Consider the following 72,089-nt stretch of genomic DNA (forward strand, 5'->3'; position numbering starts at 1 on the left):
CATTCACCTTAAGAGTGAAGTCAGAAATATTCTCCAAATACCTTAGTATTCAGAGATTGTACCAAGGCTAATCTACTGAAACTGAGTGATGACCTGATTAAATTCAACATCCCCTTCCAATTTGGTGACCCATAACCCCACTGGTTACATGGAATCCTTTACTGCCAAATTCTATGCACATGTGAATAAATGAATCTCTCCCCTTTTGAAGTAAATGCAATGCCACATTCAAAAATAAATGCTAAGGTGGAACTCAGAAATAAACAAGTTTAAAATAAAAGAAAAAGAAATAATTGCAAATAAAAATAAATGTAACTCAAAATGCAAAAAAAAAAAAAAGTTCTTTCTACACTTAAGATGGGACTCCAGACCCTCATCAAATCAAACATGAGTTAAAATTTGCCAGCCAGGCAAAGGATAACAACAACACATTATTTAACTATGTTAGAAACTGTAGAAACAATTCCCAGCACTGCACAGGATTAATACTAAATGATATTACAACTCAGAAGATAGAGCTAGTCCACTAGCTGATGAATCTAGTGCTAACATCACCCCCTCCCCTCCTACATTCCGACGTCTCACACCTTGCATCTACTCCCTCCTCTCCCCATGTCTGCCATGAGCAAGTCTTCAAGGCACTAACTGAGGCCAAGAACACTGTTTTATTGAGGCTGGAGAACATACCAGGATACTTCCAGGTCAGTCTGTCAGGACCCCTTTCAGAGGCTGTTCAACGTCATCATCCAAAGAGGCTTTGTGCCAGATGATGGGGCCTCAATGGACCCAGGAAATTAAAGACCCATAGGTTTGGCCAACTTCATCTGTAAGGCAATGGAGATGATCAATATAAAATTATTAAATAAGGACATAGGCAACCTGCAAACTCTCAACCATAACAGTTCAGATTTGCCAAGGGTAGATGATGTCTGCTTAACCTTGTTGTCTTTTCTGAGAGGGTTACTGAACCAATCAATGCATGACACATACATAGACCTTGCAAAGACATTTGACACAAACTTATATTCACTAAAGTACATAGGAAATTTCCAAATGTTAACCATGTATTGGATAGAAAAAGTTGTCATCCCCCTCATTTATTGAGATCTTTACCTTATTGTGAATTTTTAAGAATTGCTAGACTTTGCAACATGGAAGAAATTAAAGTTGAGGAACTTGCATTCACTTATTGCTTTTTCTTAAATAAAGGCTACAGCTTATCTATCTTGCAAAAAGCATTGAATCGCCTTTTTAGGGTGAAACAGAACTCAAATGAGAGGGTATATGTGTTAACTATAACAGAAGGCAAAGGGAGAGCATTCAAAGTACTCATAAAGAAGTAAATAAAATATATTTTGTTACTACTTATAAATGACCTGTCCAATGAGATTTATGATCTGGTTAAATATTATTGAAATTTTCTAGTGAGAGATAACATTTTGAAAAATATTCTACCCTTGTGTCCAGCTCTATCTCATAGAAGGGGTCTTAGTATAAAGGATATGTTGGTTCATGCATAATTTAGAGTACCTGAAGTGAATTTTAATATACAGCCTGTGTGTGTTGGCACTTCGGTATGTTCTGTTTAGAAATATATAGTGCCATATTTTAGTCAGATAAATGCAATAAATTATACATCTAAGCAACACTTTACATGTCTCAGTGAAGGGGTGACATATGCACTAAAATGTTCTTGTGATTTGTTTTATATTGGGGTAACCACACCTTCATTTAAAGTTAGACTCCAGGAAAACCTCAGAGGTGTAAAGTGTAAAAGGATAGATAACCCTGTAGCAGCTCATTATATGTCTTGTCATGGGGGGGGGGCGGATTTTAATTGTTTAAGATGTACTGTTTTAGAACAAATTACAAGTAGATTTAGTTTTGACTTGAAAAGAAATTGCATTATAAAGAAAGTATTTATATTTTAAAATTTGGAGCATTGTTCCCTACAGGACTTAATTTAGACTACAACTGGAAGGTGTTGCTTTAAATGAAGTATTTTTTGTAGCTTAATTAATTGTTTAATGAATGAATGTGTTTTTTAATTAGTTTCACTTATTTGTGGTTGTAAGCTGATTATTTGTGAGCGTATAAAATGGTACTTTTATGAAAACTGTCTTATCTCCTGAAGGCTGAATGCTGAGACACTAAGACAGTTATTAAAAAAAATCTTTTCAGTGGCCATTGTTTTGGTTGTTTATTTTTGCATTTCATACAATCCCACATCAAGGTATCATAGCTATAGTATCCCAGCTAAGTATTAATCCCCACATTGCTCATTGGATAACAAACTGGCTCACAAATAAAACCCAGGAAATTATGGTGGGTTGTTCTACCTCCTTCAAAAGACCTTTCACTCATGTTTTATCCCAGTGATCCGTCCTCGAGAGACTCCTTCTTACCATTTACTTCCTGGAAGTCAAATCTAGTGTAAAGGGTTTATGGCTCACTACGTTTGCAGATGTCTATAAATTCAGTGACATAATAAACTCCCAAGATGACTCCAAGATCCTCTTGGAAAGCCTTTCCCAAGCTAAAAGCTTGTTCCAAAACCATTGGCTAATCCTAAATGTCAAGAAATGTATAATGGTATCCTTTGGCAAACAATAAGTCTCTTGTATCTATCACATTGACAACATATCCCTGAAAGCTGATCCAGCAGTTCGTGATCTGGGAACCTACGCAGACAATGAACTGTCCTTTGGTTACCATGTATTTTCTATTATAATAAAGCCCTTTTCCATTGCACAGCTTATTGCTAAGGGTATGGAATCCAGATCCAGGGATGTGATAATTTCACTGTATTCCAAACTGATCAGACTGATAACTGAGTATAACGCCCCTTCAGTATGCACTTGTCCAAACATTTGACACAATGTGAATGCTCACAATACTTCCTCACTAAGAAAATCAAGGGTCTTAACTCATTACAGCCGAGTCACGTCTCCAGGCGTTTCTGCAGTTACCTCCTACTGCACCTGTAGGCGTCAACTATTGCCTGTTCATATTTGCATTAATAATTCCAAAACCATGCTCCATACCAGGTATCAGAATATTTTATCTTGAAGCATACATGATGGCAAACACAATTGTAATGATATATGACCTATGTCATTTAGTATTTGTTAGAATTTTAAGGTGATAACTTCATTTTTAAAAAGTGGAAGGCACACCACTGGGAGTTAAAGGTACACCATCAAAAGAGCTCTACTGGAGGGAATGAGTTAAATATAAAACTCTGAGGACCATCTCAGAGCCTTGTCCCTTTTCTCTGTGTCATACAAATTACCTAGGGGTGACCTGATCACATCAGTCACCCTGCTAGATAGGTGTCCAGGGAAGTAAATAGTGTGGGAAGAAATAGCCAGGGATTTGTTACGGCTAGGCTTATATAGGCCCTAGGGCTGATAGCCTAGTACCAACCTATGAACCTATGAACCTCTGTTTCGCATGCAGAGATTCATTAGACCCTATTCATTCAGACCTACTACAAATTTACAAGTCCCAGTGGTAGCATAAACATTCACACAAGAGCTCTCAATCTCTATTGCAACAGAAATAAAAAATGTTAGAGGGGTAAATAAGTATCACAAAGAATATCAATTCTTTGGAATTGTCTTCCTGTCCACATAAAGTAAAGTAATTCTCCTATGCTATCCAAATGTAATCTAGATAAATGGATGGGAAACTGCAACCAGATCCCCCCTCCACCCACCAATCAACACGTAAATGTTCTTTTCATTCTAGGATTATTTGTACTTAAAATAGAAGAACTAAAAAAACTTCATGGGAATGCATGGCTAGGTTTCTAAAGATCTTCACAGATCAATAGCCTAGTAAATATCTATCAACCTGTGAACCTACAAGCTACCTTGAAACTTCAAATCTCACAAAATAATCTACAGCAAATGACATAAAAATAGGCACAAAAAACATACCACATGCAGCAACTCTTTCATGACATCTAGAAATTTAGGTACTTATGTATTATTGCAACCACGTCTTCGTGGCAGTCAAGTACGCTTTCTCGCTAGCTTCTTCTATGCTCCACTTTGTATGCAGCTTAACTACAAGCTAACTCGAGATGCACATAGTTATGAGCATGACAGGAACATTTAATTTCATTTTTCTTTTACAAACAATACATCCACACATATCTCCCTCTATAATACTCTCTGTATCAAGCTTTCTCTGTGGCCTTAATTATCGCTACCACGGGTTTGGCCTGTTAGTATTGCTACCACACTTTAAAAGAAACCAGTTATTTGTATTTGGAGTGTAATACTACATGTGTTAATATGCTTTAAAACTGATTTAAATTTAAGAAAATAATTCAAATTTATTGTTAATGCATCGCAGTGTAACACCTACATTTCAATGCATTTCACAAAGTAAAAGGCAGTTTCCCATGTTTGTATGCAATTTCACGGAGCATTTTAAAAACGTCTTTAACTATTACATGTACAATCATGGGGGGAAGACAAGAAAGCAGGTCAGAAGCAAAAATATGAAAGTCAGACTATGGATCAAATCTTTTAATACATATTATACTAGTAGGGTTATTAACTGACTAAATAAAAAGAGTAAGGACGCTACAGCTTTTTACAGAAAACAGCTATTCTGTCACCTTGTCTGACATACTGATACCACAACATGCATGCGATGCAAATGATTACGGTATGGATAGAACAGTCAAAGGACACTTCTGCTGTGGTGTAGAGATTACTATCTAAAACACAAGGAATTATGTGAGGCACAGTATTATACACACTGAACAGCTATATGCAGTGCATACATGCATGGCGTGAGTTGAATGGGAAGACTTGTCTGGGAGAAATCTACTGCATCTCATCAAAACTGAGAAGAGTTAACCACACTGTTCACATGGATAACCTGAGTTCTGATCGAGTCACAGGACACTGACTGGCAGATCATCCAGCAGACAATGTCAAATGTCCTAGTTTAATGAACAGTCAAGATATAAGCAGAGGAGCAGCATGAGTAGCCCAGATATCCATAAGGGAGCATCATTTAAGCCGCAGTGAGAAACACATGAGAAGCACACTGCCCAGCCACAGTGAGAAACAAACTATCTGGCACCAAGTAGAACCACAAACAAAACTGATTAAATAAAAAAGCAGGTACCTTAAGGAAGAAATAGCAGCAACACTGAAGCCCTTCAGCAGTAAACAAAGTCCACATCCTAAGCAGCACAAACTCAAGGAGCAAAAAGAAGTACTAAATGTCATCTCGGCACTGCAATCATTTTATCAAATATTGCCATGCAGGACTCAGATTGGTAATATAAGCATCTTTAGTCTTCTGCAGCATCCACTACAGTAAGGCACAGTGAGTCATCATCTCCTGCAAATGTCTTTCTTAAGTTACACAGTTAATATAGATAAATGGATACATTATATGTATGTAGATAGAAATATAACTATGCACGTAGATACAATCTCTTTCTCTCTACAAACACACACACATATAGATAGATAGATATGGGTCTACTTAGTAAATTTCAAAGTTTCAAAACTTCAAATTTCTTATGGTCAAGACCGTAAGATCTAAGTTTTGAAACTCTGAAATATAAAAAATAAAAACAAAAATCATTTTTTTTTTACATTTTTGCAGGGGGGAAACCCCCCTGTACCCCACACATCCCCTGCTAATTAAATATACCAACTCTAAGATCAGATTACAGTGAGGAAAATGGTAAATATACCATTCTGCAGTGTACAGCGATCTCCATTTAAACTGTTCAAAGTTTCAAAGCTTCGATCGTATGCTCTCAACCATAAATAAAAGCACATAATTGTAACAGGAACATTTTATGTGTGTGGGGATAGAAGCTACTGCAGTGCCACGCATGGGTTTTGCTTTCATGCTGATATCTTTCCTACTTGGAAAAAGAATGATCACTCAATGAAAAAAATAATTTTCTTTGTTTTGTTGAAAAACTTTAGTGTCAAGGTATAAAAAAAGTATTTCAGGGTCACACACATCATCATTGCATAGAAATGCTAAAGCAAGTATGACTGAGAAAAAATATTACATCTTCTCCTACTTATATATGTTCACTGTAAAGTCAGTGCAAATTGGAAAATGAGAACACTCAAAAATGGTCTATTCCCCCGCTTTTGCTTCAGTGTCAGAGTGAAAAAATATACACTTCAAGGTCACATTCTTAACTATTACAAAGAAGTTTTTAAGTGTTTATGCTTGAAGGTAAAAAAATCTTTCAGTGCTGGGTGAACTAATAAAACTTTTTTTTTTACAACAGTTTGGCAATCCATGGTAATATAAATACACACACACACACACACACACACACACACACACACACACACACACACACACACACACACACACACAAGAGAGCCCACAGGATTTTTTGCAGGGGGTGCAAACCCAGAGCCCCACCCACACAGCCCCACCCCATCCACCCACGCAGCCCCCCCCACCCACGCAGCCATTCCAATGTCCCATTACTTGGCTATTTCTCCCCATTTGTCATAGACACTGTTCAAATCTCTCAGTGTACGTATTGTTTTATGCTTTACTTCAACAATGATTACAGATATTTGGATTTCATTTACAACTTTTATTTAAAACGTTATAGCAGAAACACTGATAGACATTTACTAAACCTAAACAAAGCAATAGTCTTACAATGAAAACAGACTTAGCATTAAAACTTCTCTACCTTTGAAACCCACATTCACTGAAACAACATTCAAACCCACATTCAAAGAAAATGCTTCTGGCCAGTGGCAGGGTAAGTTTACCTTTGGGCTATTTTCAAATCATAGGCTCCTTGCACACATTTTTAGAACCATGCAACATTTCTTTGATTCACCTTCCTGACTGTATTAATTAGCTATATAATAACTGAATTATATCCCTTGTATAATACAGCACCACTTGTTAGTGTGTTTTAAATTTATAGTACTGAACATTTTTCCTTTAAGCAATGAAACAAATCATATGAACCAATAATGACAACCTGCCCAATTCAAAACATTTCAACCATAAAGGGCCACTCATACTTTTGTCATACAATCCACCAATATCCATCAATATGCAGAATCTCTGCAGAAGTAAAAGTCATCTGAATAATTCCACATTAAAGAGATCTGAAACCAATGAAGAGGTTGTTGCTAGAAAACAACTTTATATTTCAGTGTTTCATCTACAAATTCAGTGCCTGCTGCCCTTGAAGATTAAATTGCCTGTGTTATATTTAAAAATGGTAAGCTGGTATATTGCAATAGGGAATGGGTGGCAAGCTGAAAAACAAGTTCATAGTTATTAGGCATCTCATCCAAAGGAAGACATACTCAGGACTGCAGCACTCCACCCCCTTAAAATACAAATCTACATGCTGTGGGAGTAGAACCTATAGCCCTCTGTATCAAGATGCAAGTACGCTACCTGCTGTGCTGCTTTAAAATTCTATACCACAATAGTGATACCATTTGCTAAACAAAACAGTTGCACATTATAAGCAGGCTTAGGATGAGCAGCAGTAAACCTCTTCCCTTGAAGCTCACAATTCCTTGAAAATGCACTTGAAAATAAATTCCACCTGCTAACTCTAACTAGGGCATTTTACTCTCACACACACCTCAACCTCTTAGTGCAAGAAATCTGGACAAAGACTAAAATAAATAGGAGCAGATTATAAATATTGCTCTCATGAACTTAGAACATTGTTAGAATCACTGCATCTGCCTCTGACAAAGTACCTTCTTGATGACAGACAGGACAAATACATATTTGTGCAGTTATAATACAGCACCAATTGTCAGTCTGTGTTTTAAATTTGTAGTTTTGAACAATCTTCTAGTAAGCAATGAAACAAAATGCATGAACCAATGACCGAACTACCCATTTCAGAAAATTTCAACCATAAAAGGCCACTTGAACTTCTGTCATTACAATCCACCAATATCAGTAAATATGCAACATTTCTGCAGAAGTCAGTCATCTAAATAATTGCACATTAAAGGGATCTCTAACTAATGAAGAGGTCGCTGCTTAGAAACAACTTTATATTTCATTGTTTCATCTACAAATAAAGTGGTTGTTTCCCTTGAAGAATAAATTGTCTATGTTACATTAAAAAATGATAAGCTAGTAATATTGCAATAGGGAATGGATGGCAAACTGATAGCAGGTTCATAGTTACTAGGTAATTCGTCCAAAGGAGGACATTCACAGGACTGCAGTGTAGCATATATAATAATAGAAGAAAGTCTGGGCGACCAGACTTTTTTTGTATTGATATATGCTAGATTTTACAGTGGGGAGATCTGGTTGTGCTGCCGAATCAGCGTGCATGTTTTTGAATGTTAATGGCCAGTCACCGTATAATTTAAAATAAAATATCCTTGCCAAGGAAAGATTGGAGTGTTCTAATTGCCAGCATTAATGAAGTGACAACAGGAAATATTAAATTGCCAAGAATAAAAGGAAAAAATTCTGAAGAAAAGATATGAACTAAGAACTAAGTGAGGGATTTGTGAGTTGGCTTGCATATAAACTCTCCAATCCACATTATTTACTCTATCTCTGTCTGTACTAACAGTCTGCTATTCTAATAACTGCATTAATAATGATTTAATAGTAATGAAAGAAACAGATAAGGTGAAGAGAGACAGACCTAGAAGTGATTACATAAGTTTAAATCTGAAACAGAAATAGGATATGGTATAATGTATCTTAATATAATGTACCTTAATTAGGGTTAGGTAGGATTATGTAAGCTTTTTACTGCAAGAGCAATTCAGGTAGAGTTGAGGTTACTGTGGTAGTTATTGGTTTAACATTGTTGGAGTGTAATCTGAATAAGTAACTTTAACCAGGCTAGGAACCTGGCTTTCCCCTGGTAAGTTGTAAATATGACTTGAAATTTATAGTTATATTTTTTTTCATTTTACATTTGTCTGGTATTAAAATAAGTAGTGTGCTTAGATATGACTTTTTGTTACAGGTTTTAAATAAGATTTTTACTGTTCTCATTTTAGTGATCTTTTACTTAGTTTATTGTTTAATCACATCTTTGTCCAGAAGTACATATAGTTTTTATTTAGATATTGTTTCAAGAATATGTGAGCAACCTTACATTGTTAGTTGTCTTAAAAGTAGCAGTAAGAAAGCATTTTATTTATATATCTGGAATTAAACAAAGGAATTTATTTTCTTCAAGAAACAAGATGACATTCACAGATATTAAAAGTTATGAAATTTAGTGCTTCTTCTTCTCTTAAGGAACAAACGAGAAATTCAGTTATATTGTGGAAGAAATCTATTGTTATACTGATGATTTTTTTTTTTAAATTTAAAGGTTAGGTATGCTAAGATTGTTTTAGAATACTGAAAAAAAAAACGATCGGTTCTATAGCTTCAAGTAAATTTTGATAATTTATTTAAATTGCATTAAGTAACATGGAATAATGTTTCATCATGGAGTAAGTTTTAATTTTATTTTGATAAGGATGATGCCATTGCTAATGTGACTCTGAATTTCAACAACTACTAATGCTCTGACATATTTATACAAAAAAAATAGTCATGCTTGTTTGCATTGCTATTTATTGTTTGTTTTTGGTCATTGTCCTTTACTACCTGTGTCTTCACTGGAAAGGTCAGTAGACCAGTTCATCTACCTGGTTATCAAATTGTAAAATAAATACACTGTGCAATTAATTTGAATCTTAAAGATGATGTGACCTTTTCAGAACTACATTTTTTAGTTTTATACATTTTTCATTTGCTTGTGGTACACAGATAAAAACTGACAGAATTTGCATTTCTAATGGTCATCATAATAAAACTCATGATGTTAAAGTTGTACATTTGCCTTTATCTCAGTATCTATAAGGAGAATTCATAGCTTTACAAGAATAATTGTTTATATGACCAAAATAATATACTTTAGCATGCTCAGCTGAAGCCTGAACTTCTAGTACCTTATTCAATTAACTATAGTTAAAGTATATAAAGTACTGTTATGGGTCAAAAAGATTTTCCACTTTCTGTCTTGAAGGAAGAACAGCTACTGGCATAGGAGTTCTTCTTCCACATTTAGAATTTTATAATGTTAGCAAAATAAACAGCCTCATACAGATTTACTACCCTATCACTTCAAAGAGAATGTCACTGGTTCGACCTAACAAGGCTAAGTTGCTCCTTATCAGACAAAGGGTCACATTTCTAGTGGGATCACTAGTCAACAAACTACTCAGTTTGAAAACTTTCACCTTCTTTGCTGCAAGAATAGTAGGTTATAATGGGTATATCTTTCTAACAACTCCCAAGCACTCACAACCTTCAAACCCCTTAAAATAATCTATACTTTTGCAGAAAACAGCTTCTCTTTTCGAGCTCCCAAAGTATGGGAATGTCTTCCACCACAGATAAAAGGCATCCCAACACAGATAAGTACACACACACACACAATAAAAAGTAAAACGGACCTCAGCATACAAAGTAAAATGGACCTCAGCATACAAAGTAAAATGGACCTCAGCATAAAAAGTAAAACTGACCTCAGCATACAAAGTAAAATGGACCTCAGCATACAAAGTAAAATGGACCTCTCAGTATATACAATAAAACAGACCTCTCAGCTTGTAATAAATGGAGCTTCCTACTAGCACATAAACAAAGCCTTGGGGGGGAGGGACTCTGGCAGCAGGCATGATGTGGAATCCATTTCCACGCACTTTGTGATTGAATTTAACGTTAACGTGCAGTACACGCATGGGTCTGCCTATAGTTCTTACAGCTATAAAAGTGAGGGGGCGCTCCCTCCCCCTCGCTCTATCATTCTGGCACCTAGTGTCTGTGTGACTGGACGGAATGCAAAGGGAGTTCTTAAAGAGGAATGTCCTTTAAAAAAAAAAACTTTTTTTTTTAAATTAAAATAAAATTAATTTCTCGGCCAGCCAGTTCCAGGGGGGTGAAAGTGCACCCCCTTGCACGTGCCCACTGGTGCCCTTGCGCACGCGCGCGCACACACACACACACACACACACACACACACACACACACACACACAGTGGATATAAAAAGTTTACACACCCCTGTTAAAATGGCAGGTTTTTGTGATATAAAAAAAAATGAGATCACAATAAATCATTTCAAAACTTTTCCCACATTTAATGTGACCTATAACCTGTATAATTCAATTGAAACACAAATCTGTTAGGGGAAAAATATAAAAATTAAAAAACGTACAATACGCTGGTTGCATAAGTGCACACACACTTAAACTAATACTTTGTTGTGTGTGTGCATACCCTTAAACTAATACTTTGTTTTATTTACAGCATTCAGTCTTCTTGGCTACAAGAGACTCTGATTAACCCCCAAAAAAGTTAAGCCGTCCTAGTAGGATTTTCCTGACATTTACTCAGTGGCGGCTGGTGACTTCAAATCAAAGGGGGGCTGCAGGAGACAGCTGAATGGGTGGGGTCAATGGGAAGGGGTGTGGTCAACTAGAAAGGGGAGGAGCTATGCTCACAACCACAAAAACTAACTTTAATTAAATATGCTGCCCTGGGTGCCAAACCATCATTATGAGAGTCCAATCAAGACAAAAATAAGTGTAGAAGAATAAACATATTTCAATGCATTGGCTGCATGACAGCATACTTAATATCTAGATGGAAACAAAAGGTTGAGGCATGAAAAAATAAATTACTTTTTAAATACATTACTGGAATGCCAGTCAAAATCAAGTACAAGAAAAACCAGAAGCACTCAACTCAAACCACTTCTCCTTGCACTGCAGTTCTAATTATAATTTATATTCAGCTTTATTAAAGTACCAAGTAACATGCTGAAAGTAGAAATCTCTGTGATGCCCCCACTTGTAAAAATGTTTATCCAAAAAAGACCTGCTGCCTGACAACTATCTACGTGTTTCATGGGGAAAACATGTAAGTAAAAAATGAAAAGCAAACAAGAAACAAGCTCAAGATACATTGCTTAAAGGATTACTGTACAGGTTATGGACCACACATGATCATTGGCATTCTGTTTAGTTTATGGGTAAAGTCTGTAGAGATGACTGGAAGTCTCCAACAAGTGTAATGAGCTTTTTAAAATAATGGAATCCTGTCCTTTAATACCCAAGGCTTATACATTAGCCAGTCAAGTATTCTCTGCATGGCAAGAACATAAAGGCTTTCAATGCTGGCAATTCTTTAACATTATGCTTATTAAAGCTTACTTGCATCTTACGATTTCAGACAAGCTTACCTTATGGTCATTAAAGCATTGCTACTTAAACACAGAGCAACAGGCACTTTGAGTAATAAGCATAAATCAACAGTACAAAAATATGACAGAAACCAGACCTTTCTGCAAAATCAAGGACAGATGAAAAGCCACTGTAGTACTTCTGTCAACCTTGGATGGGGGACACACACTGCACATTTACACTGCATAACTACTCCTTGCCTTGCTTGGACACATCCAGAGTCACTACATGGTGGAGTGGGGTGCAACAAGTATGTCACAATTTGAAATGTCTCTGGCTGACTGTGATGGCCCTGACACATTTGTCATACCTCTCAACTTCAAAGTAAGAAATCTGGACAAAGCCATACACAGAAGTGGGACAAATGCCCAAAAATAAGGACAATTTTTAAATATTGCTCTAATAAACTTAGAAAGATAATAGAATAGGTCTTGCATTAGTATGACTTTTCTGAAGGGCATAAAATCTGAAACTCAAACGTCTGTCATTATTTTCTAACTTCAGTCTTTAGTGATTTGTCACTAATTTGCCAAAAAACACAATTTTATGAAAAATGGACCAAATGTGATGCAAAAATATAAAATAGCCACACAATACAGCTGGGAGCCTGTCAAAGAAGGGACACTTTAATATTAGTACCGCTAACTTGAGCAGCTGACAAAATAAAAGAATCTACATGCATTTCAAGTAATCTATAACTGATTATTACAGTTATTTCTTAATTGTAAACCCTCCATGTTTTCTTCCAAAATTGCTATTTTGCAGAGGGATTATTAGGGGGAAGAGCAACATTTTGAGTCAAAATCAGGGACAGTTGAGAGGTTGGCTATGCCTAATTCTATAAAGCAATTTATTTGCATGTACCTCTCAACCTGTTAATGCAGTAAATCTGAACAAGGCCAAATATATTGGGGGAACATATAAACAGTACTAAAAATTGCTCTTGTATAAATTGAGACAGTTGATATAATAACACTTTAGCATGCATTTTTCTGAAGGTTATGAAGTCTGAAACTCAGTATATCATTATTTAGTGACAATTTCTAAATGATTTGCCAGAAAACTACAAATTGTATGAAGAACAAACCAAAAATAAGAAACAAAAATCTATTCATTCTTTGAAAATCTGGACAGTTGGGAGGTATAGTTCAGCTGGGCCTGTCTGAGTTTGCTGCCCTTCCACCCTGACAAAATCATGGTTGAATGGAGCCTCTGCAGCCATTCCAATGAACCATTACTTGGCTAATTCACTCCATTTACCAGAAACACTAATGTGCATACTGCTTTACTTCTATGATGAGTTGGACTTCATTTGAAAATTTTATTTTGTATTTTACAGCACAAACGCTAAGCCATCTAAACAAAGCAATGCAGTCTCACAATGAAAACTTAACATTAAAACTTCTCTGCCCTTGAAACTCACATTCATTGAAAATAACATTTTGCCAGTGGCAGATAAAGATTAATTTTGGGCTGTTTTCAAATCATAGGCCCCTTGCATATGAAACATACATGTGCTCTTTGATACACCTTCCTCATTGTACTAAATTATATTCCTTGTACAATATATTACAGTTGTTAGAGGGCGTTTTAAATTTGTTTTGAACATTTTTCCAGTAAGCAATGAAACAAAATGCATGCACCCATAATGACAAAACTGCCCAGTTCAGAACATTTATCCACCATTATCAGTAAATATGCACAATTCTGCAGTCCACCATTATCAGTAAATATGCACAATTCTACAGTCCACCATTATCAGTAAATATGCACTATTCTACAGTCCATTATCAGTAAATATGCACTCTCTGAAGTAGTAAAAGTCATCTAAATAATTCCACATTAAAGAAATCTGTAACTAATGAAGAGGTTGCTGCTAGCAAACACCTTTATATTTCATGGTTTCATCGAAAAATAAAGTGTCTGTTGCCCCTCAGGAATAAATTGCCTATATTACATTAAAAAAAATGATAAGCTAGTAATATTGCAAGAGGAAAAGGATGGCAAACTGATAACGGACTCATAGTTAGTATCTTCACCAAGGAGAACATTCTCAGTACAGCAGCATCCACCCCTTGTGGGAGTGGAACCCACAGCCTTATGCATCAAAGGCAAGTACACAACCTGTTGTGCTATTAACAAGGCAAACCAACTTCACTTAAACAACACTAAACTTCTTTTCCCCTGCAGCTCTCAACTCCTTGTAAAATCTACTCAATACTCAACTTCGCAGCACAAGAAAACTGGAAAAAGCCAAAATGTATTGGGGGGGGGGGGTCAAAAGCCCAAAAACCAGGGACACAAACATTGCTTGTATAATCGTGGAAAGTTGCTAGAACCATACATTTTACTTCCAAGCTCCCTCTGCAAAACAGTCAGAGCAACATACCACTACGCCAAATCAGCTGCTTTGTAAAAGAGGAAAACTAAAACTTAAATGGCTATCATTTAGTGAATGCAGTTCTCACCATAGCTGTCAACCTCTTAGCACAAAACACCTGGACAAACCCAGTAATGAGGGAATACAGCCCTCAGACATATTCAGTGAATTCAGTTCTTGCCATAGTTGTCAACCTTAGCACAAAAAACCTGGACAAAGCCAATAATGGGGCAATACAGTCCCAAAAATAAGGACACATTTCAAATATTAATCTTATAAACTTAGAAAATTGCTAGAATAAAAGGTCGTGTTACTATGTATTTTCTGAAGAATATGAAGTCAGAAATTCAAATGCCTGTCCATTTTATTTAACATTTTTTAATCAGGACAATCTGACTTGAACAAAAAAAACAATTTTCAGCAGAGGCCCAGGAAGAAGTAATGCAGACATGTCTTTATAACATGGGAGGACACAAAAGCAAACCCACACAAACACAGGGAGAAGATGCAGACCCCACACAGACGGCACCCCAGCCAAGAATCAAACCCAAGAACATGCAGCCGTAAAGCAATACTACCACTGCACCATCAAATATCAAGCATTGCAACATTTAGAAACCACAGATATGAGGAACAGATCAGATCAAATAGGAGGCAAAAATCTTCATTTTTTTACAAATGGTGGTGGGTAGGGAATTCAGGTCCTTAACACCTGCATACAAGGTACAGGGTTCAAGCCTGAGTATCTCTACCCAACACCATTTGTTCTCTAGCCACCAGTATATCATAACTGGGGCATTTTACACCCACACCCACACACACACACACAGTCCCTTCTTTCTCTCTCTCTCACACACACACACACACACACACACACACACACACACACACACGCAGTCCCTTCTTCTGTCTCTCTCTCTCTCTCACACACACACACACACACAAACACACACACACACACACACACAAGCCCCTTCTTCTGTCTCTTTCTTTCTCTCTCTCACACACACACAGTCCTTTCTTCTGTCTCTTTCTTTCTCTCTCTCACACACACACACACACACACACACACACACACACACACACACACACACACACACACACACACACAAACTACCTTACTGAAATGATATAATCCAGTGGTTGTACCTTATTGCTTTCTTTTACTTAAAGTTAATTCAAAGCCGATTACCATGACCTCAGGTCCCCATTTGTCATTATTGCAGTCACTACGTATGCAGGAGCATATGAAACATGACAGGTTTACATAATTTTGCTGACTGTCAGCCTGAGAAGATAATTTAAGTTAAGGTATAGTTTTGTTACCATTTCTTTCATTTTAGACTAGTACTGTGAACTGTGAATCATATGGGAGGTGCAAGGTAAATATAGTAAGTTCTATGAACGTGGAGCTCTCGAACACATCTAAGTTTTGCAATTTTTTTTTTTTTGCATTTTGCTCCCAGACTAAATATTACAGATGAAAATAGCAGAAGGAAGGTTGTGGGTTTTAAACCATTTTAAAAATAAAAGAAAAATCCATTTTAACACCTTTATTTACTGAGACCATGTTCCATTTGGATTGTTCTCTCAAAAATTAAATAGAACAAGATGATCTCCCCAATACAAAGTCTGAAACAGTTTGCTTACTCTAAATGCTCCTGCATTCAACCAGATAAATACAGTAACCCAGAGAATGAATGAATGAATGAATGAATTAATTAATTAATTAATGAAAATCATAAACTAAAAGGTGGTAGCCTATCAGTCTCCTGGGATCTTGAGTTGATCCTTTAAAGTTTCCCCAACCTTTGATTACTCTAACTAGCCGGTGATTACAAATATCAGAGAGCCCTAAGAAATGAGCTAGCCAACTTAAGGCTGCTAGGTGTATGCGTAAAGTGCTAGGGGCTTCTCTCAGTTATTTATTTATTTAACATTTGTCTGCTGGGAATATCTAACTGGAACAGAGCACATTTTCAGCAAAGGCCCAGATAGAAATGCTCTAGATGCATGTCTTTGGAATATGGGAGGAAACCAGAGCACCCAGAGGAAACCCACATGAACACAGGGAGGACATGCAGACTCCACAGAAGGCACCCCAGCTGAGAATCAGACTGGAGAACCTCATGCTGTGAGGTGAGAATGCTAACCTCTGCACCACTGTGCCACTCAATAAACACCTCTGAATTAGAAACTGGATCAAGACTGGAACTGACCAATGTCTGGTGTATTGAGGCAAACTCTTGTAAAATATCGTAAAGGCTTGTAGTAATGATGAGTAGTTATTTTTAATGTTCAAAGCACAAGGGTTCAATAGAAATATGTTGACTACTTTTTGCCAATCAACCAGATTTCTGGAGGAATAGGTATCCCAAAAGAATTGCTTCTGGTGCCAGTTGACGGAACCTGTAAACCTGTAAGTGGGATGAACTGTCAGCTACGTTATCATCCTTTCCTAATATATGATGACTTGAAAAGTTTAAACTGATCTGCAAACTTAATAAGATCAACAATCTTAAAACTGAGTGCACTCACTTAGACTTTAAAGATCTTTTTTAGATTCTGAACAATGGCCTGATTATCAGAGTAAAATATGACCCTGTTATTATAAAAGATCTCTCCGAGTGAATGTATTTACCCAAATTGGCAATATTTCTAAGAAGGTGCATACAGTCTCTCTCCCATCAAATCTAAAGACTAAATCTAATTCAAGTAGAACACATAAAAAGGGTTAACATACTTACATCTATTCTGCACCCGTCCTTCACTGTACTTTCTTCTTTTTTCTCTTTCTTCTTCTTTCTTCTGCTCTTCTACACAGGTGCTGCCCGCTGTCCAAACGATAATCCACCCAAAAAAACGATTCCAAATAGAAATAAAATACAATGATGATCGCAAAAAAGAAAGCTCGTTTCCTAATCCTACACTAAACTGAACTGACTGATTCTCGCTCTCTTCCCAGCACATAAAGCCCGTGAAGAGAGTGACAACCAATCAGCAGCATTTAGGCTTTAGCCCAGCAGGCACGTCATGACTGACGTGCCTGCAGACGTCGCAGTCCGAGCCCCTTCCAAGTCTATGCTGTTTGTAACCGCTGCCACATAGACTTCTGGGCATCACAATGATGCCTTATGTGCTCCTCCGGGCTGCAAAGAAAACAAACAAAAAAAAAAACCGCGTGGGAAAGGTGCGCAATGCGCATACTTTCGAGTCGCGGACTCGAAATTTAAACTAATAAAAAAAGATTTTTTTTTTACAGTAAATTAAAAAATGTAAATAAGACCAAAACTACTGAGGGGGCTGCAGACCGGCAGTCCGATGCCACGAGCCGCCCCTGCATTTACTCAGTTGCCTGCTACAGCAAAAGCCATGGTTCGCAGAGAGCTTACAAAGCATCAAAGGGACCTTATTGTTGAAAAGTATCAGCCAGGAGAAGGGTAAAAAATTATTTCCACCACACTGGATATCCATAGAACACAGTGAAGACAGTCATCAAAAAGTGGAGAAAATATGGGATAACAGTGACTTTGCAAAGAAGTGGATGTCCATTCAAAATTGATGAAAAGACAAGACAAAACAAAATGGTCTGGGAGGCTGCCGAGAGACCTACAACAACACTGAAGGAGCTGCAGGAATTTCTGGCAAGTACTGGTTGTGTTCTACATGTGACAACAATCTTCTGTATTCTCCATATGTCTGGACTATGGGGTAGGGTTGTAAGATGGAAGCCTTTTCTTTCACAGAAAAACATCCAGGCCTGGCTAAAATTTGCAAAAAATACATTATCTCCCATAAGCATGTGGGAAAATGTGTTATGGTCTGATGAGATCAAGGTTGAACTTTTTGGCCACAATTCCAAAAGGTACATTTGGCACATAAACAACACTGCAAAAGAACAAGAATGTGGTCTGGATAATTAGTTCAACCAACAACTGAACAAAAGTGAACCAAAAACAAAAGAGGATGAACCAAACCACAGCAGGCAGCAGATAAAAAATAATTCCCTTTAATGGTAAGCGCTTTTGCAGCACATCAAACTGCTTCATCAGACACACAAGAAATGCAATGCTTTACTTTTAGACTAAAGACAACCAATAAAATCATTTGTTCAATTACATGGAGTAGTAAGTGCAGTCCTTGTATAAACACATATACAAAAGCATATCTATAATCAGTTTAAAAATGGTCTTCTAGGCAGTAAACATTCAGAAACATTAACATATTACATATAAATGTGAACAGTTTAAAAAATAATAGAACAGTAATACAAACAGTAGTCATCTGGGCAGTCGCCTAGCCTGTAAAACTGTCTTTATAGAAACTTTATCATTAATACCTCTGCCCATGTTAACTCTCATCCTTATAATCCATTCTAATTCTGCTGCCTCTGTTTTATTTTTAATGTCCCCCCTCTTTCATTCTTGGGTATTATTTCCATCACCATGAACTTGAATGTGTGTGTATGATCGTGTATAGCTACATGTTTGGCTATGGCATTAGATTCAGCACCCCTGGATATATCATACAGATGTTCTCTCATGCATTCTTTTAATGTACAATTTGTTTTCCCTATGTAGAATAAATAGCATCTACTACAATAAGCCAGACAGACAAGATCAGCTGTATTGCAGTCTGCTATTAACTTAAATTCCCATACTTTACCAGTGTCTGGGTGAGTGAACTTACTACTGGTGTCTAAATGTCCACAGTAATTACATTTTTACATGGGAAAGTGCCCCTCCTGCCACTATCAGTCCTATTTATAAAGGCCTCCCTCAGCCCACATAGTAGCCTTTTCAAAGATTTCTTATTTTTGTATGTATAGCTAGGTCTATCCCCTACTATATCGCTCAATTTATCATCTGTACATAACATATCCCAGTATTTCACAAAAAAATATCCTGCAGTAACCTTATATTACTGGAATAAGTGATCGGTATATGCATACATTTCTTACCTTTATTTCCCTCACTATTATTGAAGGTAATATCTGAGAAGTAGGGTCTTCCCCTTTCCCCTCTGTATTTGGGTATTTTTGAAAGTATGCCAGTAACTTCCCTCTCATTATAACCTCTGTCCATGAACTTGTCTTTAAGATTCTCAAGTTCATCCTTAAATTTCTGATCATCTGCCACTAGTCTTGAGGTTCTTAAGCCTTGGCCTTTGATAACATTCTTAAAAATGTGGCCTGGATGCAAACTTTGCCTGTAGAGGTATGACCTCCTATAGCATTTTTTCCTGTGGCTCTGTGTATTGAATCACCTTACACTATCCCTTGTTATTCTTACATCTAAAAATCAATGATGTTGTAAGAACTACTGATAGTAAATTTAAGGGGGTTCCTATTGCATTATCGAATTGATGAAACTTCGAACCTAAAAACATCAAACACAAACGTTCAAAGTTTCAGCAATTCGAGTAAAAGAAAAACAAAAAAAAACAGCACTAGAAATGATGAGTGCTGACAAGTTGGAAAAAAGGACCAAAAATATAGGAGGAGAGAGAATTTCAAAATTGGCTTTTCTCCTTTAAACTTCTATTTGCAGCCCCCCCCCCCCCAGAACTTATATATACCGACTCTGAGGTTGCCATACCATGAAGAAAAAGGAATATTCTGAGAAATCGCATCTCAGACTTAGTACATGTAAGCCCATTCTTTTGACCATTCAGTCTCCATATTTTGGGACTTGCTCTAGCGGATCTTGATATTTCCAGTGGTTACCACCAACTGCAGAGATTGCAAAAAGAACTCCAAGAAACAATTCAGTCAGCCCACATGGTGGACAAGTATAATGCCCCTCATTTCTTCTAATTATATATATGCTAACTCTGAAATTGCACAATGCCCTGGGTTGCAAATCTAGCGCCCTTGTTGACCATCTGCATTTGTCAATCAAATGTGGTTGATTAAACAGATGTCAGTCACCTAGCATTTTGACCAAACAGCTGACTCCGATATATACATATATATATATATATATATATATTCCTTCAGAAACTCAAACCCTCTAACCCTTCAGCTGACCTCTTACCTGCTAAGTATCTTCAAATAGCAGCCAAAGCTATTACTTATCCTATTTCAATCCTAATAAACAGAACCATTAAAGAAAGTACCATCCCATCTATCTGGAAAGTCTCACACATTATCCCCCTACATAAGGGTGGCAACTCAACTGAACTTTCTCACTATTGTCCTATTGCCCTACTCTCACCCACAGCTAAAATCATGGGAATATGTATCCACCGCCAACTACTAGACCACCTTCTCCTAAATGGTCTACTAGCCATCTCTCAGCATGGCTTTCAACCCTTCCATAGCACCATTACTGCCCTCCTGTCATTTTCTGACCACATTAACAAAAACCTTAACAACTACACACTGTCCTCTGCTATCTTTATTGATCTTTCAAAAGCATTCAACATGGTTAACCATCAACTACTCTTGAATCTTCTCAAGCCCCTCTTACTAGATACTCAAGCACTACAGTGGTTCAAGTCCTACTTAGATAACAGGCAACAAGCAGTGCTTTGGGAAAACACTTTATCTGCCCCTCTTACTGTCACCCTTGGCACACCACAAGGATCCATTTTAGGCCCTCTTCTATTCTCCATCTTTATAAATTATTTATCCATAAGTATCCCTAAAGCTGTAACTATATAATACACTGATGACTCCACATTAATATCCTCAGCTACAGGCACTTCTGAACTGCAGTCCCTTACCCAAAATGTCTTTGAGCTTGTAGAAGATTGTTTTTCACAACATAGTCTCCTCCTCAATGCAAAAAAAGACTAAACTTTTAATATTTACTCCTACACAAAAATCTACCCCATTTCACTTCTTTATCAAATCCAAAAATGGCACAGTCATTTCTCCAGACACTTCTACCAAACTCTTAGGAGTCGCTATTGATAACAGCCTTAACTATGATATTCATATCAACTCCACAATAAAATCAGTTAACCGTAAACTAGGCTCCCTCTACAAAATCAAACCCTTTCTCACTCCCTCAGCCAAAACTATTATTGCCCATATCCACCTTATCTCTGCTCTCTTTGATGCCTCTCCTATATACACCTTCTTCTTCTTTTGGCTTTTCCTGGTTAGAGGTCACCACAGTGGATCATCTGTCCGCTCATGATTGGCAGTGGAGTTTTACAGTGTTGAGCTGCCAGCCTTGGCACCCAACCTTCCACAGAAGGCATACACACACACACACTCACACCTAGGGCCAATTTAGAGTGTCCAATCCACCTACTGCATGTCTTTGGGATGTGGGAGGAAACCGGAGCACCTGGAGGAAACCCACGCGACCACAGGGAGGACATGCAGACTCCGCACAGAAGGCACCCCAGCCGAGAATCGAACTGGAGAACCTCTTGCTGTGAGGTGACAACGCTAACTGCTGTACCACCGTGGCCGCCCCTCCTCTCCTATATACACCAGTCTATCTAAAACTAACCTCAACAAGCTTGCAATCTCCTATAACAGCATAGCCAGATTTGCTAGTGGCTCCCCCTTTAGAACCCACCACTGCCAAAATCTGAAAAAAACTGGGCTGGCTTGAACTGCACAATCAGATTTTATTTCAACAACTAATTGTTACCCACAAAACTCTTTATTATCCAGGTAAAACACCAATTCTCACAAATCTTATCAGCCCATATAACAATCTTAGAAATCTACGCTCAGCCCACAAACTACTGGTTTCTGTACATAAACACTACAATAAAGCAGGTGACTCCCTCTTCTCTAATGCAGTGGGTAAAAGCTGGAACCTACTGCCCTCTGAACTTACCTCTCTCTCCTCTACTACACTTTTCAAAAAGAAACTTAAAGTGTTCCTAACTAGCCATTGGCTATGTCCCTGTACTAACCCAGACTAATATTCTCTCATCCAATTATATTTATTATCTATTTCTTCCTTTGCCTTTCCACCTCTATTCAGTTTTTTTCTTAAAGTCCACTACCTCTAGGACAGACTTATTCTTCCCAAGATATACAATTGAACCTCTCCTCTGTCGCTCTGAGAATCTACCCCTCAACCAATTTTCTCCCAACTCTCTTCTCTGTAAACTACTCTCTCCTGCTGCTCCTTACTTATAACTTTGTTCTGAAATCTCCTCATCCTTCTAAGTACTTCCTTCCCACAGTGATTTGCTGAGGGGGGGGGGGGGTACACAAAAAAAAAAATTATGGGATATCTTGTTTTTTTTTTCCTACTGTCTTATATCACATATGCTTATTAATTTTGTACCACATGTTTTGTATAACTAGTATCTTTAATTGAGGTTTAATGTCTTGAAACTGAATTATTAATGTGCTGTATATTTTATGTGGAGCTTTTCTCCCTGGGCCTCTACTGAAAATGGACATATATCCAGTTAGACTAGCCCGGTCAACAAATGTAATATAAATAATATATATATATATATATATATATATATATATATATTTATATAAATAGTGAGAGAGAGAGAGAGAGACAGAGATATATGTGTGTGTGTGTGTGTGTGTGTGTGTGTGTGTGTGTGTCTGTGTGTGTGTGTGTGTGTGTGTGTGTGTGTGTGTGTGTGTGTGTGTGTGTGTGTGTGTGTGTGTGCGCGCGTGCGCGCGCACGTAACAAAAAACATGATATAGAGTGTTCTTCCTTCATGTAATGTGTAATTCGAACACCCTATACGTCATGGGGAAGTCTAAAAGAATTAAATGGCTATAGCTCCTTTACAGGTTGCAAAGATGAAATTCCAGAAGTTTCAGTTGCCCAGAGAGAAAAAGGCACCAAAGATCATAATGTTAATCACTGTTTTCCACAGTACATCTTTGCTGGTGTTATTTCTAAGTGTGAACCAATAATGATTTCCTTTTTCGGGAAATGTCTCCAGTCTTCAAGTTAATGTGATGGTGAAATTGGTATATACAAGTTGAGGTGAGTCTGGGGGCTTCCCCCTCAAAAAAAAAAAAAAAAAAAAAAAAAAAAAAACTTTAAGTTAACATTTTTGCCCTTTCTGTGTTTTGGCTGTTTCTAATGATGGTGTTGTGCAGTTTGGTGATCCATAGTGGAAGGGATGACTATAATGCTAGTCAGTGACAGTCTAGTGACATTCTGGACAAAGAATATGAGGAAGTGACACAGTATTAGGAAATGCTATAAATATTTACTGCTAGTGAGCATTTACTTTGTATCCTTCACAACATTTATGTACTATTGCATCTTTCATTTGTTTTTTATGACAGTAAGGAACAGAATCATTTCTGCATCTATTACACATGACAACTTGCAAGCATTACATAAAATCTAAATTGCCGAGAGGAACTCTTCATAGAAGTGAAGTTTTCAGACATCCTAATTGGTTATGCATTGCTAACTATTTCCATATCAGTGAAATGCTGTTAATATAGTTGCCGTACTTCAGTGTCACACAGTCCTGTTAGATCTAACAAAGGATTTGGTACTTAATGGGTCAAGTCTCATATTTTGTTTTCACACTGCGTGTGTCCTAATTTAATGCATGACATATCCAGGCTAGTCTTTCTGTGACAGTTTCTCACTATGAGTTCATGAATTATCCATTATTGCAGCAATTACAAACTTGTTATGATCAGTAAAGACTTGTATTCTAATTGTTGATACATCCACTATTTTCTGTTATTTTATTTATGTAAAACTTGCTTTGCCAAGTATAGAAGAACGCTTTCTGCAGGTTTAGATTTTTTGCACAGCTAAATTCACAACTTTAAATTAATTTGCCTGAGAACACATGTAGTCTGTCCTCAGGAAGCTGAGCAATGAAGGATATAGAATTGTACTGTTTGCTTCATTAATCAGTTAAAAATAAAACTGCAGTTTTGCAAGGAAGGCATAACAGAACAATGCTGTTTCTAGCACCTGGCTCATTGTATGACACATAATAAAAATGAACTTTTAATCTTTTAAAAAGCAGCACATCTGTTCTCCCACTATAATTAATGCCTTAAAAGTCATTGTGCTTCTTCTACCATGAAGTCGTATGCAGCTGCTCTGTCATCCTGGTGGGGAATGCAATTTTCTTTTTGCAAACAACATGCTTCTGACTAAATATGACTTATTAAAATAATATCTAACACAAAGATTCGAGGTAGATGGCCTTGTGCTTGCATTAGCTTAGTTCTTTCTGCTCCAGTGACAGATCTGACTATTTTTCTGTCTGTACTCATTTAAGATTTCAGACAAGACAGTTGGAGCATTTGAAAAATATTTTCAACTAATAAAGCAGGTTGTTCTATATCAGATTATCCAGTTTGTATATTTGCAGCAATACTGCCTTGTCATGATAATGACTTCATCTGTACTCATTTATTGGGGATTACCAGATGCATCCAATGATATAACTTGTTTATTAAAATATGGCTGTATTTAAACTTTTTCATGTGTTGGACAGATGAAAACATACATTTGCAAATGCACATTTATAAAATTGAAATTACTATATGTCTAGCTATCTAACTCTTTTTCTCTCTCTTGTTTGATAGATAGATGGATAGATAGACAGACAGACAGACAGACATAAGGTCTCAAAGTTAATGCTATACATACTCTGGTCTGCACATAACACCACCACTGTAATCACAGCATGCTTATGCACGTGTCTGTGCAGATGCCCACTGATGTGCACATTCTTCCATGCATGTTTATCGCCCCACACACATACACACACACACACACATACACACACACACACACACACACACATGTAAGCACACAAGAACACACATATATGCACATACAATCAACATACCATCAACCCCAATGACATCTACCATGCACATCAAGCAGAGTACAGCAAATGGATATTTGCTGCCTCATAGTCATCTATAAAAATTAGATTTCTGATGTTGCTCACACCAAGCAAGAACTTGTCACTAGTAAAATTCCACTTCTGAATGACTGAAATGATTGGTTAATTATTGTTATCACTAATGTGCTGTAATTTAGAGTTTGAGTAATTTGGTTGGAACAAAAATCACTTCATAGAGTAACTGGGAGGTCAAAGTTCCAGCCAAGAAAATGCCCATTGAAAACTTATTTAATGACATTTAAATATTTAAGCGTGAATATTAATTAGTTTCCAGCCATAAATAGCCACAAGAGATTCTTGTACAGTCACTACTGCCGCAATGAGTGAACAACAAAGGAAACAAACTCAGAATTCCAGCATCCATGCCACTTCTTTTGCAGATTAAATGACAGTTTACATGTATGGCAAAGCTGTTGAGGGATCTGTTCAGAGCTAATCTTTCTTCAAGGTGTGGCTGAGTACCTAGTTGAAAGCTAATGCTAATAAGATGAGGAAAGATGTTATGAGGTCACAGGAGTAGCTTCAGGGTCTCCAACAATTTGCAGCTCACAGAGGTGCCTCTTTCACTAGTATTTGTATGCAGACAAAATCACACCTCAACCAAACTTGAAATAGAAAGGAAGGAATAACGGTGACAAAGGGACATTAAAGCCATGTGATTAGTGTAAGTAGGTGCAGGAGACACTGGGATAAGGCCAAGACAGGTGGGAGTGATCAGTAAATCAACAACTACTAATATACGTGCCCTTGGGCTTGCAGTACATGTTACCTGCCAATGAGTAAGGAAGATAGACCAGATTCCAGAAAGATAGTCATGTAGAGTATTAAGTTTATGAATGATACTTGGTAGTCTGGTGACTATGGATGGAACTGGACATAAGAATAAAACGTATACGTAGCTCAACATGCTAAGGCTGTGGCTTGTGAAATGTGTGTAATGATTCATCTGGGTATGATTCCCTCACCTGGTTGTATACCATCCTCAGTCATTTGGATAGTGTGTTTGCAGTTATATGAGTTGATAACAAACTGCTTCCTGTGGTGCAGGGTTCAATTTCCTCAGCTTTCATTTGCCTATTTTGTGACCTTCAGCAAGTCAGTTAACCAAACAATGCTTTGGGGCAATTGAGAATACTGTTTTGTGCTTTTCTGTGGTTTCTTGGACTGGATGTCTAATAACTACCTATGAAGTGAAGGGAGATATGTCGTAATGGAGGCTTTAACTACCAGCCAGGTATCTAGCTTAGATTCAGTCAACCAATACAATACAATACAGGTGTCATAGTTATGTCTCGAAAAGTACAAGTAATTAAAAAGACTCAAATTAATATTAAACTAGTTATTCTACACTTCAAGTCTACTTGACTATAAAGAAACTAGGCATATAAACATTAACTGACCAGTCTCAATTGTTTTTAGCATACTTTGAATGACTGCTAAAACTGAAATATGTAGAAAGGTGTTCAAGGCATATCTGTTCAGAAATATATTATCTTTGCATGAAATATTGGCATAGGGGAAAACTTCCATACCCCTATATCCTTAACTTTGCATACAACAACTTTAAGATTTGACAATCTCAGAATGAGTGAGCACAAATATAAAATGTTTCCCATGTAAGTAAGCTGCAATTTTAGGGGAATATGAAGATAGTGAGGTGCTTAACCCCAGCATAAAATGCTTTAGAATTTTATTTTCTGTTTCAGTTTTCCTTTTTGGTACCTCTGATTGCAATATTCAGATGATATATATATATGAAAACAGAAAAACAAAGGGATAACGTGTCCAGCAAAGATGTAATGCAGCTGCAATTAGCTCGCTGACCAAATACGATTTTAAGATAATTTGAAGCAACAATGGTTCGGGTTAATAGCGTTAGAACTTTTATTGTAACCAAGCACTTTCGGAGAGAATCGTATCTCTCCTTCCTCAGACAAAAAGTAAAATACAAAACAAACATTTGTAACCACTTCCCCCTTAAATAGGGTGCTAATCAATCAATTAGCAAAGCGCCATTTTCATTCAATTTAATACCATATTAAGAACATTTAAAAACATAATGTTTAAAAATCAACTTGCTCTATTTGCCCATCTTTGTTGTTTGCAAACAAACTATTAAAACCGTGTTTACATAAGAGCTATAACTCTCTCATTTACTTATAATCCATGCGTATATTTAGACAACAGAGTGAACATTTAAGAATATAACAATAAACGATCCGTGAACACGAAATGCTATGCTAAAACAAGCTGTGTGTATTGTTATGCCAACCCAACTGCACTTTCAGTTGTCGTTTGGTTAGCCAAACCATGCTTGAAGCGTTTAAACTTTATTTTTCATACAACGTTCCTGTTCATGGTTTATTCTGACCGCTATCAGCAACTACTGAATATTTTAGTGCTTAAGTAAACGTGTGTCCGTTGCTATGTATGTACACTTAACCATGTTATGTTTACATCCCTATAAATTATGTTTTGTTATGTTTAAACAATCCAGTCATATTAAAAATGTTAAAAATATTAAAAATAGTGTTTTTTGTTAATCATGATTAAAGTTCTATGTGAGCAGCCTAGAAGACGAGTCTGTAATCAATTTGCCCAACTGTAATGAGATTAAAAAATCAGTCAAAAAGTCAAAAACTTGTCAGAATTAGTTCACTCATCCAAAATAATGTTGTTTAAAAAATGATTTTTAAAAACCATGAACATGCTGGCCACTGTAAACATATTCTCCGTACGTCACAAACCTGCTAGGAGCTATGAAACTCATGCAAAAAATGTATTTAAAAATTGAAACTGTTTGAAACTAAATAACATAAGTGAAGACCCACACTTGCATCAATTGCTAGGTGCAACACCCAATATAACCTTTAGAAAAGGATTCAGTTTAAAAGCACTGTTAGAAATGAACAAACCTACTACTTTTAATAGGGTGAAAGGAATGACTAAGTGTGGGTTTTGTAGTCAATGTAGATTCATACAGGAGGGGAGTCACGTGACAATGAACAACGTTAAATACAGGTTGACTGGAAATTTCAGTTGTTCTTCTAAGGCAGTAGTTTATGTGGCAAGCTGTAGACAATGCCCAGCTTTCTATATAGGAAAGACTGAGAGGGCATTGCATAAAAGGGTATACGAACATCTGTATGCAATTTCTAAAAATGACATCAATAATGCTCTAGCTTGCCACATTATACAGAACAAAGACCACACTTTTAATTTTGCTGTTTTGAAGCAAATTAAGGTTCAGCCTTACTCAGGCCCGTGGCAAATATTGTTAGAAAAAGAAGAATTGCTATGGCAATTGAGAACAGCTGCACACACACATCCAGGTCTAAATGAAGCGATTTCGCTTACCTGTATTTTAAAACTCATAACCCTTAAGAGATGAGATATCACCCTGTGGATATTGGGTTGACTATATAGCGCATTATCATTATTTTTAAAGTGGTTTATTTTAAGGAACAAAAGATGGATATAACACAATGTTATTTAGTTTCAAACAGTTTCAATTTTTAAATACATTTTTTGCATGAGTTTCCTAGCTCCTAGCAGGTTTGTGACGTACGGAGAACATGTTTACAGTGGCCAGCATGTTCATGTTTTTAAAAATCATTTTTAACATTATTTTTGATGAGGGAACTAATTCTGATAAGTTTTTGATTTTTTGACTGATTTTTTAACCTCATTACAGTTGGGTAAATTGATTATAGACTCGTCTTTTAGGCTGCTCACATAGAACTTTAATCACGATTAACAAAAAACACTATTTTTAATATTTCTAACATTTCTAATATGACTGGATTGTTTAAACATAACAAAATATAATTTATAGGGATTTAAACACAATATGGTTAAGTGCATATACATAGCAACGGACACACGTTCATTTAAGCACTAAAACATTCAGTAGTTGCTGATAGCGGTCAGATTAAACCATGAACAGGAACGTTGTATGAAAAATAAAGTTTAAATGCTTCAAGCATGGTTTGGCTAACCAAACGACAACTGAAAGTGCAGTTGGGTTGGCATAACAACACACACAGCTTGTATTAGCATAGCATTTCGTGTTCACGGATCGTTTATTGTTATATCCTTAAATGCTCATTCTGTTGTCTAAATATATGCATTGATTATAAGTAAATGAGAGAGTTATAGCTCTTATGTAAATACGGTTTTAATACTTTGTTTGCAAACAACAAAGATGGGCAAATAGAGCAAGTTGATTTTTAAACATTATGTTTTTAAAGGTTCTTAATATGGTATTAAATTGAATGAAAATGGCGCTTTGCTAATTGATTGATTAGCACCCTATTTAATGGGGAAGTGGTTACAAATGTATGTTTTGTATTTTACTTTTTGTCTGAGGAAGGAGAGATACGATTCTCTCCGAAAGTGCTTGGTTACAATAAAAGTTCTAACGCTATTAACCCGAACCATTGTTGCTTCAAATTATCTTAAAATCGCATTTTGTCAGCGAGCGAATTGCAGCTGCATTACATCTTTGCTGGACACGCTATCCCTTTGTTTTTCTGTTTTCATAAGTTTGTGTGGTTTTTTGAATTCGCGATATATATATATATATATATATATATATATATATATATATATATATATATATAAGATTGCAGTTAGTTTTTGTTAATCAAGTAGACTTTTATTAAAGTACATTTATTTCTATAAAGATAAAGGAAAAGGGAAGAACACTCCCCAAATAATTATGAGATCAACATTGTAGTCAATCCCTGAAGTATTAATTGGTTATATCCAGTAAAGGAACAGAATATGTGTAGGATTTTAGATGCCTGTATAACAAGAATTTTGACTGAATTCTAATTTAAGTTTAAAGAAGCAGATTTAACATAAAATGTGAACTTTCTGTTTGAGAATGAAGACTTCATACTCTCTCTCTCTCTCTCTCTCTCTTGAGCAGAACTTTGCCTCTGCATAACTTTTATTTATTCAACTGACCATGAAGTTGCTGTCTGCAGCTTACTGACCACCTGTAGCTGAAGCCTTATATCTAACCACTCAGTTCATGAAATGTGATGAACTATCATCTAGTCTTTATTTGGTAGTAAGTTCAAGGAGTGAGGTGATGGCTTAACAGAAATAAAAAATCCAAAAATATAGCAAGGGAGCCATTGTAATATCTAACCAATGTCTTTGTGAAAGATGGGTTCAGTTTACTGTCCAGGGGATTTGGGGGTCTGAAAGGACCCCATTCAATCCCGCCATAGCTGAGGTGGTAAAAGTATGCCTGGCTAAATGTGGATCAGCGTTTTTCCTGGAAGTACATCACGAGTCAGCTGTAGACACCAACAGCAAGGGAATATTTCAACTTTAAAAAAAAAAAAAAAAAAAGTTATGTGCTTCCAGGAGTGGAGAGGGGAATAACAGTAGTTACGACAGTCACTGAAAGTTTGGGAAGATATTAACTAATGAGAATGACTTTTGAATGCTGTCATACAGGTTGTGGAAAAGCACCTGTTGATCCAGGAGATGAAGGCAGAAGATTTTACAGGATGTTCACAATAAGATGCTAGGCAAACTCTTACGTAAAGGAAAGACTTTGCTTGGGAGGTGTATAAGGAGTACTTTGAGAGGCTACTGTGTGTGTGTGTGTGAGTATACACCACAAGCCCATGGTAGGATAGGATTGATTTCTGTATGAGTTCATGGTACTGATGAGAATGGCTGATACCCAAACAGACATGCGGAAGTTACTGAACATTATTACAGTGTCTTGTTTAATACATCATTTTGGTGTTATGTAGAAAGAAAGGACAGTACTCCTTGACTGGCACAATATGGTTATAGCCACCATTTTTATAAATACGAAAAGAGAGTGTATTGCATGTATAGTGGGATCATGGTCTTCAGCCTTTTGGAGAATGCCTACTTCACCAGGGAGCTGAAAAAGAGCCTTTGTCTTATAGTCATGTCTCTTTCTCTAGACAAGAAATGGAGATTTTCTCCTGGCTCTGAAAAATATATCAATTCTTTATCCCATCACAGATATAAGATAAGCCATTGAAGTTTGAAATAATTTTTACACATGAGCCTGGAAGACTTTATGACCACATATACTGAAATGGCATGCAGGAAGTGCTACTGAATTCTACAGACTCATACTTTGGTAATACAAAGAAGGTGCATACCTACAGCTTTAGGTGTTAACCTGCACAAGGGCTGGAACAAATCAGAAATGGACTTTATTCTTAGGGAACACAGATGGCAACATAATCCATGAACATATAAAAATCTAAACTTTATTGATCAGAACAAATAAATTAGCCAACAGAAAGAAGCAATAAATACCTGTCTTGTCTATTAAAGACAAATAGTCAGTCACACTCTGGCAGTTAGTCCAGAGGATTAAGCCTAGGAGCTGTTAATGAAGCATTTCCTGTGGCACAGGATTTGAGCCACTTAATGAGATACTGTGCTAGACTCCTTACTGCTCTTCTGGTGTATGTCTAGCAACTACCTATGAACCTTTAAAAATCATCCCCCTTTGGGCTTTTGCACAACTCTACTTTTCTCTTCCAGCTAACTTTCTATTTCCTTTTGCCAATGCCTGACAACCATTCGGCCTTCTCGTATCAAGTTAAGCCAATTTATTTCCCCCTCCCAGTGATGTTCCCCGTATCATACTGGAGCAAGGGTTGTCATAGTAACCCATCAGTGAAACAACCATGAGGACTGTCTGTGCTATCATCTGCATCCTGACAACTGAAAGTATTGTTTTTAAACCCTAGCCCAAACCTTGATGATGATATGAGGGCCCGTGTAACCATAAACCTACTTATGCCTGTCTATACTGTCCAAGTATTTTACTTTGCAAGTGAGGATAGGGTCTTTCTTCACAGATGTGTATAGCCACAGTACACATCCTTTATGTAACCGGTATCCTGTCTTCCATGTTCTAGGCCTTCTACCTTAGTACTGGACCAACAGTGTGTCAGTCAGGAACAACCTTCTGTCTCATAGATTCATAGGTTCATAGATTAGTACTAAGCTAACTGTCCTTGTGAGCCATTTTAAGCCTTGCCAGTTATCCCTTGTGAGACTCAAACCCTACACCTTGTGTTTGTAAGGCAAACACCTTAACCATTAGGCCACCCTCCCAACCCTTCAAGATAAGTGAACCATATCTATTCATTTTTCTCTCCAGCTCTTTCAGTTCCGTGATCTGCTTACTGAACTACAGTTATCTGTAAAACAATCAGAGCTTTATCACTAGGTAACACAGCATGTGCTTGTCTTTTGTCTGTCTCATAGCCTGTTGGCCCCTTATGTGTGCAGTTAGAAGTCTGATGTTATGAATTTTGTAGACCTTATATGGCCTAATAATCAGTAAGCATTTTCAGCAGCTATATCACAGCCACACACGTTTCTCCTTTCCTTTGCCATTAAACATACTGCTAATAAGAACATTGGAAATATACAGTAATTAAGTCATGAAACCACTTAGACCTTGGCAAGTCCAAGGGCAAATTATTTAACTTATTTTCAGCATCATATTATCTTCAGTATTACATAAAATGTCACAGATCTGTCGGATCAAGTGAAAATACCTATTTAGCCTTTTTTTAATTCTCCTAAAAGCCAGATGATGTTTATGCTAAAGCTGAAAGAACTTATCTTAAAAATACAGTTCCTTTTTTTAACAGATGGGATAAAGGTAGTGTTCTGGTATCCAACATAGAACACTAGTATCATGTTAAGTTTTAGGACACTCACAAACAATCAGATTGCATTATTCAGCCTTGTTGGTGTCTTTGATAATCCTTCATTTTGAAAATCCTGAAGGTTTTTCTGCATGTTTAGACAATTAGGTTCAGAAGATAATAATCACCTGTTCTGAACTGATTGTCGACTACATCTAATTTTAGGATCAGAGTTGCTCATACATTTCTGTCCCATTCTCTCTTCTGTACCTTTCTCAGCTCTTCCTCTACTTTCAGGTGCACTCTTTCTGACTGAGTCACATTAACCATCCTTCTGTCCTCCAAAATAAAATCCCCTCCCCTTCTCAACCTCTGCTCAGTCCTGCATCAGTAGTCTATGTGGCAAGTCCAGTGTACCGTTTCTTCTTTTTGGGTTGTACTTACTATCAGCAGTAGGTGGCATATGAAGAAAGCAATCTTCCTTTAAATTTTTGGGTGGTGAGAAGTGAACACTTAGAAAGTATTCTTCTCATTCAGGCTTCCCCAGAGCATTGGTTCATATCCATAAAAAGTATACAGGAAGCATACTTCCTTATAGGAATTATCATTTTAAGGTGCTTCTAAGCCTTGATTTATAAATTGAAACAACTTATGAAATGTATATACAGGGCTTAGATAATATGGATACTTAGTGCTTCTGCAGATTTCCATTAGTTTTATTTATGTGTTTTAGGAAAAGGGATTTTGCATTCCATAAGTTCATCTTTCTTTGGAAGAAAGAAGCTGATCATGTGCCCCATCACAGAGGATTCTGCAGGGGAAATAAGACAGGCAAACAGAACATGAGGAGCCTTTTAATGATAGTTTAAGAAATAATATCTCTTACTGACTTTACTGATTTTTTTGATGAATTTGAGTATGATTCTCATCTCCTAACAAAAAAAAGCTAGCCCACTGCCATTCATTCCAAATTGATATTTTGATAAATGTTATGACCCTCAGATTCTGTAATTAAATTTTGTCGTATCCCTAAATGTTATATGGTTAATCTTTTGAATAATTTGACAGAACTTAGAGGAGCAAGAGATTATTGGTTATGCCTCTGGTTTATTAATCTTGTACTAACCTCTGTTCAGTGTAATTAGTGTATCATCTAACAGATACACTTAAGTTGGCTTTACTACATGGAATGTTTCCTTCAACAAGGAAGACAGATGGTTCTTGGCCTATATAAGGTTCATTCTCATTACTGACTTCTCACAGTTTGGTGCTACTTCACTCCTAACTTACCTTAAGAAATTGTTAAGAAACTCGGAGTAGATAGGTTATTGGTATCAGCATTGTTATAGGCAAGTAACAGTAGATGGGCAGTTGTATAGATGTTGCCTGACTATTGTTTTTTCATGTGTTGCTTGATACATCTCTTCTAAACTTGGGATTTGATGAAGACGTGGTAAGATGGATTGTGTCTTATCCCTCCTTCAGAAACTCCAGTGTTAAAAAGCATTATTTTTCTAAATTTTAAACATTTATTCATTCACTTCACAAGGTCCGTTAGTCAGACCTTTGTTCTACTAAGTTATTCCTAGCCAAACTAGAATATTATCACTGTCATCTTATTATGCCATTACATGTAGAGAACTTAAGCATTTTTAATTTCTCTGACTATATTTCTGTTTAAAAAGATTATTTATTTATTTATTTACATTTTGTTGACCGGGCTAGTCTAACTGGATACATGTCCATTTTCAGTAGAGGCCCGGGGAGAAAAGCTCCAAGAAGGGCATTAATTATACAATTATAGAAAACAAAGCTCCAAGAAGGGCATTAATTATACAATTATAGAAAACAAAGCAATATCAAGCTATAAGCATATACAGGTAAAACATTATTAAGATCATTGCAAATGAATGTTAAGCAAATATAAAAGTAATTAATAATTTTTAATTAATAATTTTTTTTTTTTTTTATTTTTTTAGTAAATCATAGTACAGCAAGAAAGGCCATGGAAAGAGTGGCAATATAGTACCCTGGAGGTACCATAAAAGGGATTAGCAGGAATGTTTAAGGTGGGGAGATCAGTCGGGGTTGGAGCAGGGGCAGAGCCAGTGAGTTTTAAAATGCTGTTTGAGTTTTTTTTAAAAAAGATATGTGGAAGAGATTTAAAATTAAATAATAAGACAAACTGCTAAATGATCTGAAAAGAGATAGGACTTCACATCTTTTTAAAAGAAAAACTACAGTACTTTCACTCTACACATCTTATTATAAGATGTATCTAAATAAAATTAGAAGGAACTTAAGAAGAATTTTGGAACATGGTAATGCCATAAAATGAAAAGAGGGAGCAAAGAATTGTAAAAACAATCATGAGGTTGTACAAATTGTTTTAAAACAGTATTGTTTTGTGATGATTTATGTAGAAATTTCAATTAAACATGGGGATTTGAAATCTTGTTTTTTAAAAGGAAAGAACTTTTGTGCTAAAATAGATTGGATTCCACTCAGCCACCTGCAGGGAGGAAACCTTTAAGCTTTAAATAAGTATTTTGAAGCAAAGAAGTATTCGATAACTTAAAGGTTAATGTGCTCATTAGATGGAGGTAAATGAAAAATGGGCCAGCTGTTTTTCAGCTTAGAGGTTGTGCTGATTTTTTCTACAGCCACAATGGTTCTTGATCACTGATGTAACAGTATAGAGCTTACACAGCAAGATATAATTCTTTTGTGAAGAAATGTTTTCAGTTTTCTCTGCTTTATTATGTCAAACATTTATTGTGGTTTAGATTTAAACTACTCATACAGTTCCACCAAAATTGACAGCAGATTAAAAACACTTTAGGATGTCAACAGACTCTTAATTTTTTTAATTGAATAATCTTTTTTTATACTGGTCTCATGTCAACTTGAGAAGTTATCTATTTGAATACTTAAAATAGAAAATAAATTCAAACGCTGACATGTTTTTCAATTTGATGTAAAATTCTTAGATAGCAAGATCTTTTAGCAAGATGAATGCACGGTAACAGTCTATATCAAATAATGTAAGCAAATAAATAAATAGTTGACATCAAAACATATTCTTTACACTAAAAATTAAAAAAAAAAAAAACAAACTGGTGAAAAAACCACCCTTACAGGTCCAGCGCCTTTAAACTCCTGGATTCAGATAGATGTGTGCAAAGTTCTTTATAATCCACAGGTTATGTTGTAAACAAGAACGCCAATAAACGAAAAAAGCAAATTGGAATTTTTTTAAGCTTAAAAACAAACTTTTCGTCGGCACTCTGCACCAACTTCCTCAGAAAAACAGATTGCACCACACATTTGTCTCACTATAAATACATCACTACTCCACTCAAATGCACCCCCTAGTGGCTCCCCTTTAAAAAGCACATAATTACACTTTGAAATTTTTAACTAAGAAGCGGCCAAAATGTTCAACAATTTGGTATCTACTACTCATACCTGCCATCAATGCTGGTAAACCTATGATGCTCCAAATATTGAATTTTAAAGCCACCATAATTACATATAAATACAAATGAACAAAAGTGTCAATAGCCACAAGAAAAATTATGATGTATTTTAAAAATAAGTATAAAAGTGGAAAGAAAATTCCCACAAGTGTTAATATAAACATTAATATAAACAATAAATAGTGAACACAAAAATGAAATAAAAAATGCTAAAACCCAAAAATATGTTCCCAGATGGCATTAAGTCACTCCAGGGGGCTTCACCTCACTAGGCTTCTCAATTTGAGAAAGCAACTGATGGTAAGCTTCCAACTTAAGTTGCCACATCAATTCCTTGCATTCAAGTCTTAAAGAATCGGGTCCCCCCATAAACTCTTGGTTTAGCTGATCGATGACTGTAAACGAAAATTCGTGACCTGGATTATCTAATATATGTTTGGCCAGAGCGTTGTCGACCTTCCCCTTCTTGATGGCATGTAAGTGCTCGTATTCTCCTTCCTGTAGTTTCCTATCAGTCTTGCCAATGTAGAAACCTGGGCAGACCGAACACTGGGCTAAATATACCACCCAATTACTGGCACAATTGAATCTTCCTTGTATGAGATATTTCTTATCCCTGATGGAAAAAGCTGAACTTGCTTTAATGTATCTACAGTACCTGCACATGTTACATTTGAACATCCCAGACCTGGGGGAGGCACCAGCAACTTTGGACTCCAGGATGTTTTTGATGTTAAGGCCCTCCTGAAAGTAACCTTAGGGGGTGATAATAGTCCAAATGCTCCTATTGACTCGGTGGTTAATGAGCACCAATTTTTCTTTATAATGGACACAATGTCCATTACATCCAAGTTGAATGAAATTACAAAAGAATAATTGAAAGTATCAGACTCACTGACGAGGCGAGGTAAACATGAAGACCCATCCTCCATATTCCCCAAAATGGGGCTGAAGTGGCCATTGGCCCTCTTCCCCTGCACTTCCAAACTCAATTCTGCGACAAAATCGGCGGGGTACCCTCTGCTGACGAACATGCCAAAGATTAACTTGCACTCCTCATGAAATTTCTTGTCTTCTGATGTCATACGGGCTGCTTGAACAAATTGGCCTTTCACGATAGCCCTCTTTTGGTGTAATGGGCGTTTGCTGTCAAAATGTAGATAAGAATTCGAGAAAGTTGGCTTCCGATGTATGCTGGCCATGAAGCAATTTAGGCTCCTATCTTTCTCTAGTTCCACGTCCAAGTAAGTAATATTGTCAATGGCAAACTCAGATGTGAATTTAAAAAATTCTGTGGAGCCGTTAAAAAACGACACCAAGTTATTAACATCATCTAGAGTACCATTGAAGATGACAAAACTGTCATCCAAAAACCTAGTGTATAATGCTACTTTCTCTTGGACCAAAGAATTAGATAAAACAAACACCCTCTCCCAGTGGGCCATAACTAAATTGGCCACGCTGTCTCCACAGGGCGATCCCATAGGGACCCCAATCAATTGGTGGAACCACCGGTTATTGAATGTGAAAAAGTTGCTGGTAAGAATAACCTCCAATAGTTTGATGACCATTGTAACTTCTTCTGCAGGAGCATGGTGAAAAACCATTTCCAGTTGGATCCACTCAACTGCCTCCAAATGAGGGATAGATGAGTACAGGTCAAAAACGTCAATGGTCAAGAGAATACAATCAGCATTAAATGGAACAGAACCCACTTTTTCCAAAAATGCCAAAGAATCTCTTGAAATGTATTGAACTCTGTCCACATACTTCTTGAGAATCTCGTCCACCACCTTGGCCGCTGCATATGTAATGCTTCCTCTGGCACTGACCAGTTGCTGCATAGGTGGATCATAGATGTTCTTGTGTATCTTGGGGTTCCCAAACAAGACTGGAATTTTAGGTGATGCCACAGAAACAAAATTATATACATCCACATCAACAACGCCATTGATGAACATCTCCTTGAAAAATGACCGGATGTGGCACAAGCTAAGATTCAATTCATTCTTAGAAACCTCCTGGTAAGTATCAGAAGATAGGATAGCCAACATCCTGTCATTGTAGTCATTCATATCCATAGCCACCAATCCCCCTCCTTTGTCGGGTTGCATAAGTCTAACTGATGCAAACCTGAGTGCCTCTAAAAAGGCCCTCTCCTCCTTAGTAATATTAAAATGAGCCTGGAACCTTGAATTGAGGAGGTGGCGGATGTCAAGATCACACAATTTTTCAAAAATTCAGACAGCTGGGAGTAATGGTGGATTAAAAGTACTTGGTATGTGGTAAGGGTTCTTGCGTTTTTGGGAATCACCCAACAACAGTGACAGGTTCAACTTTCTCACAAAACGTTTCAGTTCCAGTATAGTCCTCCCAACACCAGCTCTACAGGTGGGTACAAAAGTTAATCCTTTAGCCAAAACATCCACCAAAGGTTGAGAAAAAACAAACTGTGAAAAATTGTAAATTTTAAAGTCTTTACCCATATTGTAAAGTATTTCCAAAGGTTGCGTTGGGGATACTAAAGGAATAGCTAGACAATGATCTCTCAGTTCCTCCTGGTTTTGTATTTGTTCCTTGTCATCCGACCCAACTGTGGCTGGGGGGATGAGGCTCGGACTTGAAAATTTTCATCATAGTTGTCAAGAGTCGGCTCTTCCTGGCTCGCACCTGACCCAATACTCATAACACATTCCATTGAAATTCTCTGGTTTGTTCGCCTCAATGGGGATCCATTCTCCTGTTCACGGGGGTGCATAGGTTGGCCATTGGTCTCGGGGCCAGATAGCAACCCCAAGGTGGTTCTGCTATTCCCTAGAAAATTCCCTTGAGATTTAGGGGGTTTGGGGTAGACTACCCCCTCTTTATAGGCTTTTATGTCCCTCAGGAGTTTATTTACTTTAGTTATAGTTGTCTTGGAAATGTGTTTGTTGATACTGGTAAAGACTCTTTTGTATTCATAACGATATCTGAAAAAATGAGTATCTGATTTAATTTCCTCATCTAAGTTAGAAAGTTCCATGGTTAGTTGATTAATAACTTCCTGGTAGTGGGTGCAGATTAAGTTGATCAATTCATTCCCATGTCTATCAAAAAGTGCCAAGAGGTCAAGGTGGAATTTTGACCCATCTTCCAAACCTGTAGGGTATTGCCATGAGCGAAGCCCCTTCGGAACAATCTTCGCACGTCAGCATTCCCCAAAGTAGGATACCTCAAGTTGTAACTTCCTTAACCTCAGTAATTTTGAGTGGAGTAGTGATGTATTTATAGTGAGACAAATGTGTGGTGCAGTTTGTTTTTCTGAGGAAGTTGGTGCAGATCACCGACGAAAAGCTTGTTTTTAAGCTTAAAAACATTCCAATTTGTTTTTTTTATTGGCATTCTTGTTTACAACATAACCTGTGGATTATAAAGAACTTTGCACACATCTATCTGAATCCAGGAGTTTAAAGGCGCTGGACCTGCAAGGGTGGTTTTTTCACCATATTCTTTACACTACTTTAGATTTTCAAGCTTTGAAGATAAAACTAATAGAAAGGCAGAGCAGTAAAAGATAACTACAATGGAATAAGAGTTCCCTAGTATAGAGTCAAGAACTAAGCAGCATAAAATAGAAGGTTGTCTTGTTATTACAAAAACAATCATGCATATACAAGTCGAATAATCAACAAAAGTCATTGTTGGTGTAATGGGTGGAGAATAATAATAATAATAATAAAATAATAATAATATTTGCAATATGTTAAAAGCCTTTGTACTACAAATATAATATTACATCAGGTACACAGTCTCATCAACTATTAAAAAGAGTTGGTAGATTATGGATTAAGAAGGAGTTGATAGATTATGGATTACTTAGGAGTTCATAGATTATGATATTCCATGCCCATATTGTCAAACCAGATACCTAGATAATTTATTGCTCACATCCTTGACTGATAACAATGTTTTTTGAGGCTGTCTGAGTAAGTCTCTATATTAATATAAAGGCTATAAGTGGATTAGTGATGTTCCAGTTATAACACCAAAGAACAGAAAAGCATATTTTCAACTGAACAGGCTACTATAAAATAGTTTTTTAAAATATATTTTTTCCCAACTAGGTTAATACACATGATTCCAGGACTGTGATTTTGAAAATCTGGAGAGGTGTCTACTTATATTGAACAAAGATAACTTACTTCGCAAGTACACAAAGTGGAATAGGCTGTCTATAGTACAAAAAGCCCATTTGTCATTTACATACATGCATGTTAAGCTGATTTTAATAAAGCAAGTTGTAAAGAAATTTCCTCTTCTCTTTTCCCTTGTGCAATATCAGTTTATATAGGATTGTATATAAGCATTTTTCTTTGGATTTTTATTGTGATAATTAGTCTTCTGAGAATATCACCATTTAAAATTTTATGGAAATTGAACCTGTACTTTATTAGAGTATCAGCATTGCAGAATTCAAGTCCTAAATGTTCAGAATAATTTAGAACAGATAACTAAGTGTACCAAGCAAAATAATTAAGAACTTTCCACATTGAGACTGATTGGCTTAATTACCCTTTCACCATGCATTCATGCACCTTCGCTAAACAAAATAATGCACTAAAGCGAGATTGTTGAAGATGCAAATTGATGGCATTTATAGACATGCATTTTCCTTCTCTAATATTTCCTTACGATTTGACAATTTCCTTATGAAGAGATTCACTCTTAAGCTGTTTCTTCCTATATTACAAATACCCCATTTGTCATAATAACATATAAAACACTTGGAAAATATGGCTTTGGCATATTTGAAGTCCAATTAAGAGAAATATATCTAAACTTCAGAATAATTTCAACACTTAATATATATCATTAAATGATTTGTTAGATAATAATTGCATTGCATGTTCTGATGGTAGTAATTAAAAAGTGATGATGAATGAATGTTAATATGAAAAAAAAATCTCATCCTTGGTTTGGCACCTATGTTTTTGATGCAAACAGGTAACCTGCAAATAGTTCATCTCCCAGGCTCATGCTTACACTTATCAAGGGTATCAGAATTTGTCAGAGATTTGGCATGCATGGCTAAGCTTAAAAAGACCCTTGTGGTCATTAGTCTAGTAAACACCTATGAACCTATGAACCTATAAAAACACTGTTAGGATTGCACTACTGTGTGGAACACACAATGAAAAACATGAAAACACATTGACAGTGTAAAAATGGTACTTATTTAATATGAGTAGTTGCATTGTGGATACATCTATGATTGAGCAGTTTGATTTTCTCTATATAGAATATTATGTTGCCCTAAACCACTTAAAATGTTAATACCACATGATATAAGTATTGGCAGAAATAAGAAATAAAATGATAAGACAAAAAAAGTGACAGTCTGAATTTAATCCATCTAATATCAGAGACACACCACATATATTATGTCTGCTGCTGGAGATAAAAGTGGAAACTATGCTCATCTGATAAGTATGAACAAATAAACTATTTATGAATACCACAGACAAAGGACATTTTGATGTTGTAAGTGAATGCTTTAACAAATAACTACACTTTTCCATTAAAATTATTTGCTGAGTCAGATAAAGTAATGTCTGAAAAGAGTCCCCTAACTTCTGATGACAGAAATTTAAAGCAAACACATGAAACAACTGTATAGGATAGTGATGGAAGCAATTTATTTTAATAGTTGTCAGATTGGGGAAGGGCATATTTTGAATTTTAATAGTCCTTTTCTGAGTTACATTACTCTTTTTATGGATATTATGGATGTCACCTTGATGACCTTGCTAAAGCATTCCAAATTTTTCTGCATAAGTAGATGTCCTCTGGTGGAAGCTATCTTTTCCAGCCATTCTATAAGTCAGTGCATGAAACTGATGACTAAAAGTATTTTTTCAGACTATACACAAAATGCAGATATGAGTGACATCGCAGAGATATAGTAAATCATCGGATATATAACTAATGGCAATGAGTTATGCATATGTTTGATATTCTGAATTTCTCTTAGTTCGTAATACAGAAGCCATAATGAAGATAGAGGCTGTCAGTGTAAAACAGGAGTATGATGATATTACCTTTGCTGCAGCAGAGCTGGGCCACTTGTTAGAGACTGCTTTACTTGAAATACAAAGGATGAGCAGTACATTACTGAAATTCTAAGCAGAAATGGATTTGAGTGGTATCAATGTGGATACACTACTCTTTAGCCAAGAAGACCCCATTTTGCAATTCCAACATAAGTACAAGATAATGAAGACAACAGAATTATTATTGGGTTAAGTTTGAGATGTTGAACAAGCAGAACAAGAAGATAACACCAACACCACAATGTAAATAAAATCCAGTAAAACTTTATTATTCGAATAAAGCTGCTAGTACTTAGATTAAGGCTTTGTCAGGCAAGTGAATACAAAGGTTCCAACCATTTCACTTAAGGCATTCATTAAAATCATGTGACAAAACTAATTCAACATTAAAGCAATACACTACAATGTATTGCTTATCTCTTTTAAAGCTGGTTTCAAACTAAAATTGTCATTCAAACCTGGAAATTGATATACTTTAAACCTTAATATTCAGTATAATTAATCAAGTCATCCCCCCGACTGCTTTATACATATTTTGTAACTACTTTTAACCCTTTTTTTACTCTAAGTTTGAGATGTTTGCATCAAAGTTTGATGAATTAGAAGATAAAACAAGGAGGAAAGATCATAAGTAAACGGAGGCCCAGACTGCAAAGAATACTTTGACTGTACAGCTTACATGAATTACAAAGTGATGGAGTCGTCTGTGTTCTTACCTTACCGTACTAAGTTTGCTAATACGTAGATTTATGATGGGACATGCTGGAAATATATTAATATGATTCTAATTCTAATAAGTCAAGTTGCAAACCCTGCCTATTGCAGTCCAGGAAAGTTTGTTACAAATGAAAGAAAAGAACATTTTAGCAATGATTATTGCTTCCAAAAAGTTAAACAATAATCACAATTTTCAGGTCGTACATTAAGACTTCTTCTTCTTTTGACTTTTCCCAATTAGAGGTCACCACAGCAGATCACCTGTCTGCTCATGATTGGCAGGAGAGTTTTATGGTGTTGAGTTGCAAGCCCAGCACCCAACCTTCCACGGAACGCACACACATGCACACACTCACGCCTAGGGCCAGTTTAGAGTGTTCAATCCACCTAAGTTTCAGTTAATTGATCTAGCTATTTTGATGGTATGTTCCTCTTCTGAGAGACATTTTCATGTAGCTCTGATAGAAATTAATTGTGTGTTAAAGAATTTAAGGAAAGGAGACAAGGGATCTAAATGACCAGTTGTTCATGAAACAGACATAGCATGATTGGCCAAACTTTTTGCAGTGGATGAGTCTGAACTTCTTCTTTTTAAAATCATCATCAGTCTTCAATTATTTTCACAGAAAACTATAAGTAAATGTTGGACTTACTGAGAATTCTACTTCAGTTTTATTTAGTGTAAAATATGTAAAATATAGGTGTAGTAGAATGTTTTTCCTCCTTAGAGAAGAGGACTGTTATACATTAACTTGCAGATCTTACATATTGCAATTATTCTTTGCAGAGGCATGATTCTCACACTATAATGTTATTTATAGTTTTATAGTGTCTGAGTTTATATAACTGTATGAGACATGTTTTGCTGTTAACTGATATACAGTAATTTACAGTATATGTTTCAGATGGATGGGGCTTACTGGCCATTTGAGTAGTATACTGGGGCTAGTGGTGATATCAACTGTTCTGGATGTAGGTGCTACATGAAAATTGAAGATACAGTGGTGGCACACTTTGAGTTTACTTGATGAAACTTTGGATGATGTCTGATGAATACTTTAGTTTTAGGGTTTCTAAATATATACATCAATGGCATCATTTGGTTGTGATAATGCAGTGCTGATACATGATGTTTCCTAGGGTCTATATTAGAACACTGAACTTTCAAAATTTCGAGTGTTCTAATATCGAACCCTATAAATCGAAAATTTAAAACATCAAACATACAGAACAGCAAATTTTTCCTAGATAAAAAATTTGCTGTTCCAAAACACATACACACAACACAAGCACACCAAACAAACAGCAATCCACACACAAATACACCTAAACTCTTACACCTAACCCTACACTAAACTATACATACACCACTATCTATCCACTTACCTTAACCCAAACCCTAACCCTAAGGTCCATCACTATCGCACAGTCACCTCACCAGCGCCCTAACCCTAACTCACCTACCCCACCCTAACCCTCACGTTCATACAATTGCACAATTACCTGACCCACACCCTAACCCTAACTCACCTAACCCACCCTAACCCTCACATCCACACAATTGCATGCTTACCTGAACCCGACCCGTAACTTTCCACCACAGCGCTGAAAATATCGAAGCAACAGAAACGGACAACCAAATTCTTTCCCTAGGAAAAAAATTGGTTTTCTGTTTCTTTAATATTTTTAGTGTTCACTGAAAATGGGCCGATATTAGAACACTCGAAATTTTGAAAGTTCGGTGTTCTAATACAGATCCTGTTTCCTATTGGTACTTTGAGAACTGGGGTAGCTAGATATACTTGGATGGGCTACCAGTGTTGTTATTTCTTAAAAACTCACTCACAGTATAGGACAGGGACCAGTGGCAGCCCCTAACTGACAGGAATTGTCAAGTCTGCTATCAGTGGCAAAGGAGTGCATGAGCTGGAGAAGCAATTTTAGTATAAACAATTATTTGGATTTCCATAGTAAAGGCTTCATTTTTCATGATCAGTTAAGCCAAAGTTATTTGCTTTCAATGTATACTAGGGATTTATCTCAACGTTTCTGGCTTATCAAAATAAAGATGAGTAGCTAAAAGATAATGTTTAACATTATTTCAGATGCAGCCAATGCCTCAGTTAATTAGTTTAGTTACTGGGTCAGCTGGTATTTTATAGGTATCCTATACTTGTATTTGTGTAGATATTTATATGTGGGAGAAGGGTTGAGTCCCCCCTTTCCTGGCCACATATTCTTTTCCTGCTGCTTAACAACTGGTTTGAACTAGGAATCTATACAAAAGCACCTTGCAAGCACAATATAAGTCTTTAATCCTTTATATAGACAGGCTTGCCTAAAGAAGGGGTTCTCTCAATGGAATTATGTGACAAGGGATGGTGGAACTACATTATTTAATGCACAAGAATATATTAGCTTACTGGTGGGCAATGCATTGCTTGCTTAAACTATAAATCCAAATTGCAGTGAAACTTTAAGAAACAACTGTACAATAAGTATATGCATGTACCAGCTTTGTCTTTTGAATATAGAATGATATATGTGGCTGTAGGAGATGGGTTAGTAAATAAGAAATGGATGATAATGGTATAGGAGTAGTTCATAAGCTGGGTAATTGCAGCATCATCATACAAGGTAAGACTGAATATTCTAGCTGCACATCCTCCAAGAATACTATAATACCTGACTGACTTTTATTTGATTAAAGTTAAAATGCTAAATCGTCTTAACATTTCCATGTAATGTTTAATGGCTTTTTTAAATATGAAAGGTGGAAGATAATCACAATAAAAAAGATATAAAAGAAAATATTAATTTCTTATTATATATGTGTTCTCTATGATTTCTCATTTCAAATCTTTGGACATTTTATATAGTCTCCTTTCGTAAACCTGAGTAGGATATTTCTTTTGTTGAAGAATATTTTCTTCTTGTTATAAAGCCTTGGTAGTTTATAGTTCCACCAATGAGAAAAGTTAGGCATAGATCCTTTTTGTTTCTAAGTAACAATTCACTCTACACATTATTTCAAAATATTTTCAAAAGTTACATTATCAAAATAACTATCCTCTTGTAGTAATTTAACAGACTATTCAATATTATTAAAAGATTGTTGTAATGCTTGATAATTGATCTTACCATAATTGTATCTTATACACTCGATTTTAAGAGAGAAAGATTTAAATATTGCAAATTGAGTAGAATTATGGTCAGAAGTTCCCCTCATGGCATAATTAAGATCTTTCCAGGGCTCATTAAGAAGCATGTGGATGTTGTACGAAGTCTAAACACTAGGCCATGTTTGTACGGGTCTATATTATAAGATTGACGTTTGAAAATATTGAACAACATATGGTCGACACCATATGGTCGATGTCTTCAAACATCAACCTTATAAAAACACACAAAAAAAAAGAAAAAAGTACCCTAACGGGTTTAAGACCCCCCCTCCCACACCCCCCCGCTACTTAAATATACCATCTCTGAGACTGCACTACATTGCAGTAAATGGAAATCTCCCCTTACAGAGATTTCTGTTTACACACTCGAGATTCTGATCATTCGATATTTTCATGTAGACAATGTCAGATTCGACATTGTCGGCTTTTGAGAATATAATATAGACCCATTTGTACAATGAGAAGCAGTGTTCTCAATGAATATTCAAGATGCTAAGCAACCAGACATGTTGAGTAGTACCTGTTTGTGGCCAGAACACCTTCCAGTGGCCATACTGAGGTTCAGATGAGCTGATTCACACAGTTTACAAAATATGTTGTAAATAATCTGTTAACGTCAATAAGCAAACATGTGCAGATGGCACAATACAAGGCAAGAATGACTCAAGTACATAACTAAGAGGTAGGGAAGGTTAACAAGAAATTTGTAATAATGTATTATTTATTTATTTGCCATTTGCTTACTGGGAATGTGTCATGAGGTACCCATTTTCATCGGAGGCCCATGAAGAAAAGCTCCCAATACATATGGTTAAAAGAATGAAAAACTAGACAAATATAATAAAGTCATAAAATTCAAACACAAATATGAAAACACATCCATTTGTCAGAACGAGAACTTAATAGACATAATAAAGTCATAATGTTCAAGCACAAAATCTGAAAAAACTACACATTACTTTGTCAGAATAAAAATTCAACAGACAATAAAGTCATAGTGTTTAAGCATAAATTATATGAAAAGACTGATAATAGGAAGAGGCAGCATTCATAATAGATGATTATCATATAATTATTAATATGCTAGAGGTCATGAACTTTGGTAACATATTATATAGGTGAAGGCATAGGATAGTACGAGTAGAGAAGGGTAGGATGTGATAGAAGGGATAGTAGGAATAGATGTGGAAAAGGGATGCGTGTAATGTCAGGGGAATATGTGTAGAGAAAGGGAGGGTAGAGTAAGTTAGAAGTGGGGATAGAGAGAATATGGATAGAAAAAAGTAAAAGAGTATACCTCAGCCTGGACTCATATAGGAGCAAATCCAAGCTTTGATGAAATGTATTTTATACAGGTTTTGAAGGCGTGCAGGTTAGTAGCAGTTTTGATAATTAAAGGAAAGGAGTTCTAAAGTTTTGCCACAGAGCAGGAGTAAAGGTTTAGGCATGGGGTTTTGTTGTGTTTATAAATTTATCTATTTATTTATTTGTTTAAATTGTGAGGAGATGTTTGTCTTCAGATCTGAGATGTTTATTTGGGATATAAAAGTTGATTAATGGACTAAGAGCAGGACAAGCTAGTGGGTTGTGGATGATTTTGTATACCGTATTAAGTTGTACATATTGGAGGTGGAGGGGGAGTTTGAGTCATCTTAAGGAATGTAGAGCTTTATAGTGATGAGTTAAAGGGGTTGCGTTTATAGCAAATTTGGCAATTTTGTTACAGCAGTTTTCTAGTTTTTTACTTAGGGGTTCTGTAAGTTAGAATTGGGGCCTCATATAACAGTGAGGGGCAAGAGGTAGGTTTTGGCCAGGGTAATTTTGGTAGCTGCTCTGAGGATGTTTTTTTCCTGTATAGCATGACTAGTTTTTGGTGTTTTTTTTTATACTGTTTTGTATGTGTAGATAAAACTTGAGATTATCATAAATTGGGACACCTAGTAGTTTGATATGTTGAACCAATTAAATTTCAGTATTGCTGGATGAAAAGATCTTGAAGTTTGTTTTGTTGCAGCTATGGGGTTTGTGGGTAAAGAGAAGGAACTTTTTTTGAGTTCAGTGGGAGTTCAGCATTGGAGAGCCATGTTTCTATGGAAGAGAAAGCTTGTTGTGTTATGCGTTGCAGTTGACTTAATGTGTCTGATATGCAGATTATAGTGGTCATCTGCATATTGGATTAGATGACTCCAGGAGGTTGTATGTAAGTTATTGATGAAGACATTAAATTGGAATGCGCCAAGGATGGATCCTTGAGGTACACCATGGGAGTAATATGATATGGGGAGATAGAGCCCTGTAGTTTTATTGCTTGCTGCCTGCTTGGTAACTAGAAAACTACTGAAGTGAGGAAAAGGATAGACCAATACTGGAAAGTTCATTAAGTAGTTTGGGGTGCAATACCATGTCAAATGCTTTTGACAAATCTAGAGATACTGTAGATACTAGTTTGTCAGTGTCATGGGCTTTGTTGACATGAAAGATAATAAGGATCTTGATGTATGGTGTGCAGGCCTAAAGCCATGTTGAGCATGGGAACATAGATTGTTGTGTGTAAGATGGTGAAGAAATTGTAGATGCATACATGTTCTAGAATCTTAGAGGGTGGGGAACAAAATTGCATTTGGATAAAAGTTTGTGATGTCAGTAGAGTTGCCTCCCTTATGTAAAGGAGTAATGTAGGATCTTTTCCGTAGGTCAGGGACATATGATTCAGCTATGGCTTTATTAATTATGGTGCTAACAGGGAATGCTATTGCCTCTGAGGCAAGCTTTAGGTATTGTGGTGGTAGGTTGTCTGCTGAGGCTGAACAAGGTTTCAGTTTTTGTAGTAGTGTTTTTATTTGAGATAAACATATGGGCTGAAAAGTAGGCTGGGGATGGTTTGTTTTTTGGTTATGAGGGAAGGGCTGGTTTTGTGTGTGTGTGTGTGTGTGTGTGTGTGTGTGTGTGTGTGTGTGTGTGTGTGTGTGTGTGTGTGTGTGTGTGTGTGTGTGTGTGATTGTAGTGTGTAGAGGTTAGTATCGGGGGTATTAGCAGAAATAGTGAGTTAGGGTGAACCAGTTAGGTTTACTTTTAGGTTGGATATGGCCTCTATAAAGTATGGGATGAATTTGGTGGCTGTCTGAAGATGTGGTATATTGGGTTATGGATTGAGATTATTTTTATTTCATGGGTTGAGTAGGGACATTACAGAGGACCAGAATTTCTTAGGGCATTTTTTGTGAATATCTTGAATGCAGGAATAGTATGATTTTTTTGTCATGCAATATTTGCCTTTCTGTTTTATTGCAGAGCTGTCTGTATATCTGAAGATTTATGTCATTTCTATTCTTTAGCCAGGCAGCCCATGCTTTGTCCCTGTCTTTCATTAGAATTTTACATGATTTGCTGTGCCATGGGGCATGGTAAATTTTTATTCTTTTTGTTTGCTGAGGGGCTAGGGAGTTAAGAATGCTTAGAAAGGTGCTGTTGAAATGTTCAATTGCATCATTAAGTGGAAGTTGTTTTAGGCTGGACCAGTCTATAGCTTTTAGAGATTCAATAAATACCTCTTTGCGGAATTTTTGTAGGTTGCGTATAGTTTTGAAATTGTGTTGCTTCGTGAGCTGAGTGAGTATAGGCTGGTAGGTGGTCACTTAAGGAGTCAAGGAGTGTACCTGAGGATGTAAAGTTAGAAGGGTTTGAGACTAGTATCCAATCCAGGGTGGAGTGTTGGATGTTATTTTTGCTATATCTGGTAGGAGTATTTATAAGTTGAGTAAAGCCAGAGAGGTTTATACTGTTTCTTAGGTGGTGTGAGGTTAGTGTGTACAAGTCAATGTTAACATCCCTCAGGATAATGGCTTTGTTCCATATTTTTTCAGATATCCAGGCTAGAATATTTTCTAGAATGGGAATGCTTTGCCTAGGTGTGATATATAAAACAACTATGCAAATGTTCTTAGATGAGTTAAGTTTTAGAAATGTTATAAGCATTTCGGCTGTGCAGACTTTTTGGTATAGCATTTGAGTATGAGAAAACTATAAAAAAAAAACTGTTAGAGACAATTAGGGCTATTCCACCACCTTTTTATGTGCTCTGTCTGCTCTGATAATGCTGCAACCAGAGGGAAGAATTTCAATGTCTTACATTTCTGGTTTTAGTTAAGTCTCTTTAATAGTAAGGATGTTTGGGTTAAACCCTCAGATCAACTTATATGTCAGTTTATAACTAAGAGCAATCATATTATAGCCAGAACAAAGCAATTAACAAAGAGATGCAACTAAAACAGGTGCTCTGTCAACTCCAGAGAAAAATACCTGACATGTGCAGTATAATCTGCTGGTCAAGCAAAGGGAGACAGTGGCCAACTTAGTAAGCGTTGTCCTAGTATTTCACAGTGTAGGCATGTAATTAACTGATTTAACTATTATATATAAATAGATGTACAAACACCTCACAGCAAGAGGCTCTCCGGTTCGATGCTCGGCTGGGGTGCCTTCTGTGCAGATACATGTCTTCCCTGTGGTTGCATGGGTTTCCTCTGGGTACTCTGGTTTCCTCCCACATCCCAAAGAAAATTGGCCCTAGGTGTGAGTGTGTGTGAGTGTGTGTGTGTGTGTGTGTGTGTGTGTGTGTGTGTGTGTGTGTGTGTGTGTGTGTGTGTGTGTGTGTGTGTGTGTGTGTGCCTTCTGTGGAAGGTTGGGTGCCGGGCTGGCAACTCGACACCGTAAAACTCCACTGCCAATCATGAGGGGACAGGTGATCTGATGTGGCGACCCCTAAGAAGAAGAAGAAGAAAATATAAATAGATGTACAAACAGCCTTTATCTTAATTAGTGAGAATATATACATAATCTGGACCATGTAGAGACACTTTTACATTACTACAAAAATGAAATGTTGACAAAAGGAGATGAAAGAGACACAGCCGCAATAAAACAAAATGAGGGCAGTCTATAAATAAAAGGGAAAGTGGACAGTTGAGCTAACAGTTGAGAAGGATTGGGAGGGTGGCCTAATGGTCAAGGTGTTTGCCTTGCAAACACAAGGTGCAGGGTTTGAATCTCACAAGGGACAATTGGCTAGGCTTAAAATGGCTCACAAGGGCAGTTAGCTTAGTACTAATCTATCCATGAAAAATCTATCTATCCAGGAAAGGTGATACAGGTGGGGATATTCCATATACTACTGGTAGTGCACAGTTATGGAACTTCGTTGGCACTGCCAAGTACACTGTGAAAGTAAACAAGGGCAATAATTTACACTGGAATATAGTGATATTTGAACTTTAACCTTTTCCTTGATATATATATATATATATATATATATATATATATATATATATATACGTCAAGGAAATAAAAATAAAGTTATGATGGCAATGTACACACACGTAAAAATAGGGACATATTCTAACAGTCGTACTCATTGTGGAAACTATAATCATTTGTAGCAGTAACCTGCATGTTGTAAATGGTAGAAAGTGTGGTTGTTCATATTTGTCTTGTATTGTAGTTCATTCATGTAGGACATGCCACAGATACAGATTCCTCACTTTCAACAGCATGTCCACAAAGCAACGTGCTGCAATCCTTAGTTACAGATGTCTAACTATAACAGATGGGAGGTGTACAAAGTTGCAAAATGAGGGCCATGGTCATGTGACATATATCAACATGCAATTTAGTCACTGAAAAGTCATGTGGAGTAACTGTATTGCCATCTGAATTATGTGTGCATGACTGACAGTATATGCCTATGCATATGATGTACGTATGTCTGATAAGAAGCCCACACATAGATAGTTGGCCCACAGACGAGACAGACAAAAAATATTCACATGCCATCAGAATCACCTACTTGGAAACTCTTCCACCTGTCATTTCAAAATGATTGGAGTATATTGTATTTTCATAACTGCAATCATCATCGTATGTGTATACTTCCTACCACATAATACACATTGAAATACAAAAGTCTGTCAAAGTAACTCACTGGATGCAATATAGCATCATGTTGTAAATCACTTTTGTCCTGAAGTGAGCCTTGTTGAACTCATAAGTAATATTTATATGACAGTAGACCACCATCACTCACAAACAAGTGCAACACTAACATCATGTAGTAAGTGAACAGTTGAAAATTTACATTTCATATGCAACAGCTGAGCACTGGCCTATAACAGATGGGTATGAATGGGTCACTAATTATAACCAACGTATTATTATGTGTTCTAGGCATGATGCCATGATATTGGCATCCACATTGAGAAAACATAATAAAAGGATACGATCGGTGACCAGATCATAATTCTTTGTAGTGCATGGAGATTTATCTGCTTCATGTACTACTAGCTGCAGAAAAAAGCGCTAAGTGTTTTGCCTCATTTCAAAGCCATACAGCACTTAGCAAGTGCTGTCAAAACGACAGTGTAAATGCTGTCTCATATGTTTGCACTTAAGTTGCCATGCCATTCAACTGTCTGGATTTTCAGAGATAATCCAGATGTTTGCCTCATATTTTTGGTCATTTCCTCATAAAATTATTATTTTTTTAAACAAATAACTGTGGACTGAAGTCATTAAATAATAACACACACTTGAGTCTCAGACTTCATATACAACAGAACATGCAGGCTAACATAAATCCTTTTACTTTATCGCATTCCTAAGTTTATAAGTCAGAGACACATTACCAATGCAGACAGCAGGCAAAAACAAATCTGCTTTTACTCTGCTGCTGGTCAGTACTGGCACAGTTGACTGTCTAGCACGAAACCTGACATTATCAAGTTAAGCAGGAGGTGCTTTACATCTGTTAAGATTGGGTCCTGCACTGTAGTAGCTCTTGCTGATTTGTCTTTTTCTGGATATCAGAGTATAATCACTGTGCTCCATGCACTACAATGCTGTTATCGTCTGTGCATGGTCACTCCATCCACTGAGTGGACAATGGCAAAGCCAAGCTGCCAGAGGCTAATTCTATTAAGTTTTGACAAATAACAAATAGTAACAGCTATGTCATAACATTGATTACTTAATCTACTTTGCGCTAAATAGTGTGAATCTACTACATCATTATACTGGGCATGCTCATAAGGAAGTCTATCAATAAATGCATTAACATCACCAATCTACTACAAAAATAATACAATAAAGTACCATAACACAGGTAAAATCACAGTTTGTGACCACTATGTAGCATGACGCATATCAAGAAATGATGATTAAGGCATTACTGCCTTTAACCATTATATTGTGAAGAAAAATAATAAAAGGTATATGTAAATGTTTCTATTAGGTCATATAATAAATACCACTGCCTTTGTGGAAGTAAATTCTGCCTGTAAGCATTTTTAGCAAACTCAGTGGATATACCTTGCCACACTCAAACACCTGCCTGACATCATTCCACATAGAGCTGTATATCAACCACTGATGCCACAGAATTAATCATAGCTGAATGTGTCATGAAGCACATACTTGAAGGTATTACTTCAGTAATGTGTTGGAATGATTATGTTTCCCTTAAAATGTAGGCTGAGGCATCAATAATCTTTGTCCCTTTTAGTGTACCATATCAACATTGTTTGGGTAAGCCAATTCTACCTGTCACTATTGTCCGAAAGACATGAATTGCCAGATTTAAACCTCTGCCTATCAATTTTCCATGCTTTAGAGAGCTGTATATTACATGCTTCTGCCACAAGAGACTTAAATGTGCAGGTGTCAGGGCTTACTTCAAGTTCTGAATTAAGCAATGATTTTAATGGTCATGTATGCACTAAAATTTCATTTGAGGGATCAAAAGAATTTATCCATTTTACTGTCTACACAAGTGTGAGAGTCCTACATTCCTGATATTGGACAAGCCACTTTTGTCAGTCAATATTTTCTTGCACATATACATTACCAGAATTGAACACCTGACTAAGTCCGCATGATATAGCGTTCAGAATTAACTGCATGTGCCACAAGAGAAAGTTTACCCCAAGGTCACAGAAAACATATTGTAATAGGAATGACATCAGCAATGTACTAAAAGGCCTATATTTGACCAAAAGGGATAGAAAGATTATGTGTAAATATCGGATAAGGCAGTGTTTCATGACACCACACTGATATTATGTTGGTCTTTGCTGTTTTGAACACCTACCTAAGTCCACAATCTAGAGACCTGGCTAAGAACTGTACATGCCACAGGTGAAATCTTGTGGCAAGTGTGAGACAAAACATATTCAAAGGCATGACATCATCATTGCATTCCAATGCATATGTGTGGGTTAAAAGTGAATGAAAAAATAGACTGAGTTCTGTTGTCATGCAAGATCTTGCCTGAGTGGAGGTGTATATACCACATGTATTGGATAATCTAGTTATCCCTCTTACTGTGGTATCACACACTCACAGTATTTAGACATTGACAGATTCACCTGTCTACCTAAGCACACAAGCTAAAGAGTATTATATCAATATCTGGTGCCACAGGAGAAGTCTTACTACAAGGGTAAGATAGAACACATTTGAGCAGATGGACTCATAACTGTTCAGCAAAGCAGATGTTTGGACTAAAAGTGAAGGTGGAGTCCTCTTGCAGGGTAAATCTACAAATCAGATATGTGGTTGAAGCCCTTCCTACCTAGCAGTAGAGTTACACACACACACACACACACACACACACACACACACACACACACACACACACACACACACACACACTAGTTAGTCATTGCTGAATTCAAGCACCTGCCTATTTAAGGCCACAAGCATTGCATTAACTGTCAATACCACAGAAGATGTTAAACTACACGTGAGAGATAGAACACATTTGAAAGTAATATATCATCATTGTATTATAAAGCAGTCATTTGGACTAAAATGGAAAGCAATTCCGGTGAAGCCTTCTCCTGGTGTAAATCTACTGACCATTTCTGTGGTTGATACCATTCTTACTTAGCTCTAGAGTCACACACACTGATACTAGTCAGTTATTGTTAGATTGAAACACCTACCCAAGTCTAAAAGCTAGATAATACTGCATCAACTGCTAGCAGCACAGGAAAGGTCTGGCTACAAGTATGAGGCAGAACACATTTGAAAGGATTACATCATCAATGTGTTGCAAAGGAGATGTTTAAACTAAAAGATAATGAAATTGGTGAGGGATCCTCTCCCGTGTGTACGTTTTCCTCCTGAGTTGAAGTGCTCACATCAGATCTGTGGGTAAAAAGCCAGTCCTACCCAGCACTCGAGTCACACAAACAAACGATAGTAGTCAGCCACTGCTGAATTTGAACACCTACCTGTTTTAGTTCACAAGCTAGAATACATTGCACAGCTCTCAGAACCACAAGAGAAGTCTGACTACAAATGCAAGGTAGAGCACATTTGAATGCATGACCTCATCAGTGTATTGCAGAGCAGATAGTGTGCATCACATCTGAGTGAAAAGGAATGTGTCTTGACAAGCAGACAAAACAGCAATGTTCATCACAAGTAATTGCATACTGCTCAAATAACTCATATGTCATTTCATTCATGGATATTGTGGTGGTGTGAATGAGATCTATCTCTTCACTTTATGGTGCATTGACCATGTATGTGCTAGATGAAATTCACAGGTTTTAAAAAGTGTAGTAACAACCTAGCATTCCTGACTGTTCCGTTTCGGATCATTGCATGAAAGTCTTCATTAGTTGATGTGTCATTGTCAATATTTCCTAATGTTTGTACAATGTGCAATGTAAATACATAACATACATGTCAAACATATAAAAGCACCCTACTTAATGCCACCCAGTATGTGTCCAAAGGTCTCACACCATTGTCCATCATTTCTAAGTCTAATGTGTTGGAATGCAAACATAATTCGCAGTATATAATGTTTAGCCAACATTACAGTGAACTCCTCATATCTTAAGTACAACAAGCCAGAAAACATACACAAGCAATAAAAGGCAGTGCCATCACTTTTTCTCAAAATAATTTTCTGAAGCACACCGTTGACAAGCTCACCTGTGTGAACAATGGCAAAGTATTAATTAACTCATAATTATTTTTTGAGGTTTTGAACTTGGAATGGGAATTCACAGTGGCTCGTGGTGCTCCATGTCAATCTTTGTGTAAAATGGAGTACAGATGTATAAACAGATCTGATTTGGAACCATTTTATAACAGGTGTGCTTCATCATTTACACGTGTCACGATCATTGCATTAAAAAAAATTCATTATATGTATAGTACAGGGACATACTTACACTGTTCTTATATTTACTGATTTTCTACATGGTTAAGGCATGTTGTTGTGTTCATTATACACCTGTATTTGTTTCTATCATATCACTGAATAATAAAGCCATATATCAAAACAAACATGCACATCAGACTTCACATATTTCAGAAAATCCATGTAATGCTAAACGTTTAATCCTACCACCTTTGAACCGTATATTAGGATTTATTCTTTCAACTGTGCATAGTGTTGTCTAGTTGTCACAACATAAATCCTTGGTTTGACCAAATCTCTTGCACTTATACCTGGGATGGTATGAGCAGGATTGGTCATCTCAAACAAACTGTTGAACACAGAGCACTAAAAACTTCAAAACCAAACTGTAACACAGGAATACTGATCCCAGAATGTCAGACCAATTCTTTATTAATCACAGTTGAGCTCTTTGATTCCACATTATAGGAACTTCATCAGAACTAAAACTGTTAGGACAATTAAACACTTAAATACTGTAAAACATTAGTCACATATTTAAAACCATGAACAGGATTGGGATGATTGTGAATCACATGAGGGACTGACCAGGTTACTGCTTGTAGAAAAGATATATGTATTCATAATTTGACATAGCAACACTGAATGCAAAATGATAGTGTTCATATGTTGAGACCTGAAACTGGATTAAAAAATCTACTGATCTGCATCAACAGTCTATAGATGTAATCATTAGCTGATCACAACACAAGGGAAGTCAAATAAACTACATCTATTCCATACTTGGCTTTGTTCCTGGCATTCTCCTATCTCCTTTCTTTTATTACTTATCTATAACATAAATTCCATGCTTCTATCAAATTATTTCTGTTCCCTTAATTTCTTTTAGCCTCTCTCCTTATTTTACTTAATGTTTGTTTGTCTTTTCGGCTTTTTCCTGGTAAGGTGTTGCCGCAGCGGAACTCCGGTCCGCTAATGATTGGCAGTAGATTTTTTACAAAACGCCGAGGTGCCAGCTTGACGCCCAACCTTTAATGAAGGCACGCCCATTTATGCATGCATGTCTTTCAAACGCTACCCAACCATGGGAAGGACATGCAGACTCCACACGGAAGGCACTCCCAAGCCACGCCAAGAATCAAATGGGAGAACCTCTTGCTGTGAGGTAACAATGCTACCGCCGTACTACCGCGGCTCCTTAATACTTTTGTAAAACTAATTTTGCATATAAACTAACACTTTTTCTGTCCCTTTTAATTTTCAAAATATTTATTTACAATATGTTGTATTTAAGCATTCTAAATGAATTAAGTATTTTTTCCTTAACATAATGTATTTTCCCCAAAAACTGGTCTGTCACATATGTTACAGCATTTTTCTCTTCCCTACCGTTACCTTTTTGCAACTGTATTGTACTGTTTTGATTATAAATACATTGTATTACCTTTCCTGAACATTTGTAAATGGTTGGAGCTTTTTTCCCATGGTTTCCATTCAAATAGGTTATGTTAGTCATCCCAGATGGATTTTCCCAGTAAACAAATGCTAATTAAAAAAAATAAATATCTTGCGCCACACATATTTGAAGGGGCTGCGAAACAGTGTGAAGAAAGAGAGCATGTGAATACTGCATAACAGTAACAACAACTGAAACATCCCATGTGGGTAAATTCTACCCTGTGGCCTGCTCAACATATCGAAATAACTGTCTCTTCATAGTGCCATCAGCCTCTCCTTTTATAATGCTGTGAGGTAAAGTACACTGGCATGAGAGGCAGCACACTAATGTGGCCAATGGCAAAAACTCATTACTTTTTGCCATAAGAAGTGACCTGTCATTTACAGTCAGTTACCACTGCTACTTGATGGCAGTCATCATGCAAATTCTGAGGGCAAAGAGAGATGAGACACAAAGTTGGGGGGGGGGGCAGAGAGAGAGACAGAGAGATAGGTAGAGAGACATAAAATCATTTTCTTTTATGGGTTGTTTCTGGCCATCTTGATGGTGTGTCATTCTTAGGTTTGTCATCATAATGACTCTCGCATGCTCTGAGTAATAAGGTGTTTGCAAATAGGCAGCAAACAAGGGTAGGATGGTGGAACAATTATTGACACATAAGCAGGGTAATGGTGGGTTAATAACATATGTAGCCAAACAGGTCCACACATCAAATTAATGTGAAAAAAAATGAAACAATGTTTGATACCCTATTCAACTCTCTCAGTGATCACTCCCCTGTAAAAGTGCTAAGATACACACCTCAGTTCTCTAAGCCACATAAATACATCACCTGTCGTAAACTAGCTTTAATGACCTCCTCTCTAGAATCAACTGGTCACCCCTATCATTACTCCCCTTAGAAGAAGCTGTCCACTATTTTAACTCTACCTTCCTGAATATCCTCAACTCACTTGCTCCTCTCAGTACAGTCAGAATTAGATCTAACTCATCCCCATGGTTAACATATGACACCCGCACAATAATGACAAATAGAGACAGGACATGGAAACTATGGCTAACAATTAAACTTCCTTCCCACCTGATTAAATATAAAGAACTCAGAAACCTGGCTAAATAACATATTATCAAAGACAAGAAGGACTTCTACCTCAACCCCCAAGTCACTCAAAAGTCCAACCCCAAAAAATTCTGGAACTAAATAAATCAAATTCTACACCCAGGGCACCCTTCTCCCCCAACCCATATCCTAATAACACCCCTGTAGAAACTGCCACCATTTTTAACACCTATTCATGTAATCCATATCAAAAATGGTAAAAGATATTCCCTCCTCTGCTAGCCTAAATACCACTCATCAACATCCCCCTACCTAAATTCTTCTAACTCTTTCTCCCTGGAACCTATTCCCACCAACTATATTAAGTCTCTACTCTCCAAACTTAAACCCTGTTCATCTTCTGCTGATAATCTCCCACCTTACTTCCTAAAATAGCTGCTGAATTAATTGCAATCCCTGTGTCTATCTTAATAAACTGTTCCATCTCTGAATTAAATGCCCCATCTATTTTTAAAGAATTCTACACATTACTCATACAAAAAGGAGGTAACTGTAATGAAATTTCCAACTTTAGACCAATTGCCATACTCTCTCCTCTCTCTCTAAAATATTAGAAAAATGCATTCACAATCAAGTCATGCAGCACCTAATACTGGAAAACTTACTCACCCCAACCCAGCATGGCTTTCACCCACAACACAGCACAACTACTGCCTTACTATCCCTCGCCCACACTATCTCTCTGGCAAGAGACAATAATAAACTGGTAGAAAGAAAAAAAAACGTTGGTGGCACACAGCAGGTATGTTAGCAAAAGTACATTTAATATGATAGAACACAGAGATATTTGTATGTAATGTGTATATTTAATACATACATTTTAGTAATATTTACTGTGCATAGCCTCTCTCTATATATATATTTTTATACTTTTTATATGTACTGCTTTTTCTGAACACACAGGTTATATACTTATGTATTTTATGAATATATGTGTGTATGGTTCCCATTCAGAAGCCTGAAACATCATAAGCCTGAAAATCAAAATCCTGAAACCAAAAGCCTGAAAATTCAGAATCCTGAAAACTCAAAATCCTGAAAGCCCAAAATCCTGAAAGCCCAAAATCCTGAAACTCAAAATCCTGAAAACACAAATAATGCTAATATGTCACTATAAAGACACTAATATCTACCAACTGACCCTGACCCTAACCCTAACCCTAAGGTCGGTCACTATTGCACACTCACCTGAGCTGCGCCCTAACCCTAACTCACTTAAACCGCCTCTAACCCCAATATTTGTCACTATTGCATACATGCCTAACCTGCGCCCTAACCCTAACTCACTTAAACCGCCCCTAACCCTAACATAAAACCAACTGCACACTTACCTGACCCCAACGCATGACCTAACACCACAGGGCTAACAATAACAAAGCCACAATGACATCAGTATGTCTATTTTGTGTTTTCAGGATTTTGAGTTTCAGGATTTTGGGCTTTCAGGATTTTGGGCTTTCAGGATTTTGAGTTTTCAGGATTCTGAATTTTCAGGCTTTTGGTTTCAGGATTTTGATTTTCAGGCTTATGATGTTTCAGGCTTCTGAATGGGAACCGTGTGTATATATATATAATTTTAATACATGGCTTTATGAAGGTATTATTAGAGTTTTAAATAGGATATTTGTATAGTTGTTGATTATTTTATTTTATAACACTAGCACTTTGGTGTGCTAGCACTTTAATTTGCACTTCATATACTTTTATGTCTTTGTTTTTATTGGTTGCTATGTGATCTATGAGTCTATATAAATGTTTTGTTAAACCTGTTTAATGTTAGTCTGATGAAGTGGGGAGTTGTCCACGAAAGCGCTTACTTTCTCTATGTTCTATTATATTAAACATACTTTTGCTAACGTACCTGCTGTGTGCCACCAACGTTTTTTTTCCTCTGGATATTTACAATTTTACATCACTGGCTGCAGTATCCAGGTGAAGATTTTTTCTTGTGTATACAATAATAAACTTGTCTCCAGTCTTTTCCTCAACTTCTCTAAAGCCTTTGAAACTGTCTCCCACTCTCTCATGCTAGACAAACTGTCTAACCTCAACTTCTCTACTGCCACCATTGACTGGTTTTCCGGCTATCTCTCTGAGCATAAGCAATCAGTGACATGGCTTACAGCACCCCCCCTCCCCTTTAAGATGGGGGTCCTACAGGGATCCATCCTTGGCCCTCTACTCTTTAACATCTTCACTAACCGTCTCTATACCTCTTGCCCCCAGTCATCCCTCATTCAATATGCAGATGATTTTGCAGTCATCACCATTTCAGACTCTCCTCAAGAGCTCATCTCTGCTACCCAAGAATCCTTCAACCCCGTAGAAACCTGGCTCTCTCAAAATCAGCTCATTCTTAACCCTAAAAAAACTAAACTCCTTCTTTTTCTTCCCAAAAACCTCATCCACCTCAAAACTAATTTTTCTATACTATCCCTTGATAACACCTCCATCACTGTTGAAAATAACACAAAACTATTAGGAGTTATAATTGATGATCAACTTAAATTCAATATGCTTATAAACAATTGTATCAAAAAACACATCAAAAACTTGGGCTACTCTACAGAAACAAAAAGTTCCTCATTACCAAAGCTAAAATTACCCTCTCACATGCCTGCCTCCTACCTAGCCTACTCTATACCTCCCAAATCTTTACAAATCTTAAATCTTCATTACAAACCAAAACAGTGACAACTTATAACAAGGTAGCTAGATTTGCAGCACAATATACTTAGAAATCTCACCATTGTCTTGCCCTAAAACATCTAAAATGACTTCAGCTACTTCTCTCCCAAATCCTCATAGTGCACTCAATCCTCTACCAGAAATCGTACTGTCGAAGACTATCTCCTCTCATCTCATATTACAACCCCACCAGGCCACTACGCAGCTCTCACCAAGACCTGCTTCAAATAAACAAACCCAACACCAAAACTGGCAATAGCCTCTATAGCTACCACCCTTCTATATCTTGGAACAAACTTCCGCTAGAAATCAAGTCCCTTAAAAGTATTAATCAATTCAAAGCTGCAGCAAGAGATTATCTAACACCTCAGTGGTCCTGCCTCTGTTTTAAACCTCCTTAAACCCTAGACAATTCAACTATAACCCTTGTGCATCTCTACTGCCATGTCCTTTATATTATAAATTTCTCCAACCAGGATATCTTATTGCTACTGTAAAACACTATAACAGACTTAAACGAAACTGTGATATATAAATGTTTGACTTAGGTTGACTATCTTCTATAATAAGATTCTGAAGATTTGTATTATTTCTATATAACCTATTTTGAACCAATTATCTTTCATTTTGGAACTTAATGTGATAATATGGAGCTTTTCTCCCCGGATCTCTACTGAAAAAGGGCTACTCAGCTCAGTCAGAAAAACACGGTCAACAAATGTAAAATAAATAAATCAATACATACATACATACATACATACATACATACATACATACATACATACATACATAAGTATAATTCTGCAAAAGCAGTCTACAGACATAAGTGGACCACATAGGAAGTCATACTTGGCATAGTCAAAATCACAAAATGAAGGGAGAGTGACAATAGATTATAACAAGGGAGAATGTAGACATCAGGATTCATCATATTAATGACCATTAAGGTGACCATTACATCAAGCAGCCTAATAAACATGCAAGAGTAAATGTCTCCTGACAGTGCTATCAGTCTATATTTCAAGAGTGCAGCAATGCTAAGCACAGTTGCACAATGATAACTGCACTAGTGTGATCAAAGGTAAAATTTTCACTTTTGCCATAGCACTTGAAATGCCGTTTACTAGCATTTATCACTCGTGCATGATGTCAAGCATTGCACAAATGCTGAAGACAAGAATTGTCTTGCCATGTGTGTTGCATGTGATTTAGGGTTACCACCTGTCTCACTTTGCGAGGAACAGTCCCTCTTTGAGCAGTTATGTCCTGCAAAAAATTGTAAAAATGGCAAATGTCCTGAGATTTTAGGACAAAATTATTTCCTATATGTTATGTAATAGTTGCATAAAACAGTTATTCTATATCTGAAACACCTAAATGTTATAAGAAACAGAATAAGCAACTAAAATGCTACAAGAATAACCCTTTATTTAGGCAAAACAAGTGAAGTTCTGTCCTTTGTACTGGCCATGGGTATGTTTCAGCCTGCAAAATCTGACGTTTGTACCAAAATGTCCCACTTTGGGCATTTGAAAAGGTGGCAACCCTAATGTGATTCTATTTTTGACTAGATTAAGCAAGTGAAAAGGGGTTCTTAGGACAGTGGTAAAAATGGGAGGCAAGCATAAGGTAGGAAATATGGGAAAGAATAAAGAAATGTGTAGGACTGTGATGGGAGAGCACCACAGCTACCCACTTCTTATTTATTATTGTTTATTTATTTACATTTGTTTACCGGGCTAGTCCACTGGACCAGAATGAGCCCATTTTCAGCAGAGGCCCAGGGAGAAAAGCTCATAAGAAGTACATACAATAGAATACACAGTCACAGTCGGTTAAACATTTGTAGAAAAAACAATGTTAACTGTTAGATTGATTACAGTACAATAAGAAAGACAGCAGAATACACATGTAAGAATTTACAGTTATTTATACTAAGAAAACGTGCCAATTTCTTCAACCAAAAAATGTGTACTTGTACAAATAAGATGATGATTTTGGATAGTCTCCACATCAGGGGGTGGGTGACAAGTTAATAATGTTGCATGGTCATTTGCACAAAGTTCTGTGAACCAGATGCACACATAGGCAAAGTAGAGAACTCTGTATGGGCTCTATTTGTTTGTGGGATAGGTGCCCATTTTTATTTTATTTTATTTTACTTTTTGTAGAAAGAGGGATGTTGGAGAATGAGGTTAGGAATAAGATGGCTAAGTAGGTAGGGTAGGTTATCTAGCAGGTGCAGGCATACAAGACATACAAGGCAGGCACAAAAAAGGTGCAGGATACCAAGATTAGTGATATGTAGGGAACAGCACATCCAGCATAATTGCAGTGAGCATCTAGTTGACTTTAAAAGCTTATTTTAGTTTAAAAAGGTCACAACATACATTTGTTTCATTGCTAATGTTGTTATATATTTCAGACATCACCAAATTTATTTCCCCTTATTCATTTCTGTTACTGATGTGGGTTAAGTGGAAGGGTTAAGTTTTCAATGTCTGTATTCATATGTAGTCATTATTTAGACGTTTTTTTTTTTTTTAATAATGATGCATGAATAATGAATACTTATTTTCTGCACAGGGTAGATCATTTGCAAGCACACAGACCCACTTGATTTGTCTGATAGCATTTTTTACATGAATACAGGAATTTGGCACCTAAAATATCCAGACCCCAAAACTTGCATTTCCAGATGCTGAGAATCAGGTTATAGCCCAAGCCATCCATGGACATGGCTCACATATCTTAGTGAAAACATTAGCTGACAGGCCCTACTGCGACTGTGTCTAGCAGCAGGTGGTCATGGATGTGAATGTAATGGGTGCCATGGCTCTGACTGCCAGGTTATCAAACACCGAGCCAGTGATAAGTTATTATATGTGAGAAAGAGATTCAGGGTTATTACAAGGAAATGGAAAGCTACTGTCGGTGGTCCTGCTATTGAAACACCACTCAATAAAACAGAGGAGTTCCTGTCGACTGTAAAGGATCCAGGCAGCTTAGAAGAGTTGTCAAGTGCCATGATGGATGATGTGGGGGCAAAGCCGCAATACAACAACAAGGTGTCTATTACTGATGCTCCAGATAGCCTGTATATATATATATATATATATATATATATATATTGAGAGAGAGAGAGAGTTAATAAAATTTGTTTCATGTGTTATATTCTGTTTGATGCTCATCATACCTCTGTCAGTCTTTACTTTGTTTGTCTAGTCACATATGGCGTTTATTTTATATGACCACCTGCAAATAGTATTGGCATAACGTTTTATTTGTCTTCATTTGCATATTGATCTTTAAGTCTACCTTACTGAAATTTTTACTTGCACTTGCATCTATTATTGCTTTATTCAAGTTAAAGTAGCATATGTCTGATTATTTTTTCCCTTGTATTTCTTCTTTTTTTTTGTTTCATTGATACACTCATAAGTGAGCCTGCCACCAGCACTATGGAGCTGATGCCATCTGATGTTGGAGTTTCAGTAGCCTCTGACAATGATGGCAGAGATGAACAGGCATGATCTGGGACTGCAGAAAGTACATCTGACACTGAGGCTGTGGCTCTCACATCCCATCCCCAGAGTTTGCACACAGTCAGTATGCCTACACAAGCCCATGACCCAGAGCCATTTGAGATAGGACAGGCTGAGGGTGACACAGTTGATCAGGATAATAAGGCTATCCCAGATGCAGAGCTGGCAGAGCCTGTCTCTAGCCATTGTGAGGGTGAAGTACCACACAGGGGTGTCAGCAGAGCTTCTCAGAAGAAGCATGCTTTCCACCCACTGAGATGTTAGTCTGTCAGTGGGTGCCACCCAATGTATGAGTAGGGCCATTGTGGAGGCATAGACAAGTTCCACTAGGCCTCAGAAGAGATAGTCAGACTACTGCATGTTGTGCATTCTGATGTGTGAGACTGCCTGAACCATGTGTGTGAGTGTTTGGACTGGATGAATAACACACTGGATCATGCATTATCTGTTCTGGAATATCTGTTAGGCGATGGTCAGCACCCATGTGGCCTATGAGCCACTGCAATAGCAGATGCTAGCCATTATGGCCATGCAATATCCCGCTCCCATAGTGGTACTACTTTCACTGCTTCATCAATGATTGAGGTGTCCAAACCTGACATGGTGTACAACATGGTTGTGGTCATGGACATTTCTGAGATAAAAGCTCATCCAGTGGACATCATTCATATTAATATTATACCCCCATGTTTTGCCAAAGTCATGGAACTAGGATTGCAACTACTGGCAGAGGTAGTTCATATGATCAGACATGGCAGAGGTGAACTAAATCTTCTACCATACACTGATCACACCTGTCCTGGGTGACAGGGTATTGTGCTGAAATAATTGCTTTGGCTATGTTCCTGCAGACCCACACAGTAGACTGCATCTTGCCCATGTCACCACACACACACACACACACACACACACACACACACACACACACACACACACACACACACACACACACACATATTTGACATATTTACATCCAGTGGTACTGGTCCTTACAATACATATTTGCTGTTAACCCAATTTCTCACACACACATATACACACACTTCTTTTGTGTCAAGCTTGCCATCCTTTAACCCCCCCCCCCTGCACCCTGTGCAAGGGATGATGACTGTGCCCTGCCTTTTGGACGTTTCTTTGTGACTTATGGCTGACTATGTCTGGTGCACAGAGTGCCTGCTTTTATTAAGATTATGTACTGAATCACATTTTCATGTTATTCTGCTCAGATTCAATGGTTTTAGCAAGTTATGCTCATATTTATTGTTGTATTATTATTATTATTATAATTATTATTATAATTATTATTATTATCATTAGTACTAGTACAGTCATGCTAACTCATTAGCACCTATGCAGTGTGGAATGGCACGCCTCAAGCAGCCTACACACATCCATGCATTCAAGAGCATTTTTCTGAAAAATCAATTTAAAAGCAAAAGAAAAACAAGTGTAAGTGTTTTGTGAACAATAGAATGCTATTAAAAGTGTACAAATAGCAATGTTAACAGTAAGACGTATTCTTTACAGCAATAACATTCAGTGCATTCAGTCTTTCCACAGATACTATATTATAATGCACACAAACCCAGAGTTATATTTTTTGCTCAAGTTTCATAAACAAATTGCCATACTTTGTAAACTATACCACCTAGACATATATTGTTAGAACACTTTTGTTAGTCAGACATGAGCTTTGACATGACACCAAGAAATTCTTCTTTGGATGCATGTTTATTGAGATATTTACAGAAATATAAATATTTATACTTGATTGCATAATTAACAATATAAACAACACTCACTATCTCTCAAGATGTGCAATATATAGTGCAAATATCAGTGACAGTTTTCTTCAACAATATCTAAGGTTTCACCTAATGCTATACCATAGTCTGAAAGTCACTTTTTTGGAGTATTATATATAAATGGAAATATTGCTTATTGTTATAATTACTAGAAAAAAGCTTGTAGTTATCTCCAGTATGCTGTGATATAAATGGACATTGACAATAAACTTTCCTGTCTCCCACCATAGCATCTCACACCATCTCTTTCAATAGCATGTAAGTTTCTTAGTTATGAAAACGTGAACATAAATATGAAAATATTATTAATAAGTGGCAAAAAGTGATTAATTTTTCTGCTCTGGGACATTAACAATCTTAGTGTCATTTTGTTAATTATTCATTGCCTTTTCTAATACTGCCCACTGTTAACTGGAAAGTAATTTAGTTACAGAAGCAAGACCCCAAAAAAAAGGCCTGGGCACTATAACGAGCTATGGGTGTTAACTGGACTAATATAAAAAAGGCACTATAGGCTTGAATGAGTTAATGATCTTTGTGTAAATAATGCTGACATTGCCTGGGTCACTACTGGGGTGTCTAACTTGAACAATCTTTATGTGTGAAGCACAGTATTGATCAGGCCAAGCATATGTGTTTGGATAATATACATTCAATTTATTCTGGTAGATGGCATATTCTCATTAGTGTCTTACGTAATTGTAATGTCTCTGCATGATCATGTACCTATGTGGATGATGGTGAAACTTAGCTAAACATTGTGGGTTTGTTGGACATGTAGGGCAAAAAGAAGCTTCCACATTCCAAAATGCTTTAATTCCATGTAGTACTGCTAAAAAACTGCTTCAGCCAAATGAAATACATAAAAAGCAATATGCAGTTAAAAGTAATCCAAAAAGATAAGTGCTTTCGTTCCACTGACCAGATATGATGATGTTCCTTTTTATATGTCAGTGGAATAAAAGCGCTTACCTTTTTGGATTACTTTTAACTGCTGTGTTGCTTTTTTATGCATTGCTTTTGGCTGAAGCAGTTTTTTAGCTGTACTATGTGGAATTAAAGCATTTTGGAGTTTGGAAGTCTTTTTTTGCCCTGCTTTTTATATTATTAGTGCTGGTTTGGTGTTCTTCCTGTTTGTTTGACATGTGCCTGCTTTGGCTTGAAACACAGGTTGTATACATGAGCAGGGGAAAGCCATTATATATATATCTTAATAGCTTGTTTTTATATTTTATGTTGCCATAGGATACTGCTGACATTCCTGTATAGTTGAGCAATGTTTTTTCTTAGCAAAGTACAATTTTTTCTTATGAGGGTAATCATTTTTCTCTTCTTTACAGGTTTGTCACTTACAATGGTTAATGCTTCTGTTAAAGTTGTATATTTGGGGGTGACTCTGATGATCACAGAAAAATAGTCAGTTTATGGGTAAGTAAAGGCTGATAATTTTGCATTCATCTGTTACAGTTTGTATGTATATAGCTTCTTGGGTTTTCACATAGGTAGTACCTATGTGTGCAATTCTCTGCCAGTTAGTCATGTCCATAGCATATTGTACATGTGTACATCTGCCAGGATCACCCACAGTTGCTTGCTCTTCCTCAGACTGTTCATCTGTGTCAGCTGGCCCTAACTGTGGTGTTGGGAGTGCAGTACTCCGCTATGTTCTCCCTTTTGTAATGGTTTCCTAACAATAATATTAAGTAATAGGCATAGTCTGTTAGTATTTTGGCTGAGGTAGCTGGGTCACATTGAAAGGCACCACCATATGTATGTAGACATCAGAAATATAATTCGAGCAAGCTGAAAACATGATCTATAATATTTTTAGTTTCAGCATCACTGTAACCTTGTTCAGTGAGGTTGTGTGGGTTTCTCATGGGTGTCATGAGCCAAGGATCCAGTACATAACATGCATCCGCTACTAGATGTCCTTATGGGAAGTTGCCCCTAGAAAACCTTAGATACGGGTCACAGGTTTGCTGTATGTAAGAGTCATAGAATACTGCCAAGTTATCTACACACACATTATAGGTGATCCCTTGGTCATTACAGACCACCTGAGAGTTGATAGAGTGGTAGCACTTTCTGTTATTGTACCTCCTTCTGTTCACCAGGTGGAGCTTTTATTTCTATGCATGTGCATTCTATAACCCCCAGGGCCTCAGAAAAATGTGATATGTCACAGAAATATCACATGGTGGTATCTGTCTCCTCTGGATAATGTAGAAACCAGATATGGTCAATTACATGTTGCAGCATTACACTCAGAAATTGGTGTAATTTTGTTGAGACTGAGGTCTGTAATACATCCAATATGGCTCCTGTGGGTCTCTGACAAGTGCCTGTCGATTGTGTTTATGAACCTACACATACCATGGCTTTCATTGAGATAAGTTCTCTGTGATTGTCACAGGGTCTCAGGTGAGGGCAGCAGATGTTGACTGCCTGCTTTAGGATATCCCTATCCACCCTGCAGTGCTCTATTATCTCTATCTCACACAGTCCATGCTAGGTCAAATGTGGTCTAACCACTCTTCTCCTTCCAGGCCAAGGTTTGGCAGCATCATCACTTTGTGTTAAAACCTGTTGCACATACAGGTTAATAACAGCAGCAGCAGCAACCCCTAACATTTTTTTCTAAGTGTCTTCATGGCTGTTTTCCAAGGAATATTGGAATTGAGGGTTAAAATCATATGGCATATTAGCAAGGATTTTATAGTTCACTCCCTCAGGATGATTTGCTTTATTAGCATGTAATTCACCGATTTATTACTTAATTAGAATATTTTTTGCAAAGTGAAGGCCTTAATGAATCCCAGCCATTAATACATTTTAAGCAATGCATTGATAGCAACAATATCTAGTAAATGCATCCACCTGATGTTGTCTAATATCAGTTGCTGAAGCCCATGAAAGGAGATAATACTAACAAAATGTTTAGAATATGCAACCGTGGCAGAGAGATCATTCTAGTTTATGTCAGAGTAATTAAAGACACCCAGTAATAAGATACTGTATTTCCTTTCCATAAGAAATATTCTATCCTGTTTAAATGATCACAGTTTATAGTTCAGTAGGTATCAGATATATGATAACACAAAAACATTCCTAAGTGGGTTACTATAACAGATTTCATGCATCTCAATGATTACACATTCCAGTGACTTGTCTGTAGCTACCAAAGATGATTTTGTGCTCTTGTGGTTTAGTAAAAGGACTCCACCATGAGCTTTATTTGACAAACACTCCCTAGAATTCTAATGCTCAGAGATTGCTACTATTCTGTAGTTTCTTGTTATTAAGATTTTTAATTAATATTTAATAATATTAATATTAATATTAACTCATTCCACACCTTTCGGCCCAGAAACATGAACATTAGCTCCAAAGGTGGTGGTGTCTCCATATTCATAAAGGATATGCACACTTGCTGACTAGTAGCCCAGCATAATGCACCTGAGATACTTCAGGTACAACTAACATTGGGTAAGATGGCAATCCAGGTCATAGCCTGCTATAGGTCCCCGACCATGTCCCTAGACTCTCACTCCACATTCCAAAGCACCCTGGAATCTATCAAGGTCCAACCCAACACTCTCATACTAGGAGACTTCAACTACCCCTCCATTAACTGAGAGAACTACTCAAGCATCAATACACTAGCCCAACGCTTCCTGGAATTCATCAATTCCAATCGCCTGGACCAGCTCATTCTGACCCCCATTAGATGAAGCAACATCCTTGACCTGGTTATTACTAACATGGGTGACCATTGCTCTACACCAGTAGTCATTCCCTCCCTGGTCAGAACTGACCATAAACTATTCACCATGGAAATCTACATCTCACCCACAAATCCCCACAAAGGTAACCACATTGAAAAACTTCTCCAAAGCTGACTTTGGGCTCCTAAAAACAGAGATGGCTAACTTCATGGCACTCATGCCAATGGAAAATAGCTGCATGACAGCCAAATCATACACCAATGCACTGTACGAACATGTACATAAATCCATGGAACTAGTCATACCCAACAGAACCAATATGCTCTCCTCCAAAAAAAGGAAGCCAATCTGGTGGTCCCCTGCCATTAATAAACTCTACAACAGAAGGAAGAAACTGTTGCAGAAAAAGGTGAAGTCCCAAGACTAGAAAAACTCCCTTATTAGCCTCAACAAAAAGGTGAGATCCCTCATCAATTCCTCTAAAGCCAGCTATGAAGGCAGAATTGCAGCAGACGCAAAAACAATCACAAAGCATTCTATAGTTATATCAAGAACCTCCACGGCAATACTCAGATTTGCTCGGAGTTACTGCACAATGGTACCTCCTATGCTGAGCAAGCATACTGGCTGACAGATTCAGTGACAACTTTACCCCCCCCCCCAAAGGACCTCTCACAATATTGGAAGAATACCAGGCACCCAGATTACTGCAGCACAGGTTAAAGCTGCATTGCCCATGGCCAAGAATACAGCTTCCATGGGACCCAATAATATCCCTGGCTGTGTTCTACATGAACTACAAAGCGAACTGGTACCACATCTGTGTGCCCTGTTCAGTCACAGCCTCACCTCAGGCTTTGTACTTAATGAATGGCGCACTGCTACATTCATCCATCTCCAT

The sequence above is a fragment of the Protopterus annectens genome, chromosome 12.part0, assembly GCF_019279795.1.
Source record: "Protopterus annectens isolate FY-2018-M chromosome 12.part0, PAN1.0, whole genome shotgun sequence".
In the NCBI taxonomy this organism is placed as follows: Eukaryota; Metazoa; Chordata; order Ceratodontiformes; family Protopteridae; genus Protopterus; species Protopterus annectens.